Source organism: Hordeum vulgare, chromosome 2H (genome assembly GCF_904849725.1).
Source record: "Hordeum vulgare subsp. vulgare chromosome 2H, MorexV3_pseudomolecules_assembly, whole genome shotgun sequence".
Taxonomy (NCBI): domain Eukaryota; kingdom Viridiplantae; phylum Streptophyta; class Magnoliopsida; order Poales; family Poaceae; genus Hordeum; species Hordeum vulgare.
In genome coordinates, this window is record NC_058519.1 from 467,862,229 (window position 1) to 467,934,317 (window position 72,089).

Below are 72,089 nucleotides of genomic sequence, written 5' to 3' on the forward strand. Positions count from 1 at the left end.
TGTTGTTAAACAACTTATTAATTTCCTAGGGGTTTATGTGTTAGTCAAATGATGCTTGTTTCAACATGACTATTACTTAGTCAATATGTGCAACTGAGCCAACATTTCTGTTTTACAGTTTAATGAATTAATTTATTTGACTTTATTTTTAATTTGAAATTGGCTTTGATTTTTATCAAGTGGAAGTTTAACTTAGTTAAACCTGATGACATGTCACCATTAGTGTGTGGTTACTGTAGCTTAATTACCGGGGTGTCACAACTCACCCCCACTAAAAGGAATTATCATCCCGAGAATTAAGAGGTAGAGGTAAGGGGGAAACGTTTGGTTACGAAATTCTAACGAGTCTTCTTGTCTAGGTTGTTCTTCTCGAAGGAGTTGATCCCTTTCGTTGAAGTCTTCAATTCTCTGTTTCAGGTCGTCCTGATAGAGTCGTCATACTTTCTTCGACATCTTCCTCGTCCCACGTATTGGGATTATAGGGGAAATTCTTGGAGAATATAGCTTCACAAAGTTGGGCACCTAACGATGAACTCAGGGAAGAATGCATGAACTATTCCTCGCGTTATAACTGAAGGAATTCGTTGGGAGCAAAACCTATGGTACAAAAGTTTCAACGGGTAGGCAATCATTCGATTCTTGATTAGAAGGTGAAAGAGGGGTCCAGAGCAACAAAAATCAATATTGCATCTCATACTAGTATAGATCATCCATTTGACGGTGGTCCATGAATTACATATGAAACCAAGTGCAAAGGATACTTTAGAATCAAGGTTGTACTGGAGAGAGTGTGGTTTCGATCCAGTAGAACTTTGGGTTAATGGTCCACTATGTGGGTTAAGAGTAGGTAGAGCGGTGACATCTTGCACGGTCTTGGTAACAAGACATGTCAGAGGTTAGCCTGTCAGTTATGTTGGCAACAACGTCGCTACCAAGGGCGGGGGGCGAATAGAACCATTTTCCTGCTCGTTGGAACGAGGCGGACCAATAAGCAAAGTTCTCGTCCACCGACGGCTACCGGAATGTTATCCACAATAGTAACAGGGTCTTACTGACAGAGTTGTATACCGTGGTTTTTACCTAAGTAGGGAATTAACACTGCTTAGATAAGTTCAGATTCAAGAAAGGTTAAACTGATCAATGGGAAGGAAAAGGTGATTGTCACGTCAAACAGACCAATGGAAAGGAAAATGTGTTCACACACACAAGTATTAGAGTATACCATTCTCGAGGAAAATAGAGTATGGTATACATTATAGGTCATCAAGTAAATAACCATTTTAATAAAAGGGGAAGGAGAATCATGATGTTTACCCATACCATATGGTTTGGTTAATTGATCAGGAACAATTTAGCATTGCGCTTCCAATGTTCCCGTTGACATTTGAAGTACCACATCCGTGCTTCGAGGTAGCATCGACATGGCCATCATATAAGGGACAAACTTTGGATACACAAAGGATTTATCAAAAACAACTTATAAAATAATTCATACAGTTTCCGCATGGAAGAATGGTGAATCTTGATGAACAAGATGCTATAACAATAGGTTCTCCGGCTAGGTGTGCTAGAAAAGACATCACCGTACCGGGTTACATAAAGACCAACGTTATGATTATTGGGAAAAGTTCTAACACTCACATCTGATCGAGATTCAGATCTGATTGGTGTTAGTATACCTCAGATTCAGGGTGCGTGAGAAGAAAAGAGTGGGGCAACAAAATCAACGAGATGGTGATGCAAGGTCCTCGGTATATGAACTATGGAAGCATGTATTGAATCATGAGTTGGATTGTAAGACACATGAACACAATGTCAAGACATTCATGCCCACAAGGGATTTTTACAACAAAATGAAACCGAGTTCTGATTTGAGAACCATCATCAAGGATATCAAGGTCCTTGTGTAAGACTGGATTAGCTCTTATGAAGGAACTTCCTTTTCTTAATCAAATCAGTCAGTGGATTAGGGTGCTAAGAAAGTTATATGAAGTGGAGATAGTAAATCTTCAAAACATATAACACTTCGCACATGCGTGAATGATTTGGGATAACCCAGAGGCCGCAAAGCAAAACTTTCTCATATTTACGGCGGCAAGAATGCACGTGAACCTTGGGAAAACACTTCTTTGATCAAACATGTTCTTTATGATCTAGTCACAAAGATAATGCTTTCAAGAGCTTCATCGTGGAATAAGAAGAAGTTGAGGGTGTGGCTGATGGGCTCAACAACAATCCCTCAAGGTTTTGATTGGGATGAATTTCCAAAATTATAATATCAAGGAGATAGCATTTGTCAAATCGAATGATATAATGACACATGGTCGAGGGAACAACAACAATTAAACATTGGTCCAAGGGTGCACTCGGAGATATAGAGTAGAACGACCAATGCTAGGCTGGTGAGTCAACAATCAACATACCAAGAATGAAACTATCAGTCATTAATTTCAAAGCACTAGGGTTGCCAGAAGTATTGATATCACACATGAGAGTTTACTGGTCGGTATTCCGGTTAGGAACAACATGGGGACAAAGAAATGAATGGTGATGGCAAGAACTATTACTATGTCATGAATTCTTAAGACGTATGCAACCCTCATGACATTATTGACATAAAAGATAGTAATACTCCAAGGTAGAAGATAACATAAGCCGAATAGTAAGGAACTTATGGGACAACACAAACATGAAAAAGTTTGTGTTGGAGGGAAGGCAAAAAGGTTTGCCGTTGATAACACCAATCATCGAGAGGCAAGGATAGTCTTTATCATCAAGAATCTGATTGATACCCTAAAAGATTTCATAATGCTGATGATTGATCACGACACATTTGTCGAGAAGTTTCGTGAAGATGTAATCATTCAGCAATGACATCAACCAAGGGAATGATGAAGCGAAAGGTTGTCGGAATCATAGATAAGACCGTTAGTTCTGAATCAAAATTTCCTTTCAAGACAACCAACATAAAGTTGAATGCTTGATGAATGCACAGCTGGAAATGTGTTCCAGGGATGGAGGACATAGATAGCATGGTCAAGCTTTAGCATGATGATGATGATGTAGCTTAACAACTTGGAATGACAAGATCAAGTACACACTCGTAAACAAGGAAGATTACTAAAAATAGTTGAATCACAGTGCATACTCGATTTAGTTATCGGTGTCTTTGAGTGTCCAACAACTCAAAACACGAGGAAACCGGAATCAATGATAATATCATAGTTGATGAGGAGCTCACAAGAAGTTATATAGCTCCGTGATATTCTTGAGCTACAAGGGATATTACTTGGAGGTAGATCAACACTAAGGCTTGAACCAATGTATTGATCTGAAGAATACAAGTGTTTTAACTTGCCTATATGTGGGGTCAAAGAAGAACAATCATGGTCGGAACCACGGTTGCAAAGTACCAAATCACAGATACCAGATCAAATCATATAATGAATGATTATTGATACGAGAAGTTTCTATGGTAGGATCAATGTCGTTTCCATGGTCGTGAACACAAAGTTCAAGGTCGACTCCCACTTCATCAATGATTCACCTGCTATTTACTCCTCGCCTTTGATGAGGTTGTAGCTTGGAAAGATTATCTAGCAAAATACCAGAAGCGTAAGACTCGTGGAAACTCTTCGGATCATATTGTTTTAGGAAGGCATAGGTTCAACCCATCGGGCATCTTAGGAACATATACCACAAACTTCAAGAATAATTAACACATGCTTGAAGAGCATGACTAACAAAAGCATAGGATACAACTTATCAGAGGGAGAAGATACAGTTTACCAATGGCATCATGTAACAGGGGAAGGGTATCACAAGAATTTAGAATGTGAAGGATGCTATCGGATAATAGTCCAACAATGGGTCGGACTATCCACAAAGGACCTCGTGTGAGTATCGGTACTCAATCAGAGGGATATAGAATGCAAGGCATCGGATTATAGGACATTTGAAAAATATCGACACTTAAATACCAAAGGAATTTATGATTTCCACATTGGTGTATAAGAATCAGATGCTCTGATCAGGTACAAACAAGATGAATGGACTTAGATGGGTAATCAACCAAGGTTGACTTGCCAAGAACCAGCTCCTGTCTGGAAGGACGTCTGAGCCAAAAATATAACTTACGAGGCACAACGGATGATTGCGTGTATTCATACACATGTTAAATCAATAAAATCAAATGGCAACCATAAAGGATTTGATGAGTATTGCTAGAAATATGGAATTTAACCATAATGCAAGCAGTCCAGAAAGGTCAAAGGTAAAAGGCTATTGAGGATTTCGGAAGATCGAATAACAATTAGAAGGATTTTGTGAAATCAGTGACATATGTGTACGAACGAATCCCTGGTAAGATAATTCGTTGTACCTTGTATAACAAGAACATCCGGAAAGAAAATATGAACGACATTTGTATGTAGTCATCCATAGGGGTTGACGAAGGAAGGGAAAATCGCAAAAGCGATGATCATAAGTTCTTGGGATAGCATTGGAGTGTATCTTCGGAGTCTTCTTTCGAATCAAGCCATCGTCTCGAATGCGGGGCTCTCCAGGAGGAAGTATTTACGAGAACCTAAAGTTAGATTTAGTAAAATATTTAACCCGAAAGAGAAGAGAGATCAAAACCGAGAGTATAGAAAAGGAGTAAAAGATCCTAATACCACCCGAGTTGAGATGTGGGCCCGTAGGCCACACAACAATGTTAGTAAAGTTTTTCAAGTACTGGACTCAACTTCCGCCAAGGAGTTGGAAAGGGGGCTACCTACAGGAAGTCGGCTCTGATACCGACTTGTGACACCCTCCATTTGATCATACGTTAATAATACACGCAAATGCATATGACCAAGCTAAAGGACGCACGAGAAGATATCACAACACAACTCTCGACACAAATAAAACATACAAGCTTCATATCACAAGCCAAGGTCCTCAAGGGCTAGAATACAGAAGCTCGATAAACCACACGAGACAGCGGAAGCAACAAATATCCGAGCACAGACATGAAACATGATAATGCCTTTGAGAAGGCTAGCACAAAAGATAAAACGATCGAACGAGGCGAGTCCTCCTGCCTGGGAACCTCCTGAACTACTCCTGGTCGTCAGCGGCCTTCACGTAGTAGTAGGCACCGTCGGGGGTAGCAGTCATCGTCGGCGGGATAAGCCATCTCCTGGGTTCCATCATCTGGTCACAACAACGTATCAAGGGGAAAAGGGGAAGGAAAACAACGGTGAGCTATGCTTAGCTATGCATTAGTATCAAAGGAAGGGGTTTTATGTGGACTGACTACACTTTCTCCTGTCATGCTCGATAAACTCTGGTCGGATACACTTTCCTGGGTCATGCCCGGCCTCGGAGCACCAACACGTCGCAACCCTACCTAGGCTCAACACAGAGGCTAGCCCATCGGTCTAACTCCTAAGCGCGCAGGGTTCATGGGTCTATCACCCATTGCGCTCATGCATGTTGCGAGGGTGGCCGATATCAGTCCTGGCACCTCTTATACAAGAACGATGCTTATCCAGACGACTCGGGCGCGCGCCGCTCCATTGCTGGCGTCTGAAGAGCTTCGGCTGATACCACGACGTCAAGAACCCATAACTCCTCCCACGTAGACGGTTAGTGCAAAAAGGTCTTCGACCAACCCAGATCAAATACCCAAATCCTTAGCATTTTAATTAACTCATCGACACATCCACGCAGGAATCCACCCGCAACACATCATTCATCAAAGATCCGAGTAGCCACAGTCAAATAACTGTGTGGTTGTAACATCAGAGGGATCCGAGGTATCACCCTCGATGGATTCCGAATGATGTAACCGTCAAGGTGGTCAGGGAGGAATCACCCTCGATGGACTATGCTTGAGGGGTTGTACGACAGAGTCGTTATCGGAGGTGGTGATGGAGGAATCACCCTCCGAGAACCACCGCCGGTCAACTACACTACAACACTAACATCGGAGTACGCAACGAGGTGTCACCCTTGGTACTCGATAGTAGCTCTACCGCGTCGTACAACTAAGGGGGGTGTGAGTGCTGTGTCGGGTCTTGCCTCATCGATTAGTTGATCGAGACTTGGCGATAAAGCGGGGGCAATTGGACTAAGTGGGCAAAGGGGATGACTTCACCACCTATGCTAAATAGTTTTAAGGTGCAGTAGAAAAAAGTAGCAGTTTATCAAAAACAGGCTATGCATCAGATATAGGAGCTAACTACGACAGTAGCAAAATTCTAATGCAAGCATGAGGGAGAAAGAATAGGCGGTATATGAATGATCAAGGGGGTATGCTTGCCTGGTTACTCTGCAGACAAAAAGGATCCTCGAGTGGGAAGTAGTCGAACACCGGATCATCATCGGGCTCGAGGTCTACCACAAAGAAAGTAATGTAGGGGAAACACAATAAATAACAAAGCAATCAAATGCATCACAAAGCATGACGTGGCTATGTGCAGGGCTATGTATGAGCTAACGCAGTATTATACATCATGGACGGATCGGGGAAATATTTGACGATATTTCCCGGGCGTGTGGCTACTACTGGACAAATGAAACAAACGGAAATGTTCCATGTTTGCTATGATAGACACACGTGAGAGGAGAACAGATAGCGTATTCGGGTTCGTCTAGTTTTTCTGATAAACTTTCATATATAAATTATTTTCATATGACTCACAGTTTTTTTTAAATTCTATTAATATTTAGGAATTAAATAAATTTAATTAAATTCAATATCATTAATAACATCAGCATGATGTCATGCTGACATCAATAGTCAACAGTCATGTTGACTCGTCAATCTGACCAGTGGGTCCCACGTTTCATACCCACATTTTTAATTTATTTTAATTAATAAATAACCAGATTAATTTTTGGGGATGGGACCCACTTGTCATTATCTCCAATTTAAGTAACATACTTAATGTAATTAGATTAGGTTTACCTAACCTAATTAATCAGGCAGATTAAACAATAGTTAATTTAGTTGACTAATTACAAATTAATTTAAATAATTAATAGTTTAATTAATTAATTATAATATTATCTACTATCTATTTTTTATTTCATTTTTAAAGGGGGTTGAGCCCACTACCATTGGGCCAAGGGGGATTAGTGAGAGGGGGGTTAATCCCAGTATCCGGGACGGTAGTGGGGAAACTAGCCGTGACCAGGCACACCGGGGCGCGCCGACGGCCAAAGCATCGGTAAGGGAAGAGCGCACCAAGGGGGCCAGCATGATGAGAAGCCAGCCACCAGTAGTGGGGGGGTGGCCCATGTTGGCCGGTGGTGGGACGACAAAAGTGAAGGCCAGCGCGGGGCACGAGCGGGACAGTCAGACAGGCGAGGCACAAGGGAAGCGCGTAGCGGCGGGCGCCACAACGGGTGCACGTGGCCGGCCTGGGGGGTGAGCCCGATGATGGGAGGGAACACCGGAGCGGCACGATGCAGGCGTGAGGGCTGGGGGTGGTCCGGGTGCATGATGGAAGATAAATGGGAAGCGGGGGGTGGCGCTCACATGAGGGGGGGGGGTTGGCGAGGTAGCGCCCGGTGCGGTAGGGAGCCGGGGACGACGAGCGATGGGGCGGGGTCGGGTGCGGCGACGGGGCGTCACCGGTCGACACCAGAGCGGAGTGGTGGCTCAGGTTGAAGGAGGGGAGGGCATAGAGGAGAGCGCCGTCACAGGGGTGGGGGAGCTGGGGAGGACCGGCGGGGTGGTGGTGGCCGGTGCCGGCGAGGATGGCCGAGGAGGCGTCGGCCGGTCGAAGGAGCGGCAGTGAGTTGGAGCCGCCGGTCGGTGTGGTGAGAAGAGGGTCAGGGAAAGGGGAAAAGGTCTAGGGTTAGTTGGGGTTGGCCTTTTATAGGCCAGAGGGGTGAGGAGGGGTTCGGTGGGCCGGCCTCGTGGCGAGTTGGGCCAAGGCCGAGTCGGGGGAGGGAGTTCTTATTTCTTTTGTGTTATAAATCTTTTGTGTTTTATTTTTAAAACGGTTTCTGTTTTAGTTTTATTTTTAATATCAAAAGAGTTTGGCAACTTTTGTATCTTGGTTCTTTATTCATATTGCATAGTCGGGTAGTGCCACAAAAAGTTTGAGGATATTTTGTAAGGTTTAAACATTTCTAGAAATTAAAATGATGAAGTTATTTGTTATGTGTGAGTCAAATGTTGCTTGTTTTAACATGACTATTACTTAGTCAATATCTGCAACTCGGCCAACATTTTTATTTTACAGTTTAATGAAAATTTATTTGACTTTATTTTTTAATTTGAAATTGGCTTTGATTTTTATTAAGTGGAAGTTTAACTTAGTTAAACCTGATGACGTGACACCATTAGCGTGTGGTTATTGTAGCTTAACTACCGGGGCGTCATAGTTATATTGTGTCTGTCTCAAGTAGGTGTATTCAGAGATTAATGATTCTAAGAAACCAAAACTAAAATCAAACTAAAGTAGACCACGCTTCAAGCAAAAATCATATCATGTGATGAATAAAAATGTAGCTTCAAGTGACATACTGATGGGTTGAGACGAAAGAGGGGCCCGCCTTTCGGGGCATCCCCAAGCTTTTAAGCTTGAGTCTTCCTTATAATATTACTTTGGGGTGCCTTGGTCATCACCAAGCTTAGGCTCTTTCCTCTCCTTATTCATTCGTCCATCGCGGTAACACCCAAAACTTGAAAACTTCAGCACACAAAATTCAACAGAAACTTTCTGAGATCCTTAGTATAATAAACATATCAAATACTTTAGGTACTGTTAAAAATTGATTCATATTTTATTATTCCATAAGGTACTGTACTCTAACTTCTCCATGACTTATACCTCCCTATATAATCCATAGCATCATCAAAACAAGCAAACTATGCATGCAAAAATAAAATATGTCTAAAACAGAATATTTTGTAATGATATAGTTAATTACAATACTTATCTAAATCCAAAAATTCGGAAAAATAGGAAATTTGAGGAATTTGTATAGAAAATGTGTAAAAAATTCACATTAAAAAGGCATTCCAGTAAAATCATAGAAATTTTGAACTGGACGCTAAAGTTTCTGTTTTTGCACCGTATCAATTCCACTAATCATACACGTCATCCCAAAGGTTTTACTTGGCACAAACACTAATTTAAACACACAAAGATAATCATTACAGAGGCAACAATCATGTCATGATGCACAAAAAGAAAATAAAAGCAAATGTTAAAGATAACTATTGGGTTGCCTCCCAACTAGCGCTACCGATTCACACCCCTAGCTAGGCATAATGCGTACGATCAAGTGTTGTCATCCTTGACATCAAGATCTTCAATAATACAACAATGAATAATAGGGACAATAGGAGGCTTGAAAATAGGATCCTTTATCAAGTTTATAAAGTTGTGATCCACACTAATCATTTTAAGATCTTTGTTTCTTTTGGTGGGAGGGGTACTAATGCTTTTAGGGACATATATGAACTTGGGACTTTTATTTTGATAGGTACTAACATTAGTTTTTGATGGTGTGAAAGTAGACCCTATTTTATCAATGACCTCCTCTATTTTATCAATCCTATTCATTCTTTGTTCTACCCTCTCATCAATAATTATATTCCTCTCTTTTAAGATTTTCAAAGTCATTCCTACTCGTGACCCAAATTGAGTGATATGATTGTGAAGCTTTTTATCTAACTCCTCAATTTATTCATTAGTACTCATTTAATTTCCAATAACATCAAGCCTTTGCATAACGTGTTCCATGGTCAAAATAGTTTCATTAATGATAATAGGAGGTGACCCCACTAAATGTTTCATGGCCTTAAAAGCATCTGAATTGTGACTCTTTAAGAAATTACCACCGATAATCGTATCATGTACAGATCTATACCAAGTGGTAATACCAACACAGAAATTGCTAGCAAGATGTTGGTGGATTGCTTATAAATTGATTTATTTTGAGCTCTGCAAATCCTATACCATGCATTTTTTAGACTTTCTCCTCCCCTTTGTTTACAAGTTAGTACCTCAATATCGGGAGTAAAGGGAACAAAAGAAGAACTAGACATGGTAAGTGATACGTCTTAAATGTGTCGATAATTTATGAAGTATTCATTCCCATATTATACAACTTTCATATACTTTTGGCAATATTTTATATTATTTTTTGGGACTAACTTACTTATCGAGTGCCAATACCAGTTCCTGTTTTTTTGTGTTTTTTTTGTTTCGCAGAAAATCCATATCAAACAGACTCCAAACATGATAAAAGTGACAGAGAATTTTTTGGAATATATGTGAATTTTAGGAAGAAGAATCAACACCGCACGATGCCTGAGGCTCTCACAAGCGAACAGGGCATGGCAAGGGGGGTGGCCGCACCTTGATGTCTTGTTACCACCCCTTAAGTCGGTTGGGGGTCCTTCTTTCGCCGAAGAAGATATTCTCCCGATAAAAATCCCCTCAAAATTTCAACCCGATCGGAGTTATGAATCTATGATATTTAAGAAACCATGAATGGCCAAAAAACAACAGCGAAAAAGGAGAGAAAAAGAGAGAGAGATTGTATCTTGGAGGGACTCTCGCCCCTCCGGGAGCCATGGAAGCCAAGGAACTGAGGGATAACCTCTCCCTAGATGGGGAGAGGCCATGGAGGAGGAGCCTAAGGGGGTAGACTCTCTCCCCCTCTCTTCCGATGGCACCGAAGTGCCGCCGGACGAACCATCGCCATAGTGGCTGTCTTCATCAACATCAACGTCTGCATCACCTTCCCTCATCTATCTATGGCGGTAGACTCTCCCGCACCCTGCTGTAATCCCCTAATTGAACATGGTGTTTCATGCCACATGTTATTAATCAATGATGTGTTGCCATCCTATGATGTTTGAGTAGATTTATGTTGTCCTTTGGGTTGATTGATGATCTCGATTGGTTTGAGTGTATGTTTTATTTTGGTGTTGTCCTAAGGTGCCTTCAGTGAGGTGCACACGTGAAGGATTCACGCTGGAGGGTGTGGCAATATGTTCATGATTTTCTTATAGTGGGTGGCTAGTGTGATAGAAGCTTACACCCGAGTAAGGGTGTTGTTTACGTATGGGAGTAAAGGGGACTTGATGTTTAATGCTATTGTTTGGTTTACCTTAATGATTTCTAATAATTGAGGATGCTTGCTAGAGATCTAATCATAAGTTCATATGATCCATGTACGAAAAGTATGTTAGCTCATGCCTCTCCCTCATATAAATTTGCAAGAATGATTATCGATCTTGTTATCAATTGCCTAGGATAATTCTGCACACCATACCATCATTATTCATAGTCTCTATTTTTAATATATTCTAACTATATATTGTGTAGCAACTATTTTCAGATTTTAGTTCTCCAATATCATGTAAAGCTATCCTCTTTATACCCACAACGCAGTTTTATTTCCCGTTACTAGATAGAAGCAAACGTTCGGTGTATGTAGACTCATGTCGGTGGCAGATAGGACTTGAGATAATATAGATCTTACCTTTAGCTCCTTGTGGGTTCAACACTCCATACTTACCACTTCATTCTTTGGAAAGTTCTACGATTATTCCTTGCACTTGGGGATTATCAAGCTCTTTTCTGGCGCCGTTGTCAGGGAGTTAATATTTTCGTGTATGCTTGTTTGCTTCTATCACTAAGTAGATTTTGTTTTTGTTTTGTTTTTGTTTTCTTGTTTTCTTTCTTTAGTTATGGGTGAAACAAACAAAAGAAATTGAAAAATTAAAAACAAAAAATAATTACTTGTCTCTTAAAAGAGAAGCAATTGGAAAGTTATGCATTGAAGAGGTGAGAGTCGACCTTGAACACTTGTGTGCTTGCTCATGGTAACAATGTAGAGTTTTTCATGCAAGTTTCTCATAAAAATAAGTATCCCCTTTTATATTCCTCTGTACCATGAAAATAATGTGCTTGTCATAATATTCATGATGCATGTTTGAATGTTTCATCTACCATTCTTATGTGAGCATCGTGAAAATTATCATGACTAACTAAAAGACTTTAAAGAGAAGCGCTTGTTGGGAGAAAACCCAACACTTATCCTTTCTGTTTTTGTGTATTCACATGATTAATCTACTATAGTAATCATGTTTTGTGTCTCTTATTTTAATAATGTGCCAAGTAAAGCCTTTGGAATGATTTGGATGATAAGTAGAATTGATACGATGCAAAAGTAGAAACTTTGACGTCCAATGCAGAATTTCTGTGATTTTACTGAAACACTGTTTTGATTTGAATTTCGTAGATAACATTAATATACAAATTCCCCGGGTCGTCCTTATTTTTTAGAATGTTTTGAGTTACCTGAGTATGTTTTTGTGTGATCATTACAGACTTTTCTGTTTTAGACAGATTCTGTTTTTTGCTTGTTTTGATGATGTATGAATTGTAACGGGGGTATAAGCCATGTAGAAGTTAGAAAATAGTACCTTATGCAATAATTAAATATGAATCAATTTATAACAGTACCTAAAGTTTATGTTTTTCCTATTATACTAACAGATCTCACAAGTTTTTGTTAAGTTTTGTGTGATTGAAGTTTTCAAGTTTTGGGTGAGATACCAATATGAGGTGACAAAGGAGCATCAAGACCCTAAGCTTGGAGATTCCCAAATCACCCCAAGGTAATATCCAAGGAAGACTCAAGCGTCTAAGATTGGGAATGCCCCGGATGGCATCCCCTATTTCGCCTTCAGCACTATGAGCATATCTTACTTAGAGCTATATTTTTATTCATCACATAATATGTGTTTTGCTTGGAGTGTCATTTTATTTTGTTAGTATTTTCTTGCTGTTATTTATAATCCTGTTTTTCAATAAAAAGTTCGAAGAATTGCCTCTAGAATGCTTAAGTTGCATGTGTGCGGTGTGCTGTATAAGAATAGAAACTTTTTCTGTAGTATTTGAATTATGAGATTTTACTCGAAAGTGGAAAGTTTCTGAATTTTTATATAGTACTTTCAAACAAATTATTTATCTTGTTCTAAATTTTTGAAATTTTTGAGATACATAAGTACACTATTTAATATTACTACAGACTGTTCTGTTTGTACAGATTGTTGTCATAGTTTTATTATCTACTTATCCTAGAGTTTCCATGACTTATATTAGTAGTATAAATTGTGGAAATGATAATATACAATACCTAATGTTTTCAAATTATTATGAAACTTGTCTTGGAAGTACATGACGTGTAGATTTATTCTTACGTGCACTAACCTATCTCATGAGTTCTTTTCAAGTTTTGTGTGGATGAAGTTTTTGAGACTTAGGTGAAACCGTGGTATTAGAGAATTGAACGGGTTACAAAAGCTCAAGATTGGGGATGCCCAAGGCAGCCCAAGTAAATATTACAAGAAGTTTCAAGCAATTAAGCTTGGGATGCTACGCATCCCACCTCTCTTTCTCAATTATTCTCGATTAGCCAATGTTGATTCTAAGTTCTCATTCGTTCACATGTGCTATTCCTGGAGCATATGTTGTGTTTACTATTCCCTTTTATTTTATGCACAATGCTTGTATGATATAATACTTGGTTTATTTATAGAATGCTTCATGTGCTTCACTTAAGTATTTTGAATATGGCTTTATAGAATGCTTCATGTGCTTCACTTATATATTTTGAGCATGGATATTGTTTTTTCTATATTCATTGAAGAATGCTCTATGTACTTCACTTATATCTTTTTGAGAATAGTTTTATTATCACTCTTGTGCTTCACTTATATCCCAAGAGAAAATGTTGAATGAATTGAATGTCATAACACGTGAAATTATATATGCTTCATATGCCTGTCCCATGGGGAGTAGTGACTTCACATACTAAGTGTATAAGCAATAAAATTTATTGGAGGTTAGTAAACATAGCATTGGTCACTTGGACAATTCATGAAGGAATATTGAAGGAAGAGAGATTTCACATATCAATATACTATCTTGGACATCTTCTATGATTGTGAACCCCAATAAATTATTTTTGAACTTGATCAAGTACTTGATGTTGGACAAGGAATACAACGTAATGGTTATGTTTGCTTATATTCACATAGTAGTTATATTGTCATGGACCCTCTACCACGTGGTGCTTGCTTAGGATATTTTGCTATCCAAAAAATTCGCACTAACTAGAGATACTACTTGTGCATCTGTAACCCTTAAACCCAGTTTCTTGCCATGAGAGTCCACCATACCTTCCTATGGATTGGATAAGATCCTTCAAGTAAGTTGTCATAGGTGCACAAGGCAATGAAATTGCCGCTAAACATGTATGATCTTTTTTTGTAAGGGAAAATAAGCTTTGTATGATCTTGTGATGGCAAAGTAATGAAAGCAACCGATTGCATAATAAAGTTTTCTATCACAAGGGGCAATATAAAGTGACGTTCCTTTCATTAAGAGATAGCACATACAAAAATAAAAAATGCATGACAAGATCTACTTCCCTCTGCGAAGGGCCTACCTTTTACTTGTTTGTTTTTTTACTTTTAGGCAAGAGTCAAAAATGTTCATCCCTATTCAAATCTATTAATTCTTTAGTTGGCAAGCATCATGTGGTGGGGAAAGATCGATCTAGACACAAATATCCAGTTGGATATAGGTGATCTTGATTCATTATTGTTGACATTATCCCTAACATAAATAAGTTGGGAGGTGGAACGTTAAGCCCCTATCTTCGTATGTGTTTAATTGAAACTGCATGTTCTAAAAATATGCCTTGAGTGTCAGCAATCATGGCAGACTAAATGATAGTTGAGTATGTGGAATTTGCTAAATCTAAGCTCTTACATAGACCCTTCCTCAAAATATGTAGAATTGTAATTTTTTGATGATTCAAAACATAGTTTGCTAGTTTTCAAGAAAGTTTATTGTCTATACTTTAACATGTGATTAACTTGTTACTTGATCGTGAGAGGTTATATGAGAACAAAGTTGCTGTTTTTTGATGCTAGAAAATGTGATTGGAAGTATTGTTGGTTAAACTTATATACTATGCTAGCATTCACACTTCATAAATTATTTCTTTCATCATTTACCTACTCGAGGACGAGCAAGAATTAAGCTTGGGGATGCTGACACGTCTTCAACGTATTGTTATTTTATGAAGTACTCAATCCAACATTCCACAACTTTCATATACTTTTGGCAACATTTTATATTATTTTTTGGGATTAACTTATAGAGTTCCCATTGCAAGTTCCTAGTTTGTGTGTGTGTTTTGTTTCACAGAAATTTCATATCAAACAGACTCCAAACACGATAAAAATTTATGCAGAATTTTTTGGAACATATGTGAATTTTCGGAAGAAGAATCTACGCCGCAGGATTCCCCAGGCTCTCACAAGCCAAGAGGGCACGACCACTGGCCACGCCTTGATGGCTTGTGGCCACCCCTTAAGTCGGTGACGGCCCTTCTTTCGCCGCAAGAAAGATATTTTCCCGACAAAAATCCTCTCAAAATTTTAGCCCGATCAGAGTTATGAATATCTGGATATTTAAGAAACAATGAAGGGCTAGAAAACAGAGCGAAAAAAGGAGAGAAACATAGACAGAGAGATCCAATCTTGGAGGGGCTCTCGCCCCTCCAGAAGCCATGGCGACCAAGGATCAGAGGGATAATGTCTCCTTGGATAGGGATAGGCCACGGAGGAGGAAGCCTAAGGGAGGAAACTCTCTCCCCACTCTTCCGGTGGCGCCGGAGTGCCGTTGGAGGAACCATCGCCGCGGTGATCGTCTTCATCAACATCACCGTCTCCATCACCTTCCATTATCTATCAGTGGCGGTCCACTGTCCCGCACCACACTGTGATCCCCTACTTGAATATAGTGTTTCATGCCACATATTATGAATCAATGATGTGTTGCCATCCTATGATGTTTTAGTAAATTTATGTTATCCTTTGGGTTGATTGATGATCTTGATTGGTTTGAGTGTATGTTTAATTTTGGTGAGGTCCTAAGGTGCCTTCCATGAGGCGCACTGATACTCGTGATCTGCATTGGGTTTTCCGTGAAGGGGAATGGGTTATCGCAGCGCAAAGTGGGTAACTCTTTCCCTGAGTTATGAAACCAAGGTTTATCGAACCAATAGGAATATCAACCACAACCGTCTTGAGCTACTGCACACAAAAGAACAAACAACTTGCACCCAAAACGGGCAAGAGCGTTGTCAATCCTCTTGTCTTGTTATTTGCAAGCAAGTGAGGTGTGTAGATAATTGTAGATAGCAAGATAAAATAAAAACAAGTAAATGGCAGCAAGGTATTGAATATCTTACCAGTATGTTGTGAATGGACCCGAGGGCCATAGCTTTCCCTAATGTCATCTCTCATGGAAAAAGAGCATACGGTGGGTAAACAAATTACTGTTGGTCAATTGACAAAAAGCGGATAGTGATGCGATATTCACGACAATGATCATGTGCATATAGGCATCACGTCCAAAAAAAAGACCTACTCCTGCCTGCACCTATTACTATTATCCAACTCATCAACCCCTATCCAACATGCATCTAGAGTATTGACTAAAATAGAGTAATCCATGGAGAACAATGACATGATGTAGACAAAGTAAACTCAAGCAATATGAATAAACCCCATCGTTTTATCCTTAGTAGCACTAACACAAAGACACATCTTGTCCCCTTCTGTCACTCGGATATAGAAATTTGTTAGGTTGAACCTACCACAACACACCTCTCCCACCGAAGAAATACCGATCTAGTTGGCCAAACTCTTTCAATAGATCAGAGAGAATTAGGAAGCTATCATAATCATGAAGATAAGAATCATATAAGTATTCAGAGCTGACTCAAATATTTATCATGAATAATGAGAACATAAACCCACAATTCGTCGGATCCCAACAAACGCACCGCACAAAAGGAATTACATTATATGGATTAAAGGGAGGATGTGAGGATCATTGTATTGAAGATCAAAGAGGGAGATTGACATCTAGGTACTCACTATGGACCCGTAGGTCTTTGGTGAACTACTCACACATCATCATGAGGGTAGCAAGGTTGATGAAGAGGCCCTCCTTGATCGACCCCCTCTATCAGGGTGCCGGAACGGAGCTCCAGATCTCCTCATGTCGGAACAGAGACTTGTGGTGGCGTAAAAAGTGTTTCGGGACTCTCTCTGGTGTTTTTAGGGTAGATGAGAATTTATAAACCAAAGAACAAAGTTGGGACGGCCGCGAGGGAGGCACAAGCTATCGAGGTGCCCCCATGCCACGTCATGTTAGCTTGTGGTCCCCTAATGGGGCCTCCACCTTTTCGATGCTCGTTGGTCTTATTTTGGTCCAGAAAAAATCATCAAAAAGTTTCAGGGCGATTAGACCTCATTTGGTATGGAAAACCCGCAATATGAAAAACACCCAGAAAACAACAATTAACACTCGACACTGGGTCAATAGGTTAAGGTTCAAAAATTATATAAAATGGTAAATAAATACCTCAAAAGTATTCTAGAATGATAATATATCAGCATGGAACAATAAAAAATTATAGATACGTTCGAGACATATCAAGCATCTGCAAGCTTAATTCCTGCTCGTCCTCGAGTAGGTAAATGAAGAAAACAAACTTTTTGATGTGGCATGCTATCAATGATGTAACCTTATGCATGTATCCTCGTTGATAAAAGATGAATTAAAAAACATTAACATAGCAATACTTATAGGTATAAGCAGCAAATCATTAATCTTCCAAAGTATACGATCCTCAAAGACTTTTTTATGCCCATCCATCTTTATTATATTAGCAAGGCACGACTCCATCTTCACCACATTAATACAAATTTTAGGCACCATGGTGTTCAAGTCAGGCAATTGGATCGTACTTTTTCAATATGCATCAACCTTTATTCTTCACACAATACATGAGCGTGAACCATTGGACATAGCATAAAGGTGGAATAGAAAGTGGTGGTAGGTTTCAAAGGGGTAAAAGTGGATAAGATAGTCTCACATCAACTAGGCGTACCAACAAGCTATGGAGATGCCCGTCGATAGATATTGATCCAAGGAGTAGGGATTGCCATGCAAAAGTTACACAAGAGCTATAAGTGTATGAAATCTCCGTTGAAGCTAAGGGGGTGTGCATGCAACTTGCTTGCTCATGAAGACCACGTGCATTTGACGACACCCGTCATGGAATATACAAGCCAAGTTTATGAAAAAGTGATTCCCATTAGCATATGAATGGTATGACACAAGACTCTCTATATGAAGAACAAGGTGCTACTTTGAGGCACAAGTGTGGTAAAGGATAGTAGCGAAGTCCCTTCTCTCTTTTTCACTCATTTTTTCTCTATTGTGGGCTCATTTGGCGTCCCCCATTTTTATTTCCTCACTAGGACAATGCTCCAATAATGATGATCATCGCACTTTTATTTACTTACGACTCATCTTGAAAACTGGTAGGGCAATATGTCTGTGAATGAATGCCTCTGGAAGTGTATGGGGATGTGCAAAGATCTAGCTTGACATGTATCAAAAACATGATGAACGGTGGCTTTGCCACAAATACTATGTTAGGTCTATATGATCAAGCAAAGCATTACGATGATGAACAAACTAGTCATGTGAAGTGATGATGGCATTTGCATGGCAATATATCTCGGAATGGATATGGAAATGCCATGATAGGCAGGTGATGTCGCTTGAACTACGTTGGTATTTTCCCCCAAAGAGGAAGGGCTGATGCAGCACATAAGCGGTAGGTATTTCCCTCAGTGATGAGACCAAGGTTATCGAACGAGTAGGACAATCATGCAACACTATGTAAACGACACCTGCACAAAATAACAAATACTTGCAACCCGACGTAAAAGAGGGGTTGTCAATCTCTCCCACGTAAAAAGTTAGATAGTTTGATGATAGATTGGATAAATAGATCTCAAGTAAACAAAAAAATAAAAGAAGCAACAAGAAAGTGCAGCAAGATATTTTTGTGTTTTTGATAATATACATATGAAAATAAAAGTTGCAAATAAATGAAAAGGCAAATACCAATATAGATCTAAAAGTATATGATAGGAAAATAGATCCGGGGCCCGTTGATTTCACTAGTGGCTTCTATCAAGAAAATAGCAACGGTGGGTGAACAAATTAGTGTTGGGAAATTGGTAGAACAACGAATAATCATAGTGATATCCAAGACAATGATCGTGTATATAGGCATCACGTCCAAGATTAGTAGACCAACTCCTGAGTGCATCTACTACTATTACTCCACACATCGACCGCTATCCATCATGCATATAGTGTATTAAGTTCATGGAGAAATGGAGTAATGCAATAAGAAAGATGAGATGATGTAGACAAGATCTATTCCTGTAGGAATAGACACCATCTTTTTATCCTTAATAACAATGATACATGTGTGCCTTGCTTAATAATATTCCTGTAGGAATAGGCTATAATAATCAAGATTGGATATAAAACTCAAGGAAAAATTTGATCATAAACTCATTGTTCATTAGGTCCCAACAAACACAACGCAAAAATGCATTACATCAAATAGATCTCCAAGAGACCATTGTATTGGGAAACATAGAGATAAGAAGCCATCTAGATACTGCCTACGGACCCGTAGGTCTGATATGAACTACTCATGCATCATCGGAGAGGCACCAATGAGGATGATCAACCCCTTCATGATCGTGTTCCCCTCCAATGGGGTGCCAGAATAGGGCTCTGGATTGGATTTCGTGGTTCTGGAACTTGTGGCAGCTGGAATAAAATTTCGTCGACTCCTTTAGGGTTTTTGGAATATCTGGGTATTTATCGAGTGAAGAGGCGGTGCAGGAGGCATATGGGCATAACCCATCAAGGCGTGCTTGGGCTCCTGGGCGCGCCCTGGTGGGTTATGCTCCCTTCGGAGCACCCCCCGAGGTCCTTCTCTCGCCCATTAGATGTCTTCTGGATCAAAAAAATCTCCAAAAAGTTTCGTTGTGTTTGGAATCCGTTTGTTACTGATTTCCATGAATTAAAAAACAAGAAAAAAACACCAGCTGGCACTGGGAACTATGTCAATAGGTTAGTCCCAAAAAATGATATGAAGTTGCTATAAAATTATTGTAAAACATCCAATAAGGATAATATGACAACATGTAACAATAAAAAATTATAGATTCCTTGGAGACGTATCAGCATCCCCAAGCTTAATTCATGCTCTTCCTCGAGTAGGTAAATGATAAAAACAGAATTTTTGATGTGGAATGCTGCCTGCCATGTTCATCACATATTTTTTCTTTGTAGAATAGACATTTGGACTTTTATAGGTTAAATGCAATAGTGTAGTTTTGATATGAAGACTTCAATACTCAAGCATATCAACAAGCAACCATGTCTTTGAAAATACCAACACTAAAGAAAGTTATCCCTAGCCCATCATGCTCAATCATTGATCCATTCATGAAACACATTCCCATATTAGCTACAACCAATGCTCAAGTATGATCATAGTGCCCCTTAGTTGTTGCTTTATAAGAGAAGATGGATACTCAAATAAAAATAAAAATTGCATAAAGTAAACAGAAAGGCCCGTCGCAGAGGAAAGTATGGATTTGTAGAGGTGCCAGAGCTCAAAGCGAAAAATTGAGAGATAAAACATTTTGCGGGGTATAATTTTCTGGTCAACGAAAAGGACTTAGAGTTTCCAATACTTTCCATGCTAGATACATCATAGGTGGTTCCCAAACAAAAAACAAAGCTATTCCTTTTCCACAATTTCTTTCACACTCCATGGCTAGCCGTATCCACGGGTACCGTCCATACAATCACTTTCCAAGGAATTTATTATTTGACAACATAAAGTAAAAAAAACTCATTTCGGGACTGGGAATCCTTATTACCGCCATACTCTCGTGCAATGACAATTGAATAAACACTCATCTTGAGAATAACACATCTAGCATAAAAAAATGTAAGCCAGCCTTCACCGTCTCATGAGTGGTACAGGTACACAAAACAAAAGTTTATTTTGAAATTTAGAGATGGCACATACAAATTTGCTTAGAACGGCAAGGAGATACCGCATATAGGTAGGTATACTAGACTCATATGGCAAACCTGGGTTTAAAGAGTTTGGATGCACAAGTAGTATTCCTACTTAGTATAAGTGGAGGCTCGCAATAGATTGAGAAGCAACCAACCAAGAAATGAAAAATCATGTAAACGAGCATTGAGCATAACTAACACCGAATAATGCACCATAAGTAGGATGTCATTTCATTGCATAACTATTGACTTTTCTACTTACATAGGGAATCACAAACCTTAACACAAATATTCTTACTAAAGCATATTACCCATAAACATGACTCACAAATCACTATCATCATATCTCAAAACTATTACAAGGAATCAAGGGTAATTTGTCTAATGATCTTCATCAAATTTTTTATTATATCCCTCTATCACTTTGGGACTAGTTTCATATGTTTCTTTTGCTTTTGACAATCTCAAATAAATTTTAGTGAAGAACATGAGCATAAAGTTTTTCATCTCTCAAAATAATCTAAGTGAAGCATGAGAGGATTTCTTCAAAATTACTCACTCTCAAATAAATCTAAGTGAAGCATGATAGCATTTCTTCAAACATGACAAAGCACACAGTGCTCAAAAAGATATAAGTGAAGCACTAGAGCAATTCCAAAGCTCTAAATTTTTTTAAGTGAAACATAAAGAGCAATTTTAACAAATCATAGCATAATTTGGCTCTCTCTAATAGGTGTGTCCAGCAAGGATACTAATGACAAACTAAAAAGAAAAACAAGCAAAGACTCATATCATACAAGACACTCTAAGCAAAACACATAATATATGACGAATAAAAATATAGTCTCAAGTAGAATACCGATGGTCGTTAGAAGAAAGAGGGGATGCCACTCGTGGCATCCCCAAGCTTAGTTGCTTGATACTTCTTGAATATTATCTTGGGGTGCTGCAAGTATCCCCAAGCTTAGGCTTTTGTACTCCTTATTCCTTCATCCATCGTGATCTCACCCAAAACTTGAAAACTTCAATCACACAAAACTTAACAAAACCTTTATGAGATCCGTTAGTATAACAAAACCAAATCTTTTACTTTATGTACTGTTGAAAACCCATTCATATTTTAATATTGCATTATATATACTGTATTCCAACTTCCCTATGGAAAAACCGTTCAAAGAAAACCATAGATGCATTGAAACAAGCACATAGCACCACGAAAATAGAATCTGTCAAAAATAGAACAGTCTGTAAAGACGCGACTTTTGCTCATACTTTTATAAATGTGAAAATTCTTAAAACTTAGGGAAACGTAAATAATTTATACAAAAACACTATGTTAAAATTTCAGCTCAATATCACCTTCGAGTAAAAAATGAAAATTGGAACCATGGAGTAAAAGTTTCTGTTTCAGATTCAGCATTTTTTCTATTAATCTTATAAATCATCCTACATGTTCTATTTGGCACAAACACTAATTAAGACATGAAAACACAATCATAACATCAGAATAATTGTGTGGACACTCAAAAACAGAAATAAAAAGGCGAAAATAAATTTATTCATCGGGTTGCCTCCCAACAAGCGCAATTGTTTTACGCCCCTACCTAGGCATAAAGCATAGATTTCAAGTATTGTCATCTTTTGTTGGATGATCCATAGGTTTCCCTCATGATAGATTCATATGGGAATTTGATTTTAGCATAGGGTACTGTTAGTATAAGAAACATATCAAATACTTTCATGTGTTGTTACATATTGATTCTTATTTTATTTTAGGGGCTGTTACATATTGATTCTTATTGTATTTTAGCACAGGGTTCTATATCTTAACTTCTCCATGGCTTTTACCCTCGATACAATCCATAGCATCATCAAGACAAGCAAACTACACATGCAAAAACAAGATTTGACTGAAATAGAACATTTTGTATTAATCTGTAATGAACCTATACTTCTCTAACTCCAAGAATTCTGAAATATTAGGACGACTTGAGGAATTTGTATAGCAATATTGTGTAAGAAATTCATCTTAAAAACACGTTCGAGAAAATCAGAGAAATTTTGCACTCGACGTCAGAGTTTCTGTTTTTGCACCATATCAATTCTACTCATCATGCAAATCATCCCAAAGGGTTTACTTGACACAAACACTAATTGAAACATAAAAACACAATAATTAGAGAGGAAATAATCATGTTATCACACACTAACATAAATAAAAACAAAAACTTAAAGCTAACTATTGGGTTTCCTCCCAACAAGCGATATTGTTTTACGCCCCTAGCTAGGCATATTGCATAGTTTCAAGTGTTGTCATCTTTGAAAGAATAACCCATCAGGCTATAACCATATTACCTCCTTGTTGGGGATATTATCCCGTTATAAGACCCGCCCTATGAGGCCGGGTCAGAATAATGGTGGCTCTACCTCCGTGAATAAGATGGGTCGTTATCGAAGAAGTGGAAGGCGCCAGATGAGGCGGTTGGCCCAAGGCTCAACGAAAGGCGACTCGCATCCACGTAAGGAAAGAGACACCAGGAGCTTCCTTGTGTGAGAGACAAGGCGAGTTAGAGATAGGGCGGCTTACGAGTTGTAATGAGAGTTGGACTCTTGTAAACGTAGAGCCTCGACCTGTATATAAAGGCGGGTCTCTAGGGTTGAGGGGGTTAAGTGAATATCAATCGAGAGCTAGGTCAAGCGAATTCGCACCCTTGTAATCGATTCCCACAACAATATACAGATAGCAGGACGTAGGCTTTTACCTCAATCTGAGGGGCCGAACCTGGGTAAACTCATCTCCCATTTCCCGATTAACCTCTTTGAGTCGCCACACTGTTTCGGTGGCTTCACCACTAAGTCCTTTCACGAGGACATCTGCCGTGACAAAACCACGACAGTTGACGCCCTCCATGGGGCATGCGCACGGTGGAGTTGAGTTCTCAAAGGGATCCCTTCCATGGTTGGGGAGCTATGCGGTCGGCCTCATGACTAAGAGTCGCCACAGAAAGTACTACTTCGACAATTCAGGCTGGGGTCCCGAGGCCGATTCCATCAAATATGGGTACTGGGTCCCCTTCAGTAAGATCGGAACGCCAGTTCCCGAGCCGAACATCTGCACCGACACCGTCGAGCCGGCTCGGTTCGCCCGACCTGCCACACATCAGCTCACACGATGTCGCGCCTTCATCGGTTTCACGCAAGGAATCGCCCTCCCAGAAGAGCCGAAGATGGCGGTGACACCCCCCGTCAACTCCGATGGCGAGTCGTCGATGGGAGATACTGATTCAATCTGTCCTCTCCATGAAGCGAGGCTGGTGGATTTCCTGAGGCGGCGATATCCGAAGTACTGCAGGGATGCCCCTGCCAAATCGCCATCTATATGGCAGGAGCCATGGCGACTTAGGACCAGCCAAATGCGGCAGACACCAATGGGGCCAGCGGGTCAGGCAAGACCCCAGCTGATGCCATGCCAGATCTGATGGGAGAGATGTCGAAACTCATGCGGTGGTCATGACGGTGACAACCAGGCGGAGATTAACGCCGAATTGGCTAAACTTCGCTAAGAGATGGCCGAGATACAATGCCATATCAATGCGGAGAAGGTCCGAATGGTGGATCGACAAGACCGAATCCATGAAGAGGAGGAGCGTCTGAAATTGGAAGCGTGACAGCTCGAGCGCCGGCGATTTGCGTCAGAAGCTGTCTATGAAAGGAGGCGTCATACTCGCATCCCGCCCAACCTTAATCCAACTCGCCTGTTGAGCAACCCGCAAACGCCCGGAGCAGGTCGTAACCCGCCAGACCAAGGCGATCCATGTGTTGAGATCGTTCAACAGCCGATGCAAAACCCGTTGAACCCGCAGACGAGTCAACACTTCCAAACACCTTAGGGTCATTTATCCAATCGGTAGATAACGCGCTGGCTGCGACCCGCCATCTAGAGTCTCTCCCCATCCGTGATAATACTGCCTTGGAGGTGGAGGCACGAAATTCCATAGAGATGTTAAAAACTACGGTTGTCCAGCAGGCTCAATTCTCATATAGCCGCGATCGTCTCCACTCCACTCCACAGGCGAGCCGCACGAAGAGCCGCGGAGATGACCCTCCGACGATTTCCAGCGACGCCCGTCGACATCAACCTCAGGCCAATCTACCAGAGCCGCCAAGTCCCAATGCTCAGACGATTGTCAACGCTGCCCGAGCCGCTCGGCAGGCCGAGGCGTAAGCGGCAGCGGCGCTGGCGGGTCAAGGAGTTCCGGGTTATGTCAACCAGCCTCGGGACATGGTGGACAAGGTAGGAATGTCGGAGTCCCTTGCCTATCTCTCGCCCTACACAATGAATGCATGCCCAAAGATTTCAATGGTCCCGTAAGGTGCCCAACTACACTCCTGATCTCGAGCCGGGGCCGTGGGTGGAAAGTTATGAGCTAACCATGGACATGCTCGATGCCAGTGATGCGGTCTGCGCCAGGTACTTCAACATGATGTTGGAAGGGCCGGCTCGTGCGTGGTTAAAGAACCTACCGCCAAACTCCATCCACTCTTGGGCAGAACTCAAGGAGCGTTTTGTCAAGAACTTTCGCGGGACTTGCAAGCGACTGATGACTATTGTAGATCTCCAACATTGTGTTCAGCGGGCAGATGAATCCGCTCATCATTGGACCCGACGGGTCGCGGAAATCATCCATTCTTCACACGATATTACGATGGATCAGACTGTGTTGATTTGGGAGAAGAATTGTCATTTTGAGCCCCTGCTGTTGAAGCTTGGCCGCCTCAAACAAAAGGTGCAGGATATGGGTGAGTTAATGGACACCCTCACCAGGTATGCTGAGTCGGACGGGACGAAGGACACGGGCTCTGATGACGAGAAGGCCAGTGAAGCTAAAAGGGGAGAAGGAGCCAAGGGCCACCCCCAACATTCCGGGCGCAATAACAACCAAGGAGGTCACAAAAAGAGGAGGCAGCTGCTACTGCAACAAAAGACCTTCCAATGGCGCTAGAAATAGTCGTGTTAATGGCACCAGGAATCCTTCTGCTACGGCTACGCCTTAAGGGACTTCCTAGGCAAATATGCAAAGGATTTCCTCCGTGGCCTTGGAGCCTTGCGTTGGTGTTCCCTCGAAGCGGAAAGGGTGATGTAGCATAGTGGTGGTAAGTATTTACCTCAGTTTGAGAACCAAGGTATTGATCTAGTGAAGGAGTATCACAAGTGCCTGCACAAACACAAAAGCTTGCTCCCAACGCTATGAAGGGGTTGTCAATCCCTTATAGATTGTTTGCCAAGTGAGAACTGAAAGCAACAAAGTAACAAAGCAAAGCGAAAGTGGAAACGATAGGTGTGAATAGACCCGGGGGCCGTAGTGTTTACTAGTGGTTTCTCTCATGAAAGCAAGTAGACGGTGGGTGAACAAATTACTGTCGAGCAATTGATAGAACCGCGCAAAGTCGTGACGTCATCTATGCCAATGATTATATCTATAGGCATCACGTCCAAAACAAGTAGACCGATACTTTCTGCATCTACTACTATTTCTCCAGACGTCGACCGCTATCCAGCATGCATCTAGTGTATTAAGTCCAAAAGAACAGAGTAACGCCTTAAGCAAGATGACATGATGTAGATGGACAATCTCATATCTACGACAGAGCCCACCTTGTTACTTTGAAGGCAACTACATGATGTGTGCCTTGCTGCCCCTACTGTCACTGGGAAAGGTCACCACATGGTAAGAACGCAAAACCAAGCACTTCTCCCATTGCAAGAATCATAGATCTAGTTGGCCAAACAAAACCCAAGACTCAGAGATACTTAAAAGGATATCAAATGATGCATATAAGAAATCAGCAAAGACTCAAATATATATCATAGATAATCTGATCACAAATCCACAATTCATCGGATCTCGACAAACACATCGCCAAAGAATATTACGTTGGATAGATCTCCATGAAGATCATGGAGAACTTTGTATTTAAGATCCAAGAGAGAGAAGAAGCCATCTAGCTACTAACTACGGACCCGTAGGTCTGAAGTGAACTACTCATGAGTCATTGGCGGGGCGATGATGTTGATGTAGAAGCCCTCCAACTCCAAGGTCCCCTCCGACAGGGCACTGGGAAGGGTCTCCAGATGAGATCTCGCGGAAACGGAAGCTTGCGGCGGCGGAAAAGTATTTTCGTGGATCCCTTGATTTTTTGCTGTATTTTAGGGAATATATAGGCGAAAGATCTAGGTCAGGGGGGCGCCAGGGAGGCCACAAGCATGCCCACTGCCGCCCCCTGGTGGCGGATGGGGGGCTTGTGGGCTCCCTGTAGCCTTCCTGGCTTGGCCCACAAGCCCCCTGATCTTCTTTCGTTCGGGAAAAATTTAATTCGGGGATTTTATTCCGTTTGGACTCCGTTCCAAAATTAGATCTGAAAAGAGCCAAAGACACAGAAAAAAACAGGAACTACCACTTGGCACTGAATTAATAATTTAGTCCCAATAAAGATATAAATGGTACATAAAACATCCAAAGATGACAAGATACCATCATGAAACCATCAAAAATTATAGATATGTTTGAGACGTATCAGCAGTAGGATGGCGTCTCCGGTTTTGTTGCAAACACCAATGCCAGGCCACGAAATCAATGACGGAACACACACCGGGGTGGTTTCCAATACCGAGGATTTACTCGGAGCAAGCCACACAATTATGAGGAGATGCTCAAGGGACCTTGCCCCAAGCACAGTACTCCAGGTGCCCCGTCTACCCATTCTTGGGAAAATTGTTTTGTGATGCAGGAGTTTCGTCTTCAGGCATCTCAGGGTCATCAAGGAGGAGTAGAAGACGCCTAGCGGGATCAGTTTGGCCCGGGGGGGGGGGTCACGTGGTTCCTCGTTCGGTGATTTTTCTAACCCGGGGGCTCAAGGGCGAGGCGGCTCACATAACAATGGTGGACAATCATCTGGCCAAGAAAATTAGCATAATAACGACCGGGGCGAGATCCAACAGACAAACAACTAGGGCGGGCTTCAGAGCAACCCTAAGCGGTTGAATGGTGGATAGTACCATGTTTTCACCACAAACACTAGCAAGAGAGACAAGAAGGTAAGGCAGAGGACTGTCAGTATGGCTGAGCCGGCGGTTCCCAGATACTTAAATTGGCTAGAACATCCTGTAACATGGAGCCGGGCCGATCATCCACCTCAAATTGATAACCCTGGTGAGCTGGCATTGGTGGTGGCACCTCAGGTTGGAGGGTATATACGGACACCTCAGGTCCTTATGGACGGAGGTAGCAACATCAATATTTTATACTACGACACCTTCCGGTGGATGAACTTTAAGGAAGAGAATTTAATGCCCTCGACCATGGTCTTCCACGGCATTGTCCCAGGTAAGTCGGCGTACCCTGTTGGGCGGATTAAGTTGAATGTGGCCTTCAGTGATGAGTCCAATTAGAGAATCGAGTCATTGACGTTTGAGGTCGTCAAGCTCAAGAGCCCTTATTATAATTTGTTTGGGCAGCCGGCTTACGCCGTTTTATGGCCCGGCCTTGCTATGTGTACCTCAAGCTCAAATTGCTGGGTCTCAATGGCACCATTGCAGTCGATGGAAGCCGAAAGATAGTCCAGGAGTGTGAAGAAGGGGATGCCTCTTACGCTGAGTCGGCGTGTGCTGCCGAAGAGCTGAAGTTCCATCAAGCCAATGTGGATCCAACTGACATGAGCCCGTTGAAGAGACCCACGGTTGACTCTGAACCGCCCCTTAAGTTTAAACCGGCGGAAGATACCAAGCAGGTGGATTTTTTCCCTGGCTACTCTTCAAAGCAGTTCACCATTGGGACCGTCTTGGATCCCAAATTGGAAAGCACGATCATCGAATTCATCCGTGAGAATCGGGACATCTTCGCATGGAAACCTTCTGACATGCGAGGTGTGCTGAGAAAATTCGCTGAGCACCATCTCAATGTAGATCCCAAGATGAAGCCGGTTCGTCAATACCTTCATCGTTTTAATGAGGAGAGGTGCAAGGCGATTGGAGAAGAAGTCGCCCGGCTCTTAGCTGCTGGTTTCATCGTCGAAGTCTTTCACCCTGAATGGTTAGCTAACCCGGTCCTGGTTCTCAAGAAGAACGACACTTTTCGTATGTGCATCGACTATATGGACCTTAACAAAGCTTGTCCCAAGGATCCCTTTGCGCTACCCCGTATTGATCAGATCATTTACTTTACAGCGGGTTGCGAGCGGTTATTCTTTCTAAATGCGTATTCACGATACCATCAGATCAAAATGGACAAGGAGGATCAGGAGAAGACAACTGTCATCACCGCCTTTGGTGCATTTTGCTATGTCTCAATGCCTTTTGGGCTCAAGAGTGCAGGGGCAACTTATGAGCGTTGCATCTAGAACTGTGTGCACAATCAGATTGGACGCAATGTCAATGCTTATGTGGATGACATTGTGGTAAAATCGCAGAAGAAGGAGATGCTTCTAGGTGATCTCATGGAGACATTTGAAAACGTTCGGGTCTATCTGATGAATCTTAACCCAACGAAGTGCATGTTTGGGGTTCCTGCAGGAAAGTTGCTTGGGTTTTTAGTATCCAAGCGTGGCATAGAGGCTAACACGTACAAGATTAAGGCGATTACCTCACTTGGAAGCCTACCAACATCAATCAAGTCCAGCGTATGGCGGGTTGTATCGCGGCGCTTAGTCGTTTCATAAGTCGCGTGGGTGAGAAGGCCATCCCGCTCTATCAGTTGCAAAAGAAGACACATCACTTCGTCTCGACTGATGCGACCAATGAAGCATTTGAGGCCCTTAAAAAACAACTTGCTAAGTCGCCCGTGCTGGCAGCCCCAGCTGACAAGGAGCCGATGCTCTTGTATATTGCTGCTAATTATAAGGCGGTGATCATGGAAGTGGTGGTTGAGCGCTGCTACTGCGACAACAGACCTTCCCTGGTACGGCGCTAGGAATCCTGCTGCTATGACTACGCCTTTAGGGACTTCCTTGGCAAATATGCAAATGATTTCCCCGCGGCCTTGGAGCCTGGCGTTGGTGTTCCCTTGAAGAGGAAAGGGTGTTGTAGCATAGCGGCGGTAAGTATTTCCCTCAGTTTTGAGAACCAAGGTATCAAACTAACGGAAGATCTCGTCAAGTCACAAGTAGATGCACAAACACAAAGAGCTTGCACCTAACGCTATGAAGGGGTTGTCAATCCCTTATAGATTGTTTGGAAAGTGAGAACTGAAAGCAACAAAGTAAACAAGCAAAGTAAAAGTGAAAGTGGAAACGATGGTTGTGAATAGACCCGGGGGCCGTAGTGTTCACTAGTGGCTTCTCTCATGAAAGCAAGTAGACGGTGGGTGAACGAATTATTGTCGAGCAATTGATAGAACCGCGCAAAGTAGTGACGTTATCTAAGGGAATGATTATATCTATAGGCATCACGTCCAAAACAAGTAGACCGATACTTTCTGCATCTACTACTATTACTCCACACGTCGACCGCTATCCAGCATGCATCTAGTGTATTAAGTCCTAAAGAACAGAGTAACGCCTTAAGCAAGATGACATGATGTAGATGGTCAATCTCATATCTATGCTAAAAGCCCATCTTGTTACCCTTGATGGCAACAACATGATGTGTGCCTTGCTGCCCCTTCTGTCACTGGGAAAGGTCACCACACGGCCTGAACCCAAAAGCAAGCACTTCTCCCATTGCAAGAATCATAGATTTAGTTGGCCAAACAAAACCCAAGACTCGGAGAGACTTACAAGGATATCAAATCATGCATATAAGAAATCAACAAAGACTCAAATATAATTCATAGATAATCTGATCACAAATACACAGTTCATCGGATCTCGACAAACACACCGCCAAAGAGGATTACATCGGATAGATCTCCATGAAGATCATGGAGAACATTGTATTGAAGATCCAAGAGAGAGAAGAAGCCATCTAGCTAATAACTACGGACCCGTAGGTCTGAAGTGGACTACTCATGAGTCATTGGAGAGGCGATGATGTTGATGTAGAATCCCTCCAACTCCAAAGTCCCCTCCGGTAGGGCACCGGGAAGGGTCTCCAGATGAGATCTCGCGGAAACGGAAGTTTGCGGCGGCGGAAAAGTGTTTTCGTGGATGCCCTCATTTTTTTTGGATTTTTACGGAATTTATAGGCCAAAGACCTAGGGCAGGGGAGCGCCAGGGGGGCCACAAGCTTGGTTGCCGCAGCTTCCCCCCTGGCCGCGACAACAGGGCTTGTGGGCTCCGTGAGAGCCCACTGCCTTGGCCCTCAAGCCTCGAGATCTTCTTCCGTTATGGAAAAATTTATTTCGGGGATTTTATTCCGTTTGGACTCCATTCCAAAATCAGATCTGAAAAGAGTTAAAAGCACTGAAAAAACAGGGAGTGGCTCTTGGCACTGAATTAATAAGTTAGTCCCAAAAAAGATAAAAATGTAAACACAACATCCAAAGATGACAAGATAACAGCGTGAAACCATCAAAAATTATAGATACGTTTGAGACGTATCAAGCATGCCCAAGCTTAACTCATGCTCGTCCTCGAGTAGGGAAGTGATAAAGAATGAATTTTTGATGCTTTCATGCTACCTAGCATAGATGTCCTTTGTAACTCCTCTTATGTGACGTGAATGTTCAGATCCATTAGATTCAAAACAATAGTTTGCTATTGACGTGGAGACAATAATAATTCAAGCAAACTAGTAAGGTAATCATGAACTTTCAAAATAACAAGGCCAAAAGAAAGTTATCCCTACAAAATCATATAGTCTGGCTATGCTCTATCATCCTTGCACAACGAATTTAAATCATACACAACCCCGGTATTGGCCAAGTAATTGTTTTCACACCTTTACTTTCTCAAACTTTTTCAACTCTCATGCAATACATGAGCGTGAGCCATGGTTTTAGCACTATAAGTGGTGTGGAGTGTGGTGGAGGTTGCAAGACAAACAAGGAGAAGATGGTCACATTGACTAGGCATATCAATGAGCTATGGAGATGCTCATCAATAGATATCAACGTGAATGAGTAGGGATTGGCATACGAATGATGCACTAGAGTGAAGAGTATGTGAAAGCTCTTAAAGAAAACTAGTGGGTGTGCATCCAACTTGCTTGCTCACGAAGACCTAAGGCAAATTTGAGGAAGCTTATCATTGAAATATACAAGCCAAGTTATATAATGAAAGCTATATGGTGGTGACAAAACGAGAGACTCTCAATCATGAAGATCATAGTGCTTAATATGCACAAGTGTGGAAAGGTGGTAGCATTGTCCCTTCTCTCTTTTTCTCTCATTTTTCGGTGGGCTCTTTGGCCTCTTTTTTTATATATTTTTTGTTTTGCTGGGCATCTTTGGCCTTTTTTTAAAATGGGCTTCGCTGGCCTCTTTTATTTCCTCACATGGGACAATGCTCCATCAATGATGATCATCACACTTACAACTGAAAACTTAGAGCAATGATGACTCTATATGGAATGCCTTCGGTGGTGTACCATGACAATGATCTAGCATGTCATAGACATCAATGGGAACATCATGCTAGCTATCTTATGATCATGCAATGGCAATGTAGAAGTGGTGGCACATGTCAATGTGGTAGTTGCATGGAATATATCTCGGAATAGCTTTGAAAAATCCATAGTAGGTAGGTATGGTGGCTGTTTTGAGGGAGGCTAATGGTGGGTTTCGTGCACCGGTGAAAATTGCACGACACTAAAGAAGAGAGTGATGGTGGAAGGTGAAAGTGCATCTAAACAATGGACTCAACATTAGTCAAGAAGAACTCATATACTTGTTACAAAAGTTTTAGTAGTAATTGAAACAAAGCATTCAACGCATACTCCTAAGGGAAGGGTTGGTAGGTATAAACCATCGCGCGATCCCGACTGCCACACAAAGGATGACAATCAATAGACTAATCATGCTCAGACTTTATCACATTGCGGTTCACCATACATGCATGCTACGGGAATCACTAACTTCAACACAAGTATTTCTAGATCCACAACACCTTACTAATATAACTTCAATATTACCATAACCACTACTCAAAACTAATTGAGATGAATCAAACTTCTCTAACTATTCAATGCACATGAAGGTGGAAGTTTTCATATCCCTTTGGATAACTACCCCTCTTGAGACTAGTATCATAGAATAGATCAACTACCAAGACACGCACCGTCGTGCTCTAAAAGATATAAGTGAAGCACATAGAGCAAAAGCAACTAGCTCAAAAGATATAAGTGAAGCACATGTGAGCTGAATTGTCTAACCAAAGGATATAAGTGAAGCTCGACAAAATCACGGTGAGTGCATGTCTCTCTATCTAGGTGTGCAGCAAGGATGATTGTGACACAACAAAAATAATAGACTCCTACGATACAGGACGCTCCAAGCAACACACATAACATGTGGTGAATAAAAATATAGCCCCAAGTAACGTTACCGATGGATTGAAGACGAACGAGGGGATGCCTTCCCGGGGCATCCCCAAGATTAGGCTTTTACGACATCCTTGAATCAACTTGGGGTGCCTTGGGAATCCCCAAGCTTGAGCTTTTGCCACTCTTTATCTTTTTGTCCATAAGAACTTCACCCAAAACTTGAAAACTTCACAACATGAAACTTAAACAGAAACTCGTGATAACATTAGTATAAGAAAGGAAACCACCACTTCCTTAGGTACTATAGCAAACTTAAATTCTACTTATGTTGATGTTGGGTTACTGTATTTTCAATCTTCCATGGCTAATGCCCCCCGATACTATCCATAGTTTCATCAAAATAAGCAACCAACTCAACAAAAACAGAATCTGTTAACAGCAGACCAGTCTGTAGCAATCTGTATACTTCGTATACTTATAGTACTTCAACAATTCTGACAAATTACTACAGTCTGAATAATTTGCGCAGACATCAGAAGCAAAAAGAATCAACTAAAAATCTCTTACATACAAAAAATGAAAATTCTTTTCGTGAGCAGAAAGTTTCTGTCTTTTCCAGCATGACCAAACGATCATCCCCAAGACTAATCATAACGGTTTTGCTTGGCACAAACGCAAAAAGAAACACAAAAAACACAATCATAACAGAATTATGAAAGTGTGGAAAGCACAGGACAGAAATAAAAAAGGATAGATTCGTTGGGTTACCTCCCAACAAGCGCTGTTGTTTAACGCCCTTAGCTAGGAATTCAATGATGCTCACACAAAAGACAAGAATTGAAGCACAATGAAAGCATCATAAAGCATGTGAAAATCACATCTAAGTCTAACATAGTTCCTATGCATAGGCATTTTGTAGGAAAACAAGTTGTCAAGACAACCAATAGCTACCAAATGCAAGGTAGAAGAAAGAGACAAGAGCAATCTCCACATAACGAGAGGTAATTTGGTAACATGAAAGTTTCTACAACAATATTTTCCCCTCTCATAGCAATTACATGTGGGATCATAATCAAATTCAACAAAATAGCTACCACAAAGGATATTCTTTTCATGATCCACATGCATGCAAAGTTGAGGCTCTTCAAAAATAGTGGGATTGTCATCAATTAAAGTCATGAGTTCTCCAATTCCACTTTCAATATTGTTGCAAATATCATAATCATCATGAGGCTTGAACACATTTTCAAGATCATAAGAAAGATCATCACCCCAATCATGATTATTGAAACAAGTAGGGGACATAGCAAAACTAGCATCCCCAAGCTTAGGGTTTTGCATATTTTTAGCATGATTGTCACTAATAGGATTTATAGTGAAACCATTGCAATCATGCTTTTCATTCAAGGAGCCCTCGTGAATCACTTCATAAGTTTCTTCATTACGATTTTCAGATTCACGCATCTCAAGCAAAACTCCATAAAGATAGTCAAGTGCACTCAACTTACTAGCAATTGGATCAACATAATTGGATCTCTTAAAGAGATTAGAAAGTAGATGAGGATCCATATCACTAGATTTTCAGCAAGCAAAGATGCAAGCATATTTAAGGCACATAGCACACAAGCAACGGAAAGGCAAACGAGAGAAAAGGGCGAACGAAAAAGGCAAAAGAAAAAGGCAAATTGGTGAAGTGGGGGAGATGAAAACGAGAGGCAACTGGCAAAAAGGTAAATACAAGAGATGAGTTTGTGACACCTACTTGGATAGATCTCTTGATTTCTCCTCCCAGCGCCAGAAATCAGCACATTGACGAGAGTCTATTATTGACGTGATCCTCCCCGGCAACGGCGGCAGAAATCCTTCTGCTACTGCGAAAATAGACCTTCCCTGGTACGGCGCCAGGAATCCTGCTGCTACGGCTACGCCTTTAGGGACTTCCTTGGCAAATATGCAAAGGATTTCCCCGTGGCCTTGGAGCCTTGCGTTGGTGTTCCCTTGAAGAGGAAAGGGTGATGTAGCACAACGGCGGTAAGTATTTCCCTTAGTTTTGAGAACCAAGGTATCGAACCAATGGAAGATCTCGTCAAGTCACAAGTACCTGCACAAACACAAAGAGCTTGTACCCAGCGCTATGAAGGGGTTGTCAATCCCTTATAGATTGTTTGCAAAGTGACAACTGAAAGCAACAAAGTAAACAAGCAAAGTAAAAGTGAAAGTGGAAACGATAGTTGTGAATAGACCCGGGGGCCCTAGTGTTCACTAGTGGCTTCTCTCATGAAAGCAAGTAAACGGTGGGTGAACGAATTACTGTCGAGCAAGTGATAGAACCGCGCAAAGTCGTGACGTTATCTAAGGCAATGATTATATCTATAGGCATCACGTCCAAAACAAGTAGATCGATACTTTCTGCATCTACTACTATTACTCCACACGTCGACCGCTATCGAGCATGCATCTAGTGTATTAAGTCCAAAAGAACAGAGTAACGCCTTAAGCAAGATGACATGATGTAGATGGACAATCTCATATCTATGATAAAAGCCCATCTTGTTACCCTTGATGGCAACAACACGATGCGTGCCTTGCTGCCCCTTCTGTCACTGCGAAAGGTCACCACACGGTATGAACCCAAAAGAAAGCACTTCTCCTATTGCAAGAATCATAGATCTAGTTTGCCAAACAAAACCCAAGACTCGGAGAGACTTACAAGGATATCAAATCATGCATATAAGAAATCAGCAAAGACTCAAATATAGTTCATAGATAATCTAATTACAAATCCACAATTCATCGGATCTCGACAAACACACCGCCAAAGAGGATTACATCGGATAGTTCTCCCTAAAGATCATGGAGAACTTTGTATTGAAGATCCAAGAGAGAGAAGAAGCCATCTAGCTGATAACTACGGACCCGTAGGTCTGAAGTGGACAACTCACGAGTCACTGGAGATGTGATGATGTTGATGCAGAAGCCCTCCAAATCCAAAGTCCCCTCCGACAGGGCACCGGGAAGGGTCTCCAGATGAGATCTCGCGGAAACGGAAGCTTACGGCGACGGAAAAGTGTTTTCGTGGATGCCCTGATTTTTTTTTGGATTGTTACGGAATTTATAGGACAGAGACCTAGGGCAGGGGAGCGCCAGGGGAGGCACAAGCTTGGTTGCCGTGGCCTCCCCCTCTGGCCACGGTAACATGGCTTGTGGGCTCCCTGAGAGCCCACTGCCTTGGCCCTCAAGCCTCCCGATCTTCTTCCGTTCTGGAAAAAATTATTTCGGGGATTTTATTTCGTTTGGACTCAGTTCCAAAATCAGATCTAAAAAGAGTCAAAAACACAGAAAAACAGGAAGTGGCAATTGGCACTGAATTAATAAGTTAGTCCCAAAAAAGATAAAAAAGGTAAACAAAACATCCAAAGATGACAAGATAACAGGGTGAAACCATAAAAAATTATAGATACGTTTGAGACGTATCAAGCGCCAGGAAGAAAGCAAGGAATACCCAGTCCAGCGGCCGATGTATTTCGTTATCAGGTGTTAACCGTGTCCAAACAGCGATATCAACATTGGCAGAAGTTGGTCTTTGGGATCTTTCCGGCAAGCCGGAAGTTGAAGCACTACTTTTTGGAGCACCCAATTACCGTGGTTAGTTCTGCACGCATCGGGGATATTATATAGAACCGAGAGGCTATGGGGCGGATTGCTAAATGGGCGATAGAGCTTGGTCCCCATCATGTGAAGTATGCGCCGCGTACTGCCATCAAGTCCCAGGCATTGGTAGAATTTATCAATGATTGGACCGAGCTGCAAGTTCCAGAAGACAGGCCAGATAACACCTATTGGACGATTTATTTCGACGGCTCTAGGCAATTGGAAGGTTCAGGCGCCGGAGTGGTGTTGACATCTCCAAGAGAGGATAAGTTTTGCTATGTTTTGCACCTCATGTTTCCTTGCACGAACAATGCAGCTGAGTATGAAGCTTTACTCCACGGGCTCACGATAGCTAAGGGGATGAATTTGAGTCGAGTCACGTGCTTGGGTGACTCAGATTTAGTGGCTCATCAAGTGTCAGGTACCTGGGATTCCATGCATCCATTGATGGCGGCTTACAGGCAAGCGGTAACCGAGGTGGCGGGTTATTTCCATGGGTATCAGGTTGATCATATTGATCGTCGACAAAACGAGGCGATTGATGCCCTTTCCCGGCTCGGGTCACAGCGTAAGCCTATCCCTCCTAATGTATTCTTGGATGTTTTACATAACCCTTCTGTGAAATTGCCCTCTGAAGAAGACATAGCAATTCCTGACCCAGAGTCACAAATTGCGGTGGCCCTCAGAGCAATTCCTGATCGGACGATACCTTACATGGCTTATCTGGCTCGAGGCGAGTTGCCATGTGATGAAGTTTTTGCGAGGGAGATCGTGCGGTGATGCAAATCCATGGTTATACATAAAGGCGAGTAGCACAAACAAAGCACTTGTGGGATTTTCAAACGTTGTATTTCGCCAGAAGAGGGGAGAGAGATTCTCAATGAGATACATGCGGGTGACTGTGGACATCACGCCGTGTCACGATCTTTGGTGTCAAAGGCTTTTCGACACGGTTTTTGCTGCATGCCGATGCTGAAGACATAGTGCGTTGATGTGATGGATGTCCGAAGTTCGGATGTCAGGCACATGTGCTGGCTTAGGAGTTGCGCATGATCCCCATTACATGGCCTTTTGTAGTTTGGGGGCTGGACATGGTTGGTCCTTTTAAAAGATCTTCGGAGAAGAAGACACATATGCTGGTTGCGGTTGATAAATTTACCAAGTGGGTTGAAGCCGAACAAGTCAGTAATTGCGAAGCAGAAACGGCGGTCAAGTTCCTCAAGAAGCTAATCTTTTGTTTTGGTTACCCTCATAGCATCATCACCGACAACGGTACTAACTTGTCTAAGTGGGCAATGAAGGAGTTTTTCCAGTGAGAGCACATCCGGCTTGATGTGTCTGCAGTAGCTCATCCACAATCTAATGGTCAAGCTGAGTGGGCTAACCAGGAGATATTGCATGGGATCAAGCCCCAGCTCATGGTTCCTTTACAGCGCACTCCGGGTTGTTGGGTTGAAGAACCCCCCTCTGTACTTTGGAGTATCAGGACAACACCTAACAGGTCTACTCGTTACACTCCTTTCTTCCTCGTCTATGGGGCAGAGGCGGTTCTTGCAAGTGATATGAAGCACGATTCCCCATAGTCGACGCATATGTTGAAGCTGATCATTAGCAAGCACGCCAGGATTCTTTGGATGCCCTGGAGGAGAAGCATGATTTGGCTACTGCCCAGTCGGCAATTTACCAGCAAGACCTACGTCGTTATTATAGTTGACGTTTCAAAAGTCGGATCTTTCAAGAGGGCAACTTCGTGCTTCAGTTGATTCAAGATCATACGTGTATGCACAAGCTTTCACCCATTTGGGAGGGGCCTTTCATTGTCAGCAGAAATTTCCACAACGACTCGTATTATCTGATTGATCTACGCCCTGACAAGCCAACAACGGAGGAAGAGACAACCCGCCCCTGGAACATTGCTCATCTGTGGCCCTATTATACTTAGAGCCATTGGCTCCTTATCTATGTACATACTTAGATTATTGTGTACTCTTTAGATTACATCAATAAAGCCGACGCCCATGAAATTCAGGTTCTCTGCCGTTTTAGCCACATCTGAGCATGAGTCTTTATTGATTAAATTAAGTCACCCAAGAGGATAAGTCGCCATTGGGGGCGCTATTCAAACATGGACGGTACTGGTGTCAGAGAGAGTAAGTCGCCTTGATGTGACCACTCAAACATAGGTACCAGTAAAGCCAAAGAGGATCAAGTGCCATGATGCACGGTTCAAACATAGGCGCCTATGTACAATCATGAACGATAAAAACCAGCTTACTTGGGGGCTACTAGTTCCCAAGTCGTTTAGCAGTAATAGCATTGTCTTCTGCTATCCTATGCCCGTTTTTCCTTGATCATAGGTCATTTTGGGGCTTCTGACTCATTGAGTCCCACCTTAATACCCTCTTGGCCAGCGAAAAATTAACGCATTACTAAATGGTTATACTGGACTGTATGTTTTGCGACTCGCTCTTAAGGCCCGCGTACTCTTGGTGAGTCAATCCAAGTATTGGACCCTGAACTCCCAAGGTTAAAACATTGAGGTCCTTGCAAGAGCCAGCATATGGGAAATAGACAAACCATGGGTTCACTGAACCTGCTTCACTGAAGCTTGACTTGAGCCTGATCAGCCAGTCTAAATACATAAAGGTTTTTCGAAAAACCTCTTTGGGTATGATTAGAGCCTTCCAAGCTCGTCAATCCGCCGTGACTCACAGAGCCGTATTATTTTACACCCTATATGGTGATTAGGCTTTCAAGCAGAAGATTCAACAGGAATGACAATACTTCTTCAACTCACCAAACCTAGGCGACTTCTATTGCAAGGTAATGTCATGCAAATTTAAACATTAAGTGCATAGACAAAAGCATTTTTTGGGATGCTCCGAAACGAAGATTACATGGCTCATGAAGGCCAGAAATTTTCTATGTTAAAACCCGGCAGCAAGATTTCTCCGGGTTCAATCTTTTCTGCGGGATAAAGCTTCAAAGGGCCACCACGCCTAAGTCGCCGCTTGTTCATCCTGTGCTGAGGTTTTGGGGTCTTGGATCTGGATGTTGTCCACATCCCAGTTGCAATTGATTAAGGCATGAAATTCGGCTTCCTCCGTCAATATGGTTGACGGGTCAGCATCAGAGGCAAAAAGAGGCTTACGGCGCTGAGGAGTTAAGTCCAAAGATGCAAAACTGGGAATCGCCACGCGCTTCCCCTTGTCATCATAAGCCGCGTGGTACTTCAGCAGATCAAGGTCTTCAACAAGGCGGCTCGCCGCAGGGCGCACATCCTTTACACATTGCGCGTAGTCTTCCTGCATGAATTCCGAGCCATCATCCTTGTATTTAGGGAAGCCACCGGCTATTTTGCCTGACTTAAGTTCGGGGGCATAAGCTATTTCTCGGCTCATGGCTGCCATCACGCCCTTTCGCGTAGATGATTTCCTTATTTCAGCTATGTGCCGAGGAATGGTTAAGAGCCGCCGCAGCATATCCTTGATGTACTTCACCGGGTCTTTGTTTCCCATACGGCCTTGACGATCACGAAGCCGCGAGCGTAAAGTTGCTCCATCAGAGTGTATATGGCCTTTAGCTTCAGAATAGATCATCTTGAAGATTGGCGGATCGAGGGCCTATGAAGAAACAAGGGAAGCATAAGTCGCCAAGCACCTTGTGTCCTTTGCAAGAAGTGATAACATATTTTATGAAGGACTTACCAAAGATAGCATTGGTCATTTGGGAGATATGTCGACGCATACCAGTCAATTCTGTTGTCGCATCTGCCAGTTGACCCTCGGCTTTCTTCGCTCGTTTTACAAGGGCGGCTTGTTCCGCTGCGGTTGACTCCTTAAAATTAAGATAGTCAGTCCTGACCTGTCCAAGTTCTGCCGTTGTAGCACAGAGTTTTTGTTCTAGTACGACTCTGGCGTCTTGTTGGCATCCTAGGATTTTTCTCATTTCGCTTAGGGATACGTCATCTTGACTGATAGTCTCCTACAAAGTCAAGCAAGAAGGATTACTGACCTTAATATTATTTGGTTGCATTGAAAGGCGGACAATCAAGTCTCAAGCATATTGCAAGCATTACACTCGACACTTGGGGGCTAATGTATGTTATTTTCAAAAAGATGACCCGACCCTTGGGGGCTACATGTTGAAGCTTTTCAGTTTATTAAGCAAGACCCGACTCATCTGCAAAAAGATGACGGGACCCTTGGGGGTTACAGGTTGAAGCTTTTCAGTTTCTTAAGCAAGACCCGACTCATCTTCAAAAAGATGACCCGACCCTTGGGGGCTATAGGTTGAAGCTTTTCAGTTTATTATACAAGACCCAACTCATCTTAAAGAAGATGAGCCGACCATGGGGGCTACAGGTTGAAGTTTAAAAAAAACAGTTATACAAGATCCGGCTCATCTTCAAGAAGATGACTCGGCCCTTGGGGGCTACAGGTTGATGCTTTTCAGAGACAAGTACAAAAGACCCGGCTCATCTTCAAAAAGATGACCCGGCCCTTGGGGGCTACATGAGGATATGTAAGGCCGTTTGTTCCATACATACCTCGTATCTTCTCTTCATCATATTCACTAAGTCGGCTTCAAAACTCGGCTTGACGCAAGGCGGTTCAAATATCCTGTGTGAAGTTCTTCGAAGTTTAACTTCTCAATATTTGGGAGGCCAAGTCCAGATTTTCCTTTCGTCATCTTGGTGGAGACATCCCCGGCAGTATGCTTCGCCACCACATTGTGGACAGGGGTCTTATGACGTGTCCGAGTAATAACGACAACATCATCTTCAGGTAAAGCGCCTCTGGTTGACTTCATGGGACTTGGAGGCTTGAGTTTCTCCTTGTGACTCGCCTCCACTACCATATCATCAGTTCTTGGCGGGATAACTTGGGCATCAGTAGCACCTTCTGGAGGATCAACATAAGCCTCGATATTTTCATCTAGAATATCAGGGACAAGGGCGTCTGTTTCGTCCGCTCCAAGCTTGTCAGCATTCAAAGTTGACCAGCCAGTTTTCCGTTTCTTGGCTTGAGATCTACAAAGAAGAAAAGGTCAGGATATACTTAATCAAAATATCATGTGAAGAGATCATATAACAGTTAACATCATACCCTGTGACACGAACAAGGGGTGGTAATTTGGAGGACGCTGAGTCGCGAGATGAAGGAGGAGAAACCTATTATAATCACCAAGTTTGATGAATACAAGCAAGGTTGTCAATAAAGCTTGATAATAAACGAGAAGGTACCTCATTACGGTGTTTGTGGCTGGATTATTTTTCAGGCAAACCCGCCATAAGATCACCTGAAGAGCTACGGGTGTGGCGTTTCGGAGTATATAAGGCCTTCTTCAAAAGGAAGTTAGGATCCAGGTGAGCATCTGGGTGATTCATAGGAACTTTCCTACAAACCCGCCTTTGAGGTCTTTCCAAGGAAATATTTGAGTCAGAAGATATGGCAATTACCTCAACCTCTTTAGCAATGCTTTCCATGTCATCCCCCTTGAAGTCAAGTAAATGGTTAGAACAAATATATGATGCAACAAGGGGACGGTCCTAATATTTACCTCATACGCATCTTCAATATGTGGTGACTCGCCCACGACGGATGACTCGCCCACGACGGATGACTCACCCACACCTGATTTGCCTTTCTTCTTCTTGGCGAGGGTCTTCACCCTTTTCGCGGGCGGCTTTACAATCCTACATTTCCAGAAGGGAGCATTTTTTTGCAAAAGGGGAAGTTAGTTCTACCAACGAGCATAAGAAGGCATCAAATTAGACAGATGAGAGGTAAATTTATCTACCTCAGGAGCAGGATTGGCAAGACAGAACGTTTCAGACCAATTTTGGAACAAGCTTCTTTGGTTTCACCACATAGCTTCTTCAAGAGACTATTGATTTCTTCAGTGTCAAGCATGACAATCGTGAAACTCTGAGCATTATTCAAGTTACCATCATACTGACACATCAAACCCTCACGACGACTCAGAGGCATGATCCTCCATTCAATCCAGCATCAGATCAAGTCGACGCCAGTCAAACCATTAGCATTCAAAGCCCTCAGCAGGGGCCAAATATATTTGTGGGCATCTTGTTCTTTGATGACGCACAAGTTTAAGGGATCTATCGTAGTCCTTTCGATAAGTAAGAGTGTCGAACCCAACGAGGAGAAGAAGGAACTGACAAGTGGTTTTCAGCAAGGTATTCTTTGCAAGCACTGAAATTATGGGTAACAGATAGTTGTTCGATAAGGTAATTCATAGCGAGTAGCAAATAACAATAGTAACAAAGGTGCAACAAAATGGCCCAATTACTTTTGTAGCAAGGGACAAGCCTGGAAAAACTCTTATATGAGGTAAAGTGCTCTCGAGGACACATGGGAATTTCTGTCAAGCTAGTTTTCATCATGTTCATATGATTCACGTTCGCTACTTTGATAGTTTTATATGTGGGTGGATCGGTGCTTGGGTGCTGCCCTTTCTTGGACAAACATCCCACTTATGATTAACCCCTCTCGCAAGAATCCGCAACTACGAAAGAAGAATTAAGACTAAGTCTAACCATAGCATTATACTAGTGGATCCAAATCAGCCCCTTACGAAGCAACTCATAAACTAGGGTTTACGCTTCTATCACTCTAGCAACCCATCATCTACTTATTACTTCCCAATGCCTTCATCTATGCCCAAATAATCATGAAGTGTTATGTAGTCGACGTTCACATAACACCACTAGAGGAAAAACAACATACAACGCATCAAAATATCGAACGAATACCAAATTCACATGACAACTTATAGCCAGACTTATCCCATGTCCTCAGGAAAAAAAGTGACTACTCACAAATCATAATTATGTTCATGACCAGAGAGGTATTGAATAGCATTAGAGATCTGAACATATGATCTTCCACCAAGTAATCCAACTAGCATCAACTACAAAGAGTAATAAACACTACTAGCAACCTTACAAGTACCAATCAGAGTCGCGAGACGGAGATTGGTTACAAGAGAACTAGGGTTTGGAGAGGAGATGGTGCTGATGAAGATGTTGATGGTGATGAGTCCCCTCCGATGAGAGGAGTGTTGGTGATGACAATGGCGACGATTTCCCCCTCCGGGAGGGAAGTTTCCTCGGAACGACGGCCTTGCCGGAGCTCTAGATTGGTTCTGCTCAAGTTCCGCCTCGTGGCGGAGGCTTCTCTTCCAAAAGCCTCCTCCTGGTTTTTTCGGGAACGAAACCCTCCTTATAGCAAAAGATGGGAGCCAGAGGGGCAACACGGGGCCCACAAGCCACCTAGGCGCGGCGAGGGGGGTAGGCCGTGCCTGTTAGGCTTGTGGCCTCCTGGTGGCTCCCCTCTGGTACTTCTTCCGCCCAGTATTTTTATAAAATCCAAAATAATTCCTCATTGATTTTCACGGCTTTTGGAATTGGGCAGAATAGGTATCTCAAACTTGCTCCTTTTTCAGACCAGAATTCCAGCTGCCGGCATTCTCCCTCTTCATGTAAACCTTGTAAAATAAGAGAGAAAAGGCATACGTATTGTACCGTGAAGTGTAATAACAACCCATAAAGCGATAAATATCAACATAAAATCATGATGCAAAATGGACGTATCAACTCCCCCAAGCTTAGGCCTCGCTTGTCCTCAAGCGGAAACCGAGATCAATAAATATGCCCACATGTTTAGAGACAGAGGTGTCGATAAAACAAAATACGGAAATGCAGGCATCATGATCATAATTAGAACAACAATAACGTCATATAATCTCTTATGCTAAAGTGGTAATTCCATCACAAAGTAAAGTATGGATCAAGAATCTTATTTAGAATTAACAACCAATAGCCTTTAGTCATTGAAATAATTGCAATTTATCATAACATCGGAAAGAGTCAAATAAGAGCCTGTAAAGCAAATCCACATACTCAATCATCCTTTCGTCTTCTACAATTGCTAAAACTCACGTGGTACTCATGAGATCAAAGTTTCAGTTGGACCCAGAGAAAGATAGGGGCTTATAGTTTCGCCTCCCAACTACTTACCTCAAGGGTAATGTCAACATTAATTCATGAATACTTACTTCCAAGTTGACATATGAATATATATCTTTCCCTAGCATATGACGTTAGCCAAGATAAAGGCGAAATAAGGAATTGGTGTCGATCACCATGATTATTTTAAGGATAAAAAGTAAAGGTACAAGATAGGCCTTTCGCAGAGGGAAGCAGAGGTTGTCATGCGCTTTTGAGGTTTGTATGTGTGATCTCTTAGTGTGGAGGAACGTCACTTTATATTGCCCCCTGTGATAAAGAACTTTATTATGCAGTCTGTCTCTTTTATGTCTTCCTCATCATAGGTTCGTACAAAGCTTATTTTCCATACGCTAATAGATCATACATATTTAGGGAGCAATTTTTATTGCTTGCACCGATGACAGCTTACTTGAGGGATCTTCTTCAATCCATAGGTAGGTATGGTGGACTCTCATGGCAAAACTGGGTTGAAGGTTTATGGATGCACAAGTAGTATCTCTACTTAGTGCAGAAGTTTTGGCTGATATGAGGTGGAAGCAATTGTCATATGCTAAGGGATCTCTAGTCATATAACATTGTTCGGAACCAAGCAAACATAATTCATTATGTTGTCTTCCTTGTCCAACATCCACTTCTAAGCATGTAATAGTTTAATGAGTGTTCAAAATCATAGACGGTGTCAAAGATGATATATTTATATGTGAACCTCTCCTTTATTACTTCCTATTAATTGCAACAATGACCAAGGTCTACGTTTGTGCACCCACAACAAGTTTCAATCAAGATTCTTTTTATATGTGAAGCCATCACTTCCCATAAGATCATTACATGATCTTTCATGCTTTTGTTCTTTTATCATTCTTTTCTTTAGATCATGGCATGAGGCAAGACCCTTAACTAAAACACTCTTTGTTATATGACTCATGAACTCGAATACATTGGGGGTGACACAAAGCAAAACTCAAGCCTAGATCATACTGAGAACTTTATTCTACTAGAGAAAGATAAAACCAAAAAGGATCGAACTAAGATAAAGGTAAAGGGAAAAGATGTGACGGTGATACGATACCCGGGAAACTCCCCCAAGCTTGGCACAAGCCAAGAGGACTGCCCATACCCGTGCTTAGTTGTCTTCCTTCAAAGGTGATCGTGGTGGAGTTGTTGCAGAGTTCTTGAACTTGCTTAATTTCCTCTTGAGCACAAAACTCTGCTCCTTCAGATTATTAATTTCCTCTTCAAGCCTCAACACCCTTTGGCATAATTCTTGCTTACTCTCCTGCAAAAGACGAGAAGGGGTAAACAAAATCCTAGGCTTCTTCCTTGAGTCAGGGAGGCTCGACTTCTTGAACTCCACATGTGTGTTTTCAGATTGGGGTAGAGGAGCCTCCTCTTCATCGGAACTTGTTCCTTCCTTTCCCTTGGAATGATAATCTTCTTCCTCATCGGTGGTCCAACCATAATGATCCAAGTCCCCATAGACCTTGGGGTTAGCAAGGTAATCGGCCACATAGCTCTCCCCCTCTAATTCTTGAGAAGACATCTTGCCCTCAATCTGTGGCAGAAACAGGCTCGAAACGAAAACAGAGGATATTTGCGTGATACGAGGGTCAGACCTTTCGGGAGAATATATAATGAATTTTTCCCGACCAAAAGGAGAACTCCACAAGAAAACGGAGTTCGGGAGGCACACAAGGTGCCCACAAGCTACCCAGGCGCGGCCAGGGGGGTAGGTCGCGCCTGACAGGCTTGTCGCCTTCTCGTGCGCTTTCCAGACTACTTTAAATTTTTCTATTTTTCTAAAAATTCTAAAACGGAAAAAAATTGCTACTGGAAAAGTTTTGGAGTCGATTTACTTACCGAATCACATACCTCTTCATTTTTGGAGTCTGAAACAGGCTGATAAATATCCCTTATGTACTCCTCCGGAGTTGTGGTATTAATAACATTGCTTTCAACATTTACGGGAGTACCTGAGATATAATGCTTGATTCTTTGCACATTTACCACCTTCCGTGTTGTTGATCTTGATGGCACTGGACCGATATAGTTCCTCAACAATGTAAGGACCTTTCCATTTGGAGAGAAGCTTGCCTGCAAAAAATCTTAAACGAGAATTGTATAGCAAGACATAATCACCTACATTGAACTCACTTTTTGTATCCTTTTATCATGCCACCTCTTAAATTTTTCTTTAAACAACTTGGCATTTTCTTATGCCTGAGTTCTCCATTCATCAAGAGAGCTAATATCAAATAACCTCTTCTCACCAGCAAGTTTGATATCAAAGTTGAGCTCTTTGATTGCCCAATAAGCCTTATGCTCTACCTCAAGAGGTAAATGACATGCTTTACCGTAAACCATTTTGTACGGAGACATGCCCATGGGATTCTTATAAGCAGTTCTATAAGCCCACAGTGCATCATAAAGCTTCATAGACCAATTCTTTCTAGACCTATTAACAGTCTCTTGTAGAATTAGTTTAATCTCTCTATTACTTAGCTCTACTTGACCACTGGACTGACGATGATAGGGAGATGCAATTCTATGGTTGACATCATACTTAGCAAGCGTTTTACGAAAAGCACCATTAATAAAATGGGAACCACCATCAGTCATTAAATATCTAGGGACTCCAAATCTAGGGAAAATAACTTCTTTAAGCTTCCTAATAGAGGTGTTATGATCACCAATACTAGTTGGGATAGCTTCTACCCACTTAGTAACGTAATCAACAACAACTAGGATATGAGTATACCCGTTGGACTTTGGAAAAGGTCCCATATAATCAACACCCCAAACGTCAAATGGTTCAATGACAAGTGAATATTTCATAGGCATTTCCTGACGTTTACTGATATTACCAATTCTTTGACATTCATCACAAGACAAGGCAAACTTACGGGCATCCTTGAAGAGAGTAGGCCAATAGAAACCGGATTGCAATACCTTGTGTGCAGTTCTATCTCCCGCATGGTGTCCTCCGTAAGCCTCGGAGTGACACTTCTGTAGGATCTGTCCCTATTCATGCTCAGGTACACAACATCTAATAACACCACCTACTCCTTCCTTATAAAGGTGAGGATCCTCCCAAAAGTAATGTCTCAAATCAAAGAAGAATTTCTTCTTTTGCTGGTATGTGAAACTAGGTGGTATATATTTGGCAACAATATAATTTGCATAATCAACATGCCACAGTGTACTACGTGAAGCATTGATGACATTCAATTGTTCATCTGGAAAGCTATCATCAATAGGTTGTGGGTCATCAAGAAGATTCTCCAACCTAGACAAGTTATCTGCTACAGGGTTCTCAGCACCCTTCCTATCAACAACATGCAAATCAAATTCTTGTAGCAAGACAACCCATCTGATAAGTCTAGGTTTAGCATCTTTATTTTCCATGAGATACTTAATAGTAGCATGATCAGTGTGAATAGTAACCTTGGAGTCAACAATGTAAGATCTGAACTTTTCACATGCAAACACGACTGATAAAAATTCCTTTTCAGTAGTAGCATAGTTTCTTTGGGCACTGTATAGAGTTTTACTAGCATAATGAATAACATTCAATTTCTTATCAACTCTTTGTCCTAGAATAGCACCAACAACATAATCACTAGCATCACACATAATTTCAAAAGGTAAGTTCCAATGAGGTAGTTGAACAATAGGTGCAGTTATCAAGGCCTTCTTAAGTATTTCAAAGGCTTCCTCACAATCATCGTCAAAAACAAAAGGAATATCCTTTTGTAAGAGATTGGTGAGAGGCCTAGAAATCTTAGAGAAGTCTTTAATGAACCTTCTATAGAAACCAGCATGTCCAAGGAAACTTCTTATACCTTCGATATCTATAGGGCATGGCATTTTCTCGATCGCATCAACCTTAGCCTTATCGACTTCAATACCTCTTTCAGAAATTTTATGTCCTAAGACGATGCCTTCATTAACCATAAAGTGGCACTTCTCCCAATTCAAGACAAGGTTGGTATCTTTACATCTGTGCAAAACTCGATCGAGGTTGCTGAGGCAATCATCAAAAGAAGACCCGTAAACGGAGAAGTTATCCATGAAAACCTCAACAATCTTTTCACAAAAGTTAGAGAATATAGCCATCATACATCTTTGAAAGGTAGCAGGTGCATTACATAAGACAAAAGGCATACGTCTATAAGCAAAGGTATCGAAAGGGCTGGTAAAAGTGGTTTTCTCCTGATCAGATTGCACAACAGGTATTTGGGAGAAACCAGAATAACCATCTAGAAAGCAGAAGTGTGTGTGTTTAGACAATCTTTCTAGCATTTGGTCAATAAAAGGCAAAGGGTAATGATCTTTCCTAGTGACTTTATTCAATTTCCTAAAATCAATTACCATCCTATAGCCAGTAATAATCCTGTGTGGGATCAATTCATCTTTATAATTAGGGACAACGGTAATACCTCCCTTCTTAGGGACGCAATGCACCGGACTTACTCAATCACTATGAGCAACATGATAGATAATACCTGCTTCGAGGAGCTTTAGTATTTCTGTTCTTACTACCTCTTTCATCTTAGGATTTAATCTCCGTTGATGATCAGCAACTTGTTTGGAATCAGGATCGGTTTTAATTTGTGCTGCCATAGAGTGGGACTAATGCCCTTAAAATCATCAAGAGTATATCCAATAGCAGCACGGTGCTTCCTCAGAGTTTTCAATAATTTCTTTTCTTCATGCCCTGGAAGGCTAGCACTAATAATAACAGGATATATCTCTTTTTCATCAAGATAAGCATACTTAAGAGTATCAGGTAAGTGTTTAAGCTCAAACACAGGATCACCCTTTGGTGGGGGTGGATCTCCAAGTAGTTCAACAGACAAATTATTCTTAAGGATAGGATGTTGTTCAAAGATAACTCTATCTATCTCATTCCTTTCATCCATATGCATATCATTTTCATGCTCAAGCAAGTATTGCTCTAAAGGATCAGTAGGAGGCATAGCAATAGAAGCTAGGTCAATAATTTGATCCTTACTAGACAATTCTTTTTCATGAGGTTGTCTACCAAACTTGGAGAAATTGAATTCATGTGACACACCTTCAAAGCCAACAGTGACAGTTTTCTTCTCATAGTCAATATGAGCATTGACAGTATTGAGGAAAGGTCTGCCAAATATGATGGGACAAAAGCTATCTTCTGTGGTAGCAAGAACGAGAAAATCAGCAGGATACTTAGTTTTACCACACAAGACTTCAACATCTCTAACAATTCCCAAAGGGCACATAGTATCTCTATTGGCAAGGTCAATTGTGACATCAATAGGTTCCATCTCGACAGGTGCAATCTCATTTTTAATTTCATCATATAAAGACCGAGGTATTGCACTAACACTAGCACCCACGTCACATAAACCATGATAACAATGATCTCCTATCTTAACAGAAACAACAGGCGTGCCAACAACAGGCCTATGTTTGTCTCTAGCATGAGGTTTAGCAATTCTAGCAGCATCTTCACAAAAGTGAATATCATGGCAATGCTAGGTTCAACTTTAATTTGCTTAGTGGGTGTAGGTGTTCTAATGTAGCCGCTACGTATCACAGATGAAGCTTTAGAATGATCCTTTATTCTAACAGGGAAAGGTGGTTTCTCAATATAAGCACTAGGAAGAATAGGATCATTATAAGCAATGACTTTCTCTTCAACTGGATTGGGTTTAACCACATTGACTTCTAAGGGAGGATGATATTTAAACCACTTCCATTTAGGGAGATTAATATGAGCAGGAAACGATTCACATAATGAAGCTACTATCTCAGAGTCAAGTCCATGTTTAGCGCTAAAATCACAAAAAGTATTTGTTTCAACGAAGGATTTAACTCAATCGAACTTAAGATTCATACCTGACTCCTTACCTTCATCAAACTCCCAATCTTCAGAGATGCATTTAATTCTTTCCAATAAATTCCATTTGAAGTCAATATCTCTCTTCATAAAAGAACTGGTACAAGAAGTGTCAAGCATGGTGCGATTATCATGAGAAAGACGAGCATAGAAGTTCAAAATAATAATTTCTCTCGAGAGCTCATGGTTGGGGCATGAATGTAACATTGAATTAAGCCTCCCCCAAGCTTGAGCGATACTTTCTCTATCACGAGGCCAAAAATTATAGATATAATTCCAATCACGATGTACCAAATGCATAGGATAAAACTTTTGATGAAATTCCAATTTCAATCGGTTGTAGTTCCATGATCTAGTATCATTACATAGCCTATACCATGTCAATGCTTTATCCCTCAAATATAAGGGAAAGACCTTCTTGTTGACCTCATCCTCGGGCAAACCTGCAAGCTTAAATAAACCACAAACTTCATCTACATAGATTAGATGCAAGTCGGGATGTGATGTTCCATCTCCTATAAAAGTATTAGCCAACATTTTCTCTAGCATACCTGAAGGAATTTCATAACAAATATTTTCAGTAGGTGCAGCAGGTTGAGGAGCAACTCCTTGTGCTTCCGTTCGAGGTGAAGATACCCCAAACAAGCTCCTCAAAGGATTAGTTTCCATAGTGACAAGTGACAATAAATTTCAGCACGCTATATAAATGTATCCTTACCAAATTCCAGTTACCAAAGGCGCTTCACTCCCCGACAACGGAGCAAGAAAAGAGTCTTGATGACCCACAAGTGTAAGGTATCTATCGTAGTCCTTTCGATAAGAGTGTCGAATCCAACGAGGAGCAGAAGGATCTGACAAGTGGTTTTCAGCAAGGTATTCTCCGCAAGCACTGAAATTATCGGTAACAGATAGTTGTGTGTTAAGATAATTCATAGCGAGTAGCAAGTAACAATAGTAACAAAGGTGCAGCAAAATGGCCCAATCCCTTTTGTAGCAAGGGAAAAGCCTGGACAAACTCTTATATGAGGTAAAGCGCTCCAGAGGACACATGGGAATTTCTGTCAAGCTAGTTTTCGTCATGTTCATATGATTCGCGTTCGCTATTTTGATAGTTTGATATGTGGGTGGACCGGTGCTTCGGTGCTGCCCTTACTTGGAAAAACATCCCACTTATGATTAACCCCTCTCTCAATCATCCACAACTACAAAATAAGAATTAAGACTAAGTCTAACCATAGCATCAAACTAGTGGATCCAAATCAGCCCCTTACGAAGCAACGCATAAACTAGGGTTTAAGCTTCTGTCACTCTAGCAACCCATCATCTACTTATTACTTCCCAATGCCTTCATCTAGGCCCAAATAATGGTGAATTTTTATGTAGTCGACGTTCACATAACACCACTAGAGGAAAAACAACATACAACGCATCAAAATATAAAACGAATACAAAATTCACATGACTACTTATAGTAAGACTTATCCCATGTCCTGAGGAACAAAGGTGACTACTCACAAAGCATAATTATGTTCGTGACCAGAGAGGTATTGAATAGCATTAGAGATCTGAACATATGATCTTCCACCGAGTAATCCAACTAGCATCAACAACAAAGAGTAATTAACACTACTAGCAACCTTACAAGTACCAATCGAAGTCGTGAGACGGAGATTGGTTACAAGAGATGAACTAGGGTTTGGAGAGGAGATGGTGGTGATGAATATGTTGATCGTGATGAGTCCCCTCCGATGAGAGGAGTGTTGGTGATGACGATCGCGACGATTTCCCCCTCCGAGAGGGAAGTTTCGCCGGCATGACGGCCCTGCCGGAGCTCTAGATTGGTTCTACTCAAGTTTTGCCTCGTGGCGGCGGCGTTTCTTCCCGAAAGCCTCCTCCTGAGTTTTTCTGGAACGAAACCCACCATATAGCAAAAGATGGGAGCCAGAGGGGCAACAGGGGGCCCACAAGCCACCTAGGCGCGGCGAGGGGGGTAGGCCGCGCCTGGCAGGCTTGTGGCCTCCTGGTGGCTCCCCTCTGGTACTTCTTCCGCCCAGTATTTTTTATAACATCCAAAATAATTGCTCCTTGATTTTCACGGCTTTTGGAGTCGCGCATAATAGGTATCTCAAACTTGCTCCTTTTTCATACCAGAATTCCAGCTGCCGACATTCTCCCTCTTCATGTAAACCTTATAAAATAAGATAGAAAATGCATAAGTATTGTACCATGAAGTGTAATAACAGCCCATAAAGCGATAAATATCAACCTAAAAGCATGATGCAAAATGGACATATCATTCTTCTGGAGTCAGAGGTTCGGGGAGTTGAAAGTCCGTTGGAAGGCGATTTTCGCTGTAACTGGTAAGGGATTTTCGTGATCTAGAGCAGTCTTTTTGCAGTAAAACCAGGTCTTTCCCCAACCATTGGGATGGTTGGGCAAGGCGGCAGCACGGAAGCTAGTTTCGCGCCGCCTCTGGATGGTGACTCCGCCATGCTCCAAGCTAGGACCATCAACACATTCCGTTCGGCGGTTTAGATAGAAAAGTTCCCTAAACAGGGAAACGGGGGTTCTATTTCTAAGTATGCTTCACAATAAACCTAGAATCGGCACATGTTACTAATTGAATTGGGACCCAAATCTTGGGGGTGGAGATTGAAAAATCTGAGGGCATCTCGAAATAATTTTGAGCCAGGAGGAGAGAAGCCTCGCTTTAAATGGTCTCCAAAGACTACTACTTCCCCTTCGGCAGGTTGAGGTCGTACTTCTCTCGCAGGAGCTCTCCATTCAATCAACTCTTTAGGGGACAGGATTCCCATTGACACAAAACGTTGTAAGGTGGCTTCATCAATATCATAAGGTAACCAATCACATTTCGATGGCTTTGACATAATGTCCCAAGCCGGAAAGAGGTCAGGTGCATGGATACAAATGGCGGGTTATTCTAATGACTAGCTAGGAGGGACATCGTAATGTTTTAAGTCGCTTAAGAACTAGAGGGCGCATGATGATGGCGAGTCACGAAAAAGACTAAGCCAGTTTCATAATAAGCCGCCACTAGGTCATGAAGGGCCACGAAAGATTGAATTTTGCTAAGTGTTGGAAGAACAATTTTTATCAAAACTACAGAACATGATGGATCTACCAGCGGTGCAGAAAATAAAAATTAATGGCCGAGCTAAAACAACAAAGAACAGCGGCGACAACAACTAAATGGCGACGGATTTCCATACAAAGATATCAGTAAAAGTTCATGCGAGATTCATGTCGCATCCGTTTCGCTACCTGTTAAGGGAGTTTTGCTGCATTAAAAGGAGTGCACGAACTCACACCGCCGATGGTGGAGAGATGAACCCTAGAAGAACTCCGGTGAACTACAACATGCGACCTGAGAAGATCTACTATAAGGAGATGAGAGCGTACCTAACAGCATCAACTGGCGGAGGAAGAAGACCGAGGCTTGGTGCAGGAGATAAATGGAGCTGAGATCCGTGCTTCGGAGAGGTTTGTCGAAAAAGCTGTAGTGGCGGCGCATCGAAGGTTGAAGAACTCGAGGAGTAAGAAGACGAGATAGGGTAAAAAGCAAAAAAAACATTCCCTGTCGGTATTTAAACACCGAAGGGGGGAAATGGAAACTGCAGGCACGGGAAACTAGGAGGCGCTGTAAATCCAGAATTGATGGCACCTCGATTTTCGGGCTGTACAGATAAGATCGAAAGGAGCCGTTGGGTGGCGTCATGAAGATTCCTGGAATTTCGGAGTAAGTGACGTCATTACTCCACGTGGCAGAAAATCAGAGAAAGTTCACAAGTCGGCAATTTTTCCGTTGGGAGTAAGGTGACGTTTCAATTGAGCCGCCAAGGATTAAAATGAGGTTTATTGACATCGATAAATTCAAGTTAATATGGGGCCTAATGTTGGGGATATTATCCCATTATAAGATCCGCCCTATGAGGCCGGGTCAGAATAATGGCGGCTCTACCTTCGTGAACAAGATGGGTCGTTATCTAAGAAGCGGAAGGCGCTAGATGAGGAGGTTGGCCCAAGACTCAGCGAAAGGCGACTCGCACCTACATAAGGAAATATACACCAGGAGCTTCCTTGCGTGAGAGACAAGGCGACTTAAAGATAGACCGGCTTACGAGTTGTAATGAGAGTTGGACTCTTGTAAATCGACCTGTATATAAAGGCGGATCTCTAGGGTTGAGGGGGTTAAGTAAAGATCAATCGAGAGCTAGGTCAGGAGAATTCGCACCCTTGTAATCGATTCCCACATAAATATACACATAGCAGTACGTAGGCTTTTACCTCAATCTAAGGGGCCGAATCTGGGTAAACTCGTCTCCCGTTTCCCGATCAACCCCTTTGAGTCGCCATACAATTGCGATGGCTTCACCACTAAGTCCTTTCACGAGGACATCTGCCGTGTCAAAACCACGACACTCCTTTCAGAAGCAAGCTTCCTAATAGGTAAGAAAAAATAATTTAAGGGGCTAAATAACACAACATTAGGACCCGAAAGGTGTACTTCGGGAGGAACATGAGGCTCTTCCTTGTGTTTTTCATAAATGATAGTTAGTTCCTCAATGTATAAGTTCCTATGGAGGTATTTTCTTAATTTTATTTGAAGCTCAAGATCCAACAAAAGTTTTGGTATTGCAAACTGATCATTGTGTTTAGAAATATGATCAAGTAGGACATTAAACGGTACCCTCTTTCTAAGGTTCTCATCATAAGAAACATAGTCTGTGGATCTTAGTTTTCTTATTTATTCCAACTCATAAAGAATCCCCTCTATGGGTGGGCACTCACCATTAACCCTCTAATGAGAAAATATATCCCTAGCTTCTTGTATGATATTACTAAATTCTTGACAAAGGAATATAGTAGCTAGACATTTAGTGGAAGCTTCATGGATATTAGAGACTTCTAGGAACAACCATTGTATGAAAGGATGCATGTGCACAAATTGTCTTTCCAATTGTGTTATAAGAAAATATGTTGCATCCGCATAACTTGTAGTTCTAGCAACAGTAGAACCTCCTATCCAAGTTAATGATCTCACACAAGTGAAAAAAAATCTTGGATCACACTCTTTCCAATAATATTACCACTTCCTGTGCTAAATGTCTTTGTTTGCATAATAGGTTCAACCTTTGGAGGATCATCATTTGAAAGATTATCAAGTTTTTCATTAGCAACTTCTTCAAAATTTATTTTAGGCTTATCATTGCAAGGTGAAGTTGTCAAATTAAGGGCTTCTGCACTAGAGGCAGAAACACTACTAACTTTAAACTCAGGCATGATAGGAACTTTCAAGCAAACTAGAAAGCGAAGATGGAATCTAGTGACAAGCTAAGCAAGCAAAGATAAATATTTTTGTATTTTTATTTTTGATAAAAAACTAAATATACCAACAAATTAAAATAAGAACAAGTGAATGATTTTTTTGTGGAGTTACTTGGTAGTTGGTGATGATATTCCCCGGCAATGGAGCGAGAAACACTTCGTGATACTCGTGCTCTGTGTTGGGTTTTCCGTGAAGAGAAACGGGTTATCGCAACACAAAGTGGGTAAGTATTTCCCTCAGTTATGAAACCAAGGTTTATCGAACCAATAGGAATATCAACCACAACCATCTTCAGCGGCTGCACACAAAAGAACAAACAACTTGCACCCAAGGTGAGCAAGAGGGTTGTCAATCCTATTGTATTGTTATTTGCAAGCGAGTGAGGTATGTAGATAATTATAGATAAAAAGATAAAATTTAAAAAGTAAATTTCATCAAGGTATTGAATGTTTTATAAATATATTGTGAATAGACCCGGGGCCCATAGCTTTCGCTAATGTCATTTCTCATGGGAAAATAGCATACGGTGGGTAAACAAATTACTATTGGGCAATTGACAAAAAAGTGGACAGTTATGCGATATTCATGACAATGATCATGCGTATATAGGTGTCATGTCCATTAACAAATAGGCCGACTCTTGCCTGCACCTATGACTAGTACTCCACTCATCAATCGCTATCCAACAAGCATCTAGAGTATTAACTAAAAAAGTAATGCATAGAGAACAATGACATGATGTAGACAAAATAAACTCAAGCAATATGAATAAACCCCATCATTCCATCCTTAGTAGCAGCAACACAAAGATGCATCTTGTCCCCTTCTTTCACTGGGATATAGAAATTCGTCACGTTGAACCTACCACAACACACCTCTCCCATCAAAGAAATATCGATCTAGTTGGCCAAACTATTTCGGTAGATGAAAGAGAATTATGAAGCTATCATAATCATGCACATAAGAATCATACAAGTATTCAAAGGCGACTCAAATAGTTATCATGAATGATCTAAACATAAACCCACAATTCATCGGATCCCAAAAAGCGCACCGCACAAAAGGAATTACATCATATGGATCAAAGCGTAGATGTGATGATCATTGTATTGAAGATCAAAGAGAGAGATTGCCATCTAGGTACTGGCTGTGGACCCGTAGGTCTATGGTGAACTACTCACACATCATCGTGAGGGCAGCAAGGTTGATGAAGAGGCCCTTTGTCGTTGATCCCCCCTCCGGCAGGGTACCGGAATGGAGCTCCAGATGGACTCCCATTGGAACAGAGACTTGGGGTGGCGTAAAAAGTGTTTCGGGACTCTCTCTGGTGTTTTTTTGGTAGATGAGAATTTATAAGCCAAAGAACAGAGTCGGGAGGGCCGCGAGGGAGGCACAAGCTAACAGGGTACCCTCCCCCCCCCCCGCTGCGCCTGGTTAGCTTGTGGGCCCCTCACGAGGCCTTCGGCTTTCTTACGATGCTCGTTGGTCTTATTTTGGTCCATAAAAAATATCAAAAAGTTTCAGGGCAATTGGACCACGTTTGGTATGAAAAACCTATAAAGTGAAAAACACGCAGAGAATTGCAACTCGCATTGGGCACTCAGTCAACAGGTTAGTGCTCAATAATAATATAAAATGGTAAATATATACCCCAAAAGTATTCTAGAATGATAATATATCAACATGGAATAATAAAAAATTATAGATACATTGGAGACGTATCACGCACACGTGAAGGATTCACGCTGGAGGATGTTGCAATATGTTCATGATTCGCTTATAGTGACTGGCTAGAGTGACAGAAGCTTATACCCGAGTAAGGGTGTTGTTTATGTATGGGAGTAAAGGGGACTTGATGTTTAATGCTACGGTTGGGTTTACCTTAATGATTTCTGGTAGGTGCGGATGCTTTCTACAGATCCAATCATAAGGTCATATGATGCAAGTACAGAAAGTATGTTAGCTCATGCCTCTCCCTCATATAAAATTGCAAGAATGATTACCGATCTTGTTATCAATTGTCTAGGATAATTCAGCGCACCATATCATCTTTATTCCACACTCGCTATATGTAATATATTTTAATATATTCTAGCTCTATTTAGTGCAGCAACTATTTTTATATTTTAGTTCTCCAATATCATGCAAAGCTATCCTCTTTATACCTACAACACAGTTTTAGTTCTCATTACCAGATAGAAGCAAACGTTTGGTGTATGTAGAGTCGTATCGTTGGCAGATAGGACTTGAGAGAATATTGATCTTACCTTTAGCACCTTGTGGGTTTGACCCTCCATACTTACCACTTCCATCTTTGGAAAGTGCTATGATGATTCCTTGCACTTGGGGATTATCAGTAACAAGCAAAGAAGTAAACTAGCAACTAGCAAAGATAAATATTTTTTGATTTTTCATTTTATGGAGCAAGAAAAATATAACAACAGATAGGTAAGTATTTCACTCATTAGAGTGAATGATACTTTGTGTGAAGTGGCTTGATAGTAGGTTGATGATACTCCTCGGCAACGGTGGCAGAAATCCTTCCTGATGCTTGTGATCCGCGTTGGATTTTACGTGAAGAGGAGTGGGTGATGTAGCACAATATAGGTAAGTATTTTACTCAATAGATAATCAAGGTTTATCGAACCAATAATACTAACAACCAACCCCCGTCTTGAGCGACTACGCACGAAAGAAACAAACACTTTCACCCAACGCGAGCAAGAGGGTTGTCAATCCCCTTGTCGCGTTATTTGCAAGCTAGTAAGTAGTGTGGTTGGAAGCTGCAAAGTGAAAAGTAAATAAAGGCAACATGAAAATTTTACCATTTGTAAATTTATAAGTGAATAGACCGGGGGGCCATAGTGTTCCCTAGTGGCATCTCTCATGAAAGTAAGCATACGGTGGGTAAACAAATTATTGTTGGGCAATTGATAGAAAAGCGCATAGTTATGTGATATTCACAAAAATGATCATTTGTATATAGGCATCACCTCCATAAGAAAATAGGTCGACTCCTGCCTGAACCTAATACTATTACTCCACCCATCAACCGCTATCCAGCATGCATCTAGAGTATTAAGTAAAACACAGCAATGCTTGGAGAACATTGACATGATGTAGACAAAGAGAACTTAATTAATATGAATTAAACCCATTTTTTATCCTTACTGGCAACAATACAAAGACGTATCTTGTCCCATTCTATCACTAGGATATAGAAATCCGTCAGATTGAACCCACTACAACGAACCTCTCTCACTTAAGAAGTATCACTCTACTTGGTCAAAGAAAATCAATAGATCGAAGAGATTTACGAAGCTATGATGATCATGCACATAAGAATCATATTTAGAATTCACAGAGGACTCAAATATTTATCATGAATAATGTGAACATAAATCCACAATTCATTAGATCCCAACAAACGCACCACACAAAAGAATTACATCGGATATATCAAAGCGAAGATGCGATGATCATTATATTGAAGATCAGGAGAGAGAGAGATAGCCATCTAGGTACTAACTACGGACCACACGTCTTTGGTAACTACCCATACATCACTATGGGAGAAGAGAGGTTGTTGTAGAGGTCCTCAATGATCGATTCCTCCTCCGACATGGCATGAAAAAAGGGCTCGAGATGGCCTCACAATGGAACAAAGACTTGCGGTGGAGATAAAGTGTTTTGGGGTGCTCCTTAAGGTTTTTGGGATTAATGTGAATTTATAGGATGCAGAGGTAAGTCAGGAGGTAGACGAGGGGAGCATGAGCCAACGCGGTGCAACCACCCCCTAGGCGCGCCCTGTTGTTGCTGCTCCTCTTGTGAGGATTCACGCCTCCTCCCAAAGCTTCCAAATCTTCTTTTGGTCTAGAAAAAACACCAAAACGTTTCGTGGAAATTGGACTTCATTTGGTACTGTTAACCTGAAAAGCTAAAAAATGCAAACAACAACAACTGTCACTCGGAACTGAGTCAATATGTTAGTGATAAAAAATAATATAAATTGGTATATAAGTACCCAAAAAGTATCCTAGAATGATAATATAATAGCATGGAACAATAAAAAAATATAGATATGTCGGATACATATCACACACCTCCTCCCAACCACCACCAACATACACATCCATGCGAATCCTCCGGAAACCGCGTGAAACACGATTTCCCCGATTTGATGGCAGCGCACCCTACCTCTGGCTCGATCACTGTCGTGTCCACTTTAAACTCTACAAGGTGTCGTCTCAAAGTTGGGTGACCACGACTGATACGTCATTTTCCATCATGTGTTATTATTGTTATTTATAGTCTTTTTATGCATTTTTCCACTCGGTGGAGTAATTCTAATCCCTTTTCTCTCATAATATGCAAGGTTTACATCAAGAGGGAGAATGCCGACACATGGAATTCTGGACGTGAAAAAGTTACATCAGAGATACCCATTCTGCACATCTCCCAATGGGCTGAAAATTTAAGGAGATTTATTTTTGGAATAAATAAAAAATACTAGAGCAAAGAAGTACCGGAGGGGGGCTACCACGTGCCCACTAGACACGAGGGCACGCGAGCCGCCCTGGCGCATCCTCATATCTTGTGGGCCTCCTGGCCCACCTCTGGCGACCATCTTCTCGCATAAATTCCCTTTTAACGTGAAAAAAGCAAAGGAGGAATTTCGGGATGAAGCGCCGCAGTGGCAAGGCAGAACCTGGGTAGGAGCACTTTTGCCCTCCGGTGGAGCAATTTAGCTGGAGGAACATCTCTCCTGGAGGGGAAATCGAGTCCATCATCATCACCAACAACCCTCTCATCTTGGGGAGGCCAATATTCATCAACATCTTCATCAACACCATCTCCTCACAAAACTCTAGTGCATCTCTTGTGCTCAATCTTGTACCAGAACCTCGGATTGGTAGCTGGGGTGTGACTAGTAGTGTTGATTACATCTTGTAGTTGATGCTTTATGGGTTTTTTGGTGAAAGATCATACGATCAGATCCAATATGCTATTTTATACCTCTCTTATCATGAGCATGTTTATCACCTGTGAGTAGTTACTTTTGTTCTAGAGGCCACGTGAGAAGTCATGTTGCAAGTAGTCATGTGAAGTTGATATTCGTTTGATATTTTGATCATGTGAATGTTGTGATTCCCTTAATGGTGTTAGGTGAACGTCGACTATATAACACTTCACCATCTTCGCACCTAACGGAATGCATTGTGGAGTAGTAATTATATGGTGGGTTGAGAGAGTGGCAGAAACTTGAACCCCAATTTACGCACTACTCCGCAAGGGTCTGATTTGGATCCCTATGTTTTATGCTATGCTTAGAATTTATTCTTAATACTTTTCTCATAGTTGCGGATGCTTGTGGGAGGGTTTGTCATAAGTAGGACATTTGTTTAAGTAATAATAGGACCCTAGCACCGGTCCACCCACATATCAAATTACCACAGTACCGAACGCGAATTAACCTTACACGACGAAAGTGACTAGATGAAATTCACATGTGCCCTCAAGAAGGCTTTGCCTATTATAAGAAACGGTTCTGACCTGTCCTTTGCCACAAAAGGATTGGGCTACCTTGCTGCACCTATTGTTACTATTTATACTTGTCACTTTTTACAATTATTTTGCTATCAAACAACTTGTTACCGCCATCTCGGTGCTTGCGGAAATTACCTTGCTGAAAACGGCTTGTCATTTCCTTGTGCTCCCCGTTGGGTTCGACACTCTTACTTATCGAATGGACTACGATTGGTCCCCTATACTTGTCGGTCATCAAGACTCTTTTATGGCTCCGTTGCCAGGGAGTGAAGCGCCTTGGGTATGCGGAATTTGGTAAGGGAAAATTTATATTACGTGCTGAAATTTACCGTTACCTATCACTATGGAAAGTTATCTTTTGAGGGGACTGCTCAGGGTATTTTCACCTTGACCGGAAACACCAAGAGCAGTCCCTCAACCTGATTAACCTACTGAAAATGTTTATTATGAAATTCCTTCGGTTATGATAGAAAAACTATTAGCTAATCCTTATGCAGGAGATGGAACAAAACATTCAGATATGCACCTAATCTATGTGGATGAAGTTTGTGGATTATTTAAGCTTGCGGGATTATTCAGAGATGAAGTAAAGAAGAAGGTTCTCCCTTTACATTTGGGGGGGGAAAGCATTGACATGGTATAGCCTATGTGATGATACAGGATCTTGGAACTGGTATCGATTGCAATTGGAGTTTCAGCAAAAAAATTATCCTATGCATCTTGTTCATCATGATCGGAATTTTATTTATAATATTTGGCCTCGTGAAGGAGAAAGTATCACTCTAGCTTGGGGGACGCTAAAGTCAATGCTATATTAATGGCCCAATCATGAGCTCCTGAGAGAAATTATTATTTAGATTTTTTATGCTCGGCTTTCTTGTAATAATCAAACAATGCTCGATACTTCTTGTTCTGGTTCTTTTATGAAGAAGACTATTGAATTCAGGTGGGATCTTTTGGAGTGAATCAAACGCAAATATGAAGATTGGGAACTTGAAAAGTTAAAGAGTTAGGTATAAAACTTAAGTTTGATTGTGTTAATATGAATACCGATGCTTTCAAAGATTTTAGCACCAAATATGGACTTGACTCTTATATAGTAGCCTCATTCCGTGAAACCTTTGCTGCTCATGTAGATCGATCTCCGTAAAGAGAAATGGTTTAAATATCATACAACCATTAAAGAAAAATAAGCAATTAAAGTTGAGGATGTAACTATCATTTACAATGTTGACCCAGTTGTGCCTACTGCTTACATTGAGAAACCACCTTTCCGTGTTAGGAGAAAGGAACATGCAAAAGCTTCAACCGTGGTTAACAAAAGTTATGTTAGAACAATCAAAACCTCTAAGCAAATCAAGGTAGAACCTAGTATTGCTATGGTTAAAGATCTCTTGGTAGATAATATTGATGGGCATGTTATTTATTTCTATAATGAAGCTGCTAGAATTTCCAAACCTGATAATAAAGATAAGAATAGACATGTTGTTGGCATGCGTGTCGTCTTAGTCAAAATAGGAGATCGTTGCTATCATGGTTTATGTGATATGTGTGATAGTGTTGGTGCTATTCCTTTCACCTTATATCAAGAAATTATTCATGAGATAGCACCCGTTGGAATAGAAGACATAAATGTTACAATTAAACTTGCTAACAGAGACACCATCACACCACTTGGGATTGTTAGAGATGTTGAAGTCTTGTGTGGAAAAGTAAAATATCCTACTAATTTTCTAGTACTTGGGTCACCACAAGATGATTTTTGTCCCATAATATTTGGTAGACCCTTCTTGAACACTGCCAATGCTCAAACATATCACAAAAAGGAAATTGTTAGTGTTAATTTTGGTGGTATGTCTCATGAGTTTCATTTCTCCAAGTTTAGCGAGCAACCCCATGACAAATAATTTCCTAGTAAATATGAAGTATTTGGTCTTGCTTATATGGCCATTCCTTCTATTTATCCATTAGAACACTATTTTCTAGATCATGAAAATGATATGCACATGCGAGAGAGAAATGAACTAGATAATATGTTCTTTGAGCAAAGCATATCCTTAATCACAACTTGCATGTTGAATTTCTAGGAGGTCCTCCTCCACCCAAGGGTGATATTGTGTTTGAATTAAAGCAATTACCTGACACTTTGAAATATGCTTATCTTTATGAAAAGAAGATATATCCTGTTATTATCAGTGCTAACCTTACACAGCATGAAGAAGAAAGATTGTTAAGAACTCTATGGAAGCATCGAGCTGCTACTGGGTATACTCTTGATGATCTTAAGGGCATTAGTCCCACTCTCTGTTAGCACAAGTTTAATATGGAACCTGATGCTAAACCCATTGTTGATCACCAACGAAGACTGAATCCCAAAAAGAAAGAAGTGGCAAGAAATGAAATAATAAAGGTTATGGAAGCACGTACAATTTATCCCATAGCTGATAGTAGATGGGTAAGCCCCATTTATTGTGTTCCGAAGAAAGAAGGTATTACTGTTGTCCCTAATGATAAAAATGAACTCATTCCACAAAAAATGTGACTGGCTATAGAATCGTAATTGATTTTAGAAAATTAAACAAAGGTACTAGAAAATATCATTACCCTTTACCTTTCATAGGCCAATTGCTAGAAAGATTATCAAAGCACACACTTTTTTGCTTTCCAGATGGTTATTCTGGTTTCTCTCAAATATCTGTGTCACAGCCTCATCAAGGGAAAACCGCCTTTACTTGTTCTTTTGGAACCTATGCTTATAGACGTATGCCTTTTGGATTATGCAATGCACCCCCTACCTTTCAAAGATGTATGACTACTATATTATCTGATTTTTGTGAATAGATTGTTGAAGTTTTCATGGATGGTTTTTCGTTGATGGAACTTCTTTTGATGATTGCTTAAGAAACTTGATTGAGTTTTGCAGAGATGTGATCAAACTAACCTTGTCTTGAACTAGGAGAAGTACCACTTTCTGGTAAATGAAGGTATTGTGTCGGGTCATAAAATTTCCGAACGAGGTATTGAGGTGGATAAGGCTAGAGTTGATGCAATTGAGAAGATGCCATGTCCTAAAGATATCAAACGTATCCGTAGTGTAACATCCCAATTTTCCTAATTGGGAATGTTTTACATTGTATCTAAGCATCTCTGCATATTGATTGAAATAAATTTAGCACTTGAATTCATTCGTCTTTTTGATTTGCATTTCCATCTTTTTCCTCGCACGAAAAGCCCGGGGAAATACTCTCTTGCACGCAAGAGAGAGAGCGGAGGAAAATGACCCTCCAAAGTACGGGCATTTCTGAAATATTTGAGCGAGGAAAATACAAAGTTTATTTGCAAAAATATTTGCAAAAAGAAAATAAAGCAAATTAGGGCATTTCTGAAAAAAAAACATTTTTTTAAAGTTTTTATTTTTGCTTTGGAAAAATGTTATTCGGGTAGAGGATATTTTTCTGATTTTTTTGGTATATAATACCCTATATTAAATATTTGATTTATTTCCTTTTATTTGACTTTTGTTTTTCTGTTTCGGAAAAGATTTAAAATTAGGAAAGTATTTTTTTTTTTGGAAGCCGCCGCCTTGAGCGCATTTTAAGGCCATGGGCCGAATCCCCCAGACGCCGGGACCGAATCCCTTAGGATCCGGCCGACCGACCCTGCCCCGACCCCCTCTCTCTCTATGCCAGCGGGACCCGCGCCCACCCCTCCACTCCTGCCGGTCATCTCCCTCCTCCTTCCAAATCGCTGCCCGAGCCCGAGCCGAGGTTCCCAGGAACTCGGGATCCTCCCCGATCCCCTCTTCTCCTTCCTTCCCCATCCACTCCTCGGCCTATAAGTACCCCAGCCCCGGCCGCACCCCGTTCCCACCCTGCCCACGTCGAGCCGCCACCCGAGCCCGTCCCGCCACCACCGCCGGCAGCACCCCGAGCTGCACCTTCGGCCGCACCTGGGGAACCAGCCACCCCGAGCTCCTCGCTCCGCCCGACGCCTCCCCTCGGTGGAGGAGTACCGCCGCCACCTCCTCGTCCCTCCACCGCCCCCGGAGCCCCTCCCCTCGCAGGTGACCACCTCCCCACCCCCCGCCGGAGTTGTCTCCCAGCCACGGTAACTCCCTCCTCTTTCTATTTTTTTTTTCTTCGTTGCACCGTTAGATCTAATATGTACGGGGTAGATTAGATTAGGAATACCTCTTCGGTTTAGATTAGAAAACCGTGCTGGTTTTTTTCACTTACACGGTTAACTAGTAGTTTTGTTAGCCCTCGGCCGTTTGCTCCTAACCTTGCAACAAACAACCCCCGCAGCTTATCACAGCGCGCCACGTATACCCCATGTTAGTTAGCTAGTTAGCTTCATTTTTTCTGTCTAATTGCAAAAAACACAAAAAATTTTATTTTGTTTTGGCCACAACTTTTGAACCCGAAGTCCAATGATATTGATTTTTGTTCCAGTAGACTCCAATTTTTCTGTAGTGTTGAAAAACATATAATTTGTCTATGTTTGAAATTTTCAAATATAAGTTAGATCAAATTTAGTTTAAACCTTGTTTTGCCTATTCCAGGAGTTTAAAAAATGATTTTGAGTTGATTCTTTTTGCTACTGCTTTCTAGTGATTAAATATTACTGTGGTAGAAGTTTCAAAAATTTTAAAGTATTTTTACTGGTGTTTTGAACAGAAACAAGTTTCTGCCTTAGTAACGCGTGTTGAACTCTTTTACTTAGGCTTTAGCAAATCCTTACTTCTGATGTCATTGTTGCTTGTTCAATGATTGAAGTGCTTATGGTGTGTTTTGTGTTTGTATCGGTAGATCATCCGGAGTGCGAAGCGTGTTACTTAGAAGCGCTCGAGCAAGACAACTATCATCAAGGCAAGTCATTTTGATCCTGTTATTTTCCTATGTTTTCGATGCATGGTAGATCACCTTTCTTTGCCCAATTGCATGCTGCCTAGGTACTTGGAAACTTTAGTATAAGTTGTAGTATCATGTGGTAGGCACACAACAACCCCGATACTTGGCCCCGGGACGACAATTTCTTAATGCTATGCTTGAGTAGACGGGTTTTCGGTTGAGTGCATAACACGAGTGATGCGAGGTTGGTTAAATAATCAAGACCGGCTAAGACAAGATTTTCAAGACGTCGGACGCAATGCAACTTTGGGTGAAGGACGGTTGATCGGCTCCCTGGAGAACCCAGTGGATGCCCGAGATGCTGGAGAGGCCATGTCATCCTGCAGAAAGCTTCACCCAGGCCTGAAGAGACGGACGGAGACTTCAAGACTCAAGGCTTACCTGCACAGCCACAAGTCATTATGGGCTCTGGCTTGGTTGGACAACGCGGCGACTCTGGACAGGCGGTGCTAGCAGATGTAGAAGAACGATAGGAATGGATGGGCACCGACAGGGATTCAGAGGGACCCGTTGAAAGACCATGTTTTGATCATCCGGTCTTCAAACACCCTGAAGTGCGAGGACAAACCCGGAGGCGATTAAATCTTTTGGGGAACGTGTGCAAAACTCTGCAGAGTGCCCAACCTAATCGATTAGCCGTGTCCACGATCATGGACAACTTGAGCCGAAGGCATTGAATTTCCCCTGAACTCTCGACACAACTTAATAATGATGCGGGTGTTAACAACTATTCGGATACGAGAATTGGTTGGCGGAACCATCTCGTTAACAACAAAACAATGTAGTAATATTTTGCTTCCAACCCCTCTTGTTGTAAGATAAAACTGGCTTTATGCAAAACTCATAGCCCCACAGGCCAAATATGCATGTAGAGATAGTTGATTATTATTTTACTCCTCTCTTTGATGACTTGCCGGCATATTCAATATGTTGACCTACACGGATGCAACGTATCATGTTGCAGAGTACTTTTTAGACCAGGAGTGAGGCTACGATCTACGCTTAGCGCCATGCCCTTGGAGTCGGATGGACTCGTCTACCTGATGCTTCCGCTAGTCTTCGTTAGATATCTCATGAGATGGCCTTCAGCCACTTTATTGTAATAAAGTACTCTTTATGAGATTTCGATTAATAAAGATGTGTGATTCAACTCTTGAATATATACATTATGTACTGTGTGTGTACCAGCATGATCTTGGGATGGTACGGAAACACCAGAGGCTTGACTCGTCCTGAGTCGGGTCGCTACAGAAATGGTATTCAGAGCACACGCTGACCTTAGGACGTAACCTCTAGGAATGGAAAAGCCTTAGGAAGAAAACTATTTTCTCTTATCTTCTATTTCCTCTTCTGATCATTTCTGACTTCTCTCCGATTTTCCAATGTTTTAGATGGCCACCTTCGTCCCTGTTAAGTTCACGGAGTTTTGCTAGCCCGACGCCACTATGCCGTTGGGAAAGGAGCTAGTGTAGATCACCAAGGACTTGAGGATTGCTCTGCCGACTATCACAGGGAAGCCAACTTCGTCTTACTCGGAGGATTCACGCTACAGGATCGAGGTGCACGTTCCCAGAAGGACATTCCAGCCGCGCACTGAGCCGATGGATTTCAAGTTCATCGCACCCAACTGGATTCTCGGAAGGGACATGGCGATCCATTGTGCACTCGGACGTATCAAGGAAGAGTACAAGGGCTGCCCTATTTCTCCAGACCTATTCACCGTATCCCGGAGAAACGAAGACGGAGAAATTATCTCAAGCAAGACCAAGGACGCTCTCTTGTCTTATGCCCAGACCTTGGAGAAGCACAGCGGGACTCTGGAGCATCATGTGATCAAGGACGCCAGGAAGATCAAGCAACTGTCACTCCGCGAGCTTGAACTTGAAGATGCAGCCCGGGAAGCCCACTATGAACATGAACTGGACGTGAAGGACTTTCTGGAGCGGATCGAGAAGCTGAAGACTCGAGTTGCATACCTGGAGGAGGAACTGGACATGGGCAAAAACCTTCATCCCGAAGGAGACGTAGCCCCCTTGATCAGCAACGACGAGGACTATGAAGAAAGCTCCACCGAAGGACCCATCACCATGCTTTTCTGAGGAGGACACTTAGACTAGACCACCAAATTTACTTTATCGTTATACGTTTTAGGCCGATGTTTAGGATTATCGAATTTGGTATCCCCGTGTGAACCTTTGTGATGATATTGAATAAAATGTGTGGTGTGATACTTGTGTGTTGCATTCATATGGGTAGTGTAATTACTTTTAGACCATTGTTCTATGCTAATCTCACCCCTCCACATACATCAGATGCCTCCGAGACGTGCCCCTGAGTCCAACTTCCCGCCGGAACTCACCCAGTTGATCCAGCAACAAAACACCCTGATGCAGCTGATCATCCAGAACCAGAACAATAACAACAACCATCATCCACCCCAGGCTGACAATCTCACCCGTTTCCTGAGGTTGAACCCTCCAACTTTCTTCAGCAGCATTGAGCCCATTGTGGCAGATGATTGGCTCCGCAAGATGGAGCATGAACTTATCACTGCTGGTTGTACTGAAGCTGAGAAGGTGCGCTTTTCCGCGCATCAACTTGAAGGCCCTGCAGCTGCTTGGTGGGAGAACTACACCACCACTTATCCCATTGCTGGAGTCACTTGGGAGCAATTCAAGCAAGCCTTTCGCACCGCACATGTCTCAGCTGGTGCAATGAGTCTGAAGAAGCGTGAGTTTCGCAACTTACGCCAGGGGAATTGCTCTGTGGCCCAGTACGTCGATGAATTCAGCATGCTCGCCCGTTATGCACCTGGAGATGTGGCCGATGATGCGGCCAAGCAGGAAAAGTTCTTGGAAGGACTCAATGATGAGCTGAGCATTCAGTTGACTGTAGCCACCTTCAATAACTACCAGGAGTTGGTTGACAAGGCCCTCATCTTGGAGGGGAAACACCAGCAGATGGAGAACCACAAGCGAAAGTATGGGGTTGGAAAGTTCAACTCCAGCACTCAGCAGAAGCCTCGCTACACCCCTTATTCAGGGAATACCGGGACTGGATCCGGTAAGTTTGGAGGACACATTCAGCATAACCACCCGGTGCACAACCATGGAGGCCACAACCATGGAGGAAATGGGAACCACCGCAACAACAGTAACTTCAAGAATGGCGGTACTGGCACTCAGCAGCATTCAGCTCCAGCTCAGAAGGATCTGACTCACATCACTTGCTTCAAGTGTCAGAAGACGGGACACTATGCCACTGAATGTCCCCAGAACAAGCAGGGAAATGGAAACGGCAACGACAACTCTATAGCAAAGAAGCCCAATCCTTTTCCTCGAGCTCAGGTGAACCACATTGATGTTGAAGAGGTCTATGATCACCCCGATACTGTGGTTGGTAAGTTTTTGCTAAATTCATGTCCAGTATTGGTACTTTTTTATTCTGGTGCAACACATTCATTCATATCAAGGGTGGTTGTGGAAAAGTATAGTTTGCCAACTAGAACCCTCAGCCAGCCTATTAAGGTTAGTTCCCCAGGAGGCATGATGACAGTCGGGATAGGATGCCATGCTTTGAGTCTCAACATCGGGAACCATAATTTTCCTTCCGACCTCATCGTATTAGAGTCCCAGGGATTAGATGTAATCCTAGGCATGGATTGGTTGGCCAAGTATGAAGGGAATATTGATTGTGCCTTTAAGTCTATTTTGCTCACCACCCCCGAGCAGAAGCGGATTAAATACGTGTCTCAGCGCCCGACATGGAGTAAGCGAGTAAACTCTCTCACGGGAGTAGTCCAGGAGGAAGTACCAATTGTACACGAGTACCCTGATGTATTTCCGGAGGAATTGCCGGGCATGCCACCCGATAGAGAGATTGAGTTCTTGATTGACCTATTACCCGGAACAGCCCCGATATCCAAGAGACCCTTTCGGATGCCCGCAAATGACTTGATAGAAATCAAGAAGCAAATTAAGGAGTTGTTGGACAAAGGGTATATTCGCCCAAGTTCTTCACCTTGGGGATCCCCAGTGCTCTTGGTTGAAAAGAAGGACAAGTCCTAGAGAATGGTTGTCGATTATCGTGCATTGAACGATGTGACCATCAAGAACAAGTACCCCTTGCCGATGATCAATGATCTGTTTGATCAGTTAGTTGGAGCTCACGTATTCTCAAAGATCGATCTACGATCTGGGTATCATCAGTCGAAGATTCGTGAACAAGATATACCCAAGACAGCCTTCACCACTCGGTACGGCTTGTATGAGTACACGGTCATGTCATTTGGACTGACTAACGCTCCGACATATTTTATGAATCTGATGAACAAGGTATTTATGGAATACTTGGACAAGTTTGTTGTGGTGTTCATCGATGACATACTGATATTCTCCAAGAACGAAGAGGAACACAAGGAACATCTGCGTCTAGTTCTGGAAAACTTCGAGAGCATAAGCTATATGCAAAGTTCAGCAAATGTGAGTTTTGGTTGAAGGAAGTCGGATTTCTTGGACACGTCATCTCAGGAGAAGGAATAGCAGTGGATCCTGCCAAGGTCGCAGCAGTCACCGAATGGGTAGCACCCACTTCAGTCAAGGAGATCCGCAGTTTCCTCGGACTTGCCGGATATTACCGGAGGTTCATTGAGAATTTCTCAAATATTGCCAAGCCCATGACAGAGTTGTTAAAGAAGGAATCCAAGTATATTTGGACTGAGGAATGTGAAACCAGTTTTCAAGAACTGAAGAAACGTCTTGTTACAGCCCCAGTGCTGATATTGCCGAACATTCGGAAGGATTTCCAGGTTTACTGTGACGCTTCTCGTCAAGGACTCGGAGGAGTGCTCATGCAAGAAGGCAAAGTTGTAGCCTGTGCATCCAGACAGCTCAGACCTCATGAGTTGAATTATGCCACACATGACTTGGAACTAGCAGCCGTAGTGCACGCTCTCAAGACCTGGAGACATTTCCTGATCGGAAATAGTTGTGATGTTTACACTGATCACAAGAGCCTAAAATATATCTTCACGCAGAAGGAGTTGAACCTCAGACAGAGGTGATGGCTAGAGCTGATCAAGGACTATGACATGAGATTGCATTATCACCCAGGCAAGGCAAATGTTGTAGCCGATGCGTTGAGCCGCAAGAGTTATGTGAACACACTCACAGCTGGAGGATTACCCCAGGAGTTAGTCGATGACCTCCGAGAGGTCAAATTGGAAATAGTTCCAAGAGGATTTGTTGCGACACTGGAAATTCAGTCCACTCTGACAGAAAAGATTCG